The sequence below is a fragment of the Dipteris shenzhenensis genome, chromosome 18, assembly GCF_047967505.1.
Source record: "Dipteris shenzhenensis isolate YYH24624 ecotype China chromosome 18, Dip_SZ_1.0, whole genome shotgun sequence".
In the NCBI taxonomy this organism is placed as follows: Eukaryota; Viridiplantae; Streptophyta; class Polypodiopsida; order Gleicheniales; family Dipteridaceae; genus Dipteris; species Dipteris shenzhenensis.
Window position 1 is genome coordinate 31,282,053 of NC_141613.1, and position 72,089 is coordinate 31,354,141.

Below are 72,089 nucleotides of genomic sequence, written 5' to 3' on the forward strand. Positions count from 1 at the left end.
TTAAACTCACTCATCACTCAAAATTTCCCCCTAATAAAACCACCCATCTTTGCATATGAAGTAATGGAGTTTTCCTAATGTGGAATTTAAAAATGTCATATTATTGTAATCCTATTAAACATTTTCCTCAAATTGAATTTAAAATCCCTCCTTTTGAATGCATGTGATACACTAATATTCTATGAGGTGACCCCCCTAGATAACATCACAACATAAAAGTATGTACACGACATAAAACCAAGATTAGGTTAAACATGTACACAACATAAAACCAAGATGACTTAAACCATGTACACAATATAAAACCAAGATGAGGTGAACCTCCAAATTGCCTTATTTCTCACCATGCATCATGCATGACTATCAAAAGAAATGCATGGTGGTGCCTCTATCATATGTGTGTTTCTCCAGGGGGTTGAACTGTCCCAGCCAACGGTCATCACTAGGCATGAGGGTCTAAATCTCGGGTGGAACCAACCAACCGACTGGAATCGCTCCATCTATCTCTGTGCGTCTCACCTGAGCTCCACGGGCACCTCCAGCTACAACTGCTAGAGCAGCGGTATCCAAGTGTCTGTACGTGTCCCTCCAAACTCGAAGGGACCGGGCTGGCCCCCACATCCAGCCGTCCCACCTGATGTGTGATCTCTCCCCCAGCTGAAGGCCCTCGGCATCTCTGACCTGGTCGTTCTAGATGAGTGGCTGGCGATCGATCTCCTCCTGACAGCTAGGAGGGGACTGAATGAGACTGAGGCGGAGCCACCTCCAAACCATGACAAGGCTACGAACGAGTGGGGAGCGGGGCTGAGTGAGCAGGGCAAAAGTGAAGATCCACCTGAGGGACGGTAGCCACACTTCACCTCGGCGCGGGACACAAGAACCGCCGACCCCCTGCTGAAGTAACATCTTCCACGTTTGCCCCCCGAGGGTCAAACCGTGAATAACTAACTTGCCCAGTAGGGCCTGACTCTGAAGCTCACGATCGATGACCCCCAGGCCACCCTCAACCTGTGGAAGAATGAATGTCTGCCAGGGAACCTTGGCTCTGGTATCTCTGAGACCGCCGTCCCCCCCAGACCACAGGAAGTTCCAGTCCAACCTCCTAAGCTATGCCACGCTGGATCTCGAGAAACACCAATAAGAAGCCACATACCATGCCATGGCTAGGAGAACCTGGTTGACTACAAGAGCACGACCTACGAGAGAGAGCTTAGCAGTGATCTAGAAAGCCAGCTTCCGTCGAATGGAATCTAGCACTAGGAGAAATTGCTGAGCTGGCGTGATATCCAAGCCGACCTGAAAGCCGAGATATCTAGCTGTCTGTCCCTGCAGGATCCACCTGAAACCCAAAAACCTCCCCCACTGTGAGCACGCCCTGGGATTTGTGAGAAAACCAACTGATTTGTTCCAGTTGATTTTCGCACCGGCTGTCGAGCAGAAGACCTCTAGGGCCAGCCTCACCCTCTCCAGCATCATCTCATCATCCTGAACATAGAGTGTTGTGTCATCTGCATACTCCGAATCCAAGAGCCTCGTGTCCTCCCTGATGGGAAGGCGAACACCCCGGATCCCGGTTGACCCCGCTCGAAGGTAGTATGTCATGGCCTCGGCGAAGAAGAGAAACAGGTAAGGAGCAAGGGGGCAATCCTGATGCACCAATCTCTCCAAACGAAATCGCTCTCCCATCCTGCTGCCGATGATGACCCTACTGGAAGCCGTCCTGTATAATGCTAAAATACCCTGTATCCATCCTGCTGGGAACCCTAGTCGCTCCAGAGTACCCTCCAAGAAGGACCAGTCCACTCGATCGTAGGCCTTCTCAAAGTTGAGAAGTAGGATGGCTAAATGTGACCCGCTGTGCTGAGCCCACTCCGCCGCCTCTGAGAAAGTGAAGACATTATCCAAGATACTGCGATCCTGGACAAAGCCTGTCTGAGTGTCATGAATGAGGTCAGGAAGTAGAGGCCGAACTCTGGCGCTGATCATCTTGGCAAGGATTTTATAGGAATTGGAGAGGAGAGTGATCGGGCGCCACTGATGGATCTCCTGTCAATCTCCTCCCTTTGGGATGAGGTGAATCGGTCCTGAGGAGAGGCTCTCTGGCATATATCCGCTGCTGAAAATCCTCTGGAGGGCTACTAGGAGGGGCTGATGGATCTGATCCCAGAAGGAGGTGAAGAAAGCGTGAGATAGCCCATCCTCGCCAGGGCATTTCTGCCCATCGATGGCCATCAAGGCCTCCAACATCTCGTCAGTAGTGAACGGTGCCAACAACGTCGCCTGCATGCTGGGCTAAACCAGGGCTGGAATATGCCTCCACACCTCCTCGCAGAAACGTCGAGTGCGAGGGGCAAGCTGCTCCAGCTAGAAAAGGGTCCTGTAGAAGTCGGTAGCCAACCCCAAGAGCTCACCCGGATCAGTAACGATGTGTCCCTCTGCTGTCCTCAGACTCCGTAGCTGATCACCTGCTGCTCTCTGGCCATGCGTCTTGAAGAACTCCCTGCACATCCAGTCGCCCTTCCGAGCTCATAATGAGAGGGAGGCGTGATAGGAAAACTCTGAACGGCGCTAGAGAGTCTCCTCAAGAAGGGCTCTGGCTCGAAGGGCCTAGATTCGAAACTCCTCTGAGCCCAGGGCTGCCTGCTGGAGTCGCTAAATGGAAGCGAGGTCCCTACGAAGAGCTCTCTCTCTGCCCCACCACTCCTGTCGAACCTGAAGGGCTGCGAGCTGGAAAATCTGGCTAGACTCCTGCAAAGCCTGTGCCACCGAATCAACCAGATCCATGCACTCGCCCCAATCTCTGTCCCAAAGGCTACCGATACTACTGCGCATGTCCTCCCTCAAGAAGATGGAGTCGGGGATCCGGCACAAATGGGGAGGAAGGGACTGAGCTGCCGAATCTAATGATTAGAGCATAGGCACGTGGTCGGAAAATGTCGTCCCTGGCACTATACCCGCCTGACCGCCTCTGCTGATGGCCCAATCACTGACATAAAATCTATCCAGTCTCTCCAGGAGTCTGCCTCCTTCCCTATGGAAGCCCCATGAGAAGTCCAAGCTCCTGTGCCAATTGTAGAAGGACGGGTCTCTCCAGCTATCCCTACCTCCTATCACGAAGATAAAGGAGTCCCAAGCGGACTGCTCTGCCTGAGCCATACCTGTAAACTCTGGTCCTCTGCCCTGCTGGTCCTCCAAGGTCTCCAGATTGTTGAAGTCACCTCCAACAATCCAGGAATCCATGTCTGGGAGAATCCCTGTAAGTGTCCTCCAGAAGGTGGCTCTGCATCGGAGGTCTGTGGGAGCATAGATGTTGAGGATCCCTATTTTGGAACCCTCCAACTCTAGGCCTACCCAAAGGGCACGGCCTAAAATCAACGTACCATGACCAAAAACTCCCTGGGCTAACTGCTTGCACACGGAAGTACAGACACTGCCACTCCTCCCCTGTGCGCCGATCGAGGGCTCCCAATAAGTGTGAAAGCGTCCAGGGAGAATCTTCCCGCAGCTACAGGAATGAGCCACAGAAAGCTTGTGCTCCTGGAGCAGAAGTATATCCAAGCAACCAATCACTGCTGGCTGAAGTTCTTGTCTCAAGATGAGCTTCCTAGGACCACGGGTGCCAAAAGAATGAAACCCATTCACATTCCAGGAGACAAGGTGTAGGCTCATGGTGAGGACTGGTAGGCTGTGAACAACTGTCTGCTCACGGCAGATGTCGATGAAGAAGCTGACATGTCATCGGAGTGGAGGCACTGATGCTTATGAGAGGGTTTGGAGGGGGAGGCGGGATCATCCTGCCCATTCTTCAACACCTTTAGCAAAGGCATAAGGCCTTTAGTACCATGAACAAATGCTTTCTCGAGCCAACTCGAGATCTCTAAAGTAGTCATCCTATAGAAGGCTCGGAGTTTCTGAGGGGTCCAGGCTCTGACATCCTGGGGTAGGGGCCACGACAGAGGGGGCCTGAGGATCACAATCAATCTGAAGCGTTTGGTGGTGCAACGCCACCACAGGCGCACGTCACCCTCGGACCACTGAGTCTCGAGAAGCTGTCCACCAGACGGGCCTATCCAGGAGCAAACCTGAGCGTGCGTCTGCTCTTTGAGAGCCTCCTAGACCGAGTCGTCTGTCCAAGTCTCGATGCCGTCGCTGAGGAATGTGAAAGCAAAGCTAGGGCCATCCCTCGGGGCCAAGGCTGCGATCTTCCCATCCGCCCCTTTACGGAGCAGGAAGATACTGATGTCAAGACAAGCAGGAAAGGTCCCAAGGTCAGCCACATCCAAGTAGTCCCATGGGCCAGATCTGTAGAAGTCACGAGGAAGCTCTCTCTCCTGAAGCTGAGGCCCACCAGAGTCTGCAATTGAGGGGCTAGCAGACAGGGAAGACTGCTCCAGTGGTGGTGTAGATTTAGGGTGACCTGCCTGTGGAGGGGAAGGGGGAGGTGGCTGGGGGGTAGGCAACTCAGATTCCACGGAGGCGACTAGCAGGGGGGTGGAGGGGGGGGAGTGGGGGCTACCCGCGACTGAGGAACCATCGGTACAGTTGACACTGCAGGAGAGCTAAGAGAGGCGGGGGGGGAGATGGGGCTGCACCTGGGACTGGGGCGGAGAAGGAAGAGGAGGAGACTAAAGAGGAAGAGGCAGGGGCTGATGCTGCGGGTCGGGAAGAGGGGGGTGCACCTGGGGAAGGGGCTGGGACTGAGTGGAAGGGGGCTGGGGAGCGGAAGAGAGGGGGACCTGAGGCTGTGGAGGGCAGGCTACCATCGAAGAAGAAGCTCTCCCAAGACCTTGGGGCGGCTACCTGTCAGATCTCTGAGGCGCTACTACAGGTTGGGTAACATCTACCTCCTTGCCTTTTTCGGAAATCTTCTTATTCTTTCCTCTTTTCCTTCTGACCTCAGTCCAACCGCCAGCTATCTCTGGACCGGACTCCGGCTGCCTCTGCTCCTCCTGACGTGGCTGCTCGGAGGGGGAGGGAGGGGGCGGAGGGGGAGGGGGCAGGGGGGGCTGAGAGGAATTGGAGAATCGTGGACAAATAGTAGCCAGGTGCCCAAAGCCGTGACACCTCAGGCACTGGCTTGGTTGTCCTGTGACTACCACGCTCTGGGTAATGCTACCGGCATCTGTCATGATCTCAATCACTGCAGGGAGAGATGCAGGGTCCGCCACAGCCACACGGACTCGAGGGGCTCCTATCGTAGTAACCGCGTCGGTGAAAGTGTCATGCATAACCCAGCCAAAGTGGGAGCCTAGGTCCCTGACAATTGGTCGCAGCTCAGCAGTAAGGCCTGGAAAAACTAGCGTCACTGGGTGGCGAGGTATGCGGAAACGAGCATCAAAATCTGCTGCACTGAATCCACGGTACCAAGGGACTATCATAATGATCTTTTCATCCACGGATGTGGGGGAACCAGCAATCAGGTTGCTCACCGCTTTCCCAGTAGAGAGTTTAAGCCAAAAGATGCCCCTTCCCATAAGGGCCACCTCCTCAATGTGGCTGTCCTCTAACATGAGAGTGGACTGGACAGTCCCTGATGGCTGATCTGGAGGGGGAATGTCCAATGACTCTGCCATAGACAGAGGTAAGGGCAAAGTCATTGGCAACCTCTTGTACCTGAGACAATTGTTGCTCTGTCAAGATAACGTGGTAGGCATCTGGAGAGGGAGGGTCCGACTGGGCCTCTAGTTCTAGGCAGGGAGCCGCCATACCACCAAGACAAACTATGAGACCTCCGATGAAGAAAAGGCTGCCACCCAAAAAAGGGGGGGGGATAGACGAGGGGGGTGGAGCCTGGGTGTGATGAAGAAGGATGAGGCAAAACGGGACCAAGCGAGTCGGGCGGGGGAAGCGGAGGCGCAGGCGGCGGCGGGGGCGGAGGCGGAGGGCAGAGGCGGGAGTGAAGGCGGGGGGCAAAGGTGAGGGGGAGGGGTGGCGGTGGAAGCGAGGGCAAGAGGCCGGGAGGCGGAGGGGGCGGGGGTGGAGTGCGGGGGTGGGAGCGGAGGATGGAGGGCGGGGGTGAAGAGGCGAGGGCGGGGGACGACTGAGGTGGGGCGGGACAGGGCGGAATGGCAGGGGGGGCGGGGCGGAAGGGCGGGAGGGGCGAGGGGGCAGGGCGAAAGGGCGGGCGGGCAGGTGGGGAGCGAGGGGCAAGGGGGGAGCAGGTGGAGAGCGCAGCGAGGGGGGGCGAGGGGTGAGGGGGGGTGGGTGGAGAACGAGGCGAGTGGGAGGGGCATAGCGAGGGAGCGAGGGTGGGTGGGGAGTGAAGCGAGGGGTGGGGGAGGGCATAGCAAGGGGGAGAGGTGAGGCAGAGAGGTGAGGCAAGGGGGGCGGAGGGCGCAGCGAGGGAGTGAGATGGGAGGTGGGGGGTTGAGGCGAGGGGCGGCGGGGGTTGAGGGCAGAGAGGCGAGGGGGTGAGGGCAGCCGAGGCGTGGGTGAGCAAGGGGAAGTAGAGGCTGCGGGAGGGAGGGAGAGTGCTCGCAGGGGCTCCAAGGAGATGCCCTTTACAACTTTGTGCACTTTGTGGCTAAGTCATTCTGACATGGACTTTGAAGGCATGACATTCAGGTTGCTAGGGCCTTGAGCAAAGTGGACTTTCCTCCAACAACCTTTTCCTATGATTGGTCCCTTGCATTTCCACTTCCTATTCTTCCTGAGGGCTTCCTAGCTGATGGGGAACCAAGTTTCTCTACATGGTCTCCCTTTGGGGATCATCATAGCCCAACAAATCTCTAGACCCACCATCAACATCCAAACTATTTTCACGACCTTTAGACTTGGCTTTTGGCAACTTGTTGTTTGGGGTATGCCTAGCCTCCATAAAACCATCATGTTGAATACCTTGTGACTCACCCTACATAATTTACTTCGATTTTCCCTTTCACCCCACAATCTTCTAGGGCTCACCCTCTACATTCCTCGCAGGTGAGATCTACTTATCCAAGACTTGACCTTTACCGTCATCCCCAGGCGACTTGAGTAATTCCAATTGTGAATCCATGGTTTGTGCCTTCTTGTCCCCAGCAAAGTGATCCCCCTCCCTCTTTTCTTTTGATGCCAAGTAAAAATTTTTGCTCTTCCAGGAAATTTCCTAGCATAGAGTGAATTGGCCCTATAGATGTAGCATGATTTTGGAAATGCTCCGAATTGAACTTGTTGTACCAACACCTTGCCATCATTGTCTAGGGTTTCCTAGCTCCTAATCCATATAATCCAAGCCTACCTAAGGTGTGAAAGGGATTTTGATGAGTTGGAACTAGGACTACTCTTCCCAATGAGGAGGCAATCCTTTATACAAGGATAATTGATAGATTATGTAGTTTGATCCAAGCAGTGCATTCCCTAAATAAAAACTGATCAATGCTGAATAATGGACTCAAGGCAATGGCCAAAACCATTGCACCAGCAAACATGAACATCATAATCCACAACCTACTACGACACTAGTTTGAGGGGTTGTTTTATTGGGAAAAAAAATTAGTTGAGGAGGTTTTTAATACCCCTTAAACGCACGTGATACCTAGGATTTCTTAGTGGTTCATGAGTGAGCCACAATTGCCTTGTGCAAGTCATACCAATTAGGCAAAGCACCCTAGATGGACTGAGTGCGAAAACCCGACAAGATAGAGATGGGAAACATAGTAAACCACTTTTAGGTACTACTTTGTGCCAAGTAACCTCATGGGTTTAAGTAGCCCATTATGTCTTTTCCTTTGATGAAAAGAGAGGACCAATCATCGTGTACAGGCATCATTGACACATGGTAGTTCTCTTTTAGACATTTCGTTGTGCCAGATGATGGGGTTAAGAAGTCACAAGTCTCAAAGGTATAGATCCTAGATGAACCTTTTGCATAATTTAGTCACAATTGAAGGTCTAGAGATAAGGTGCTAAGTCGAGCTTAGTATACAAAGCTAGAATGGCATGGAGAAGTTACCTAGCTAGAGATATGTGTGTGATTGCATTGATCCTCATATATTTTTCAACCATCATATTTATTTTTGTGGCATTGACACATGGAGATATCCGATGCAACATAATATTGACATGGTAGTAGCTGGGAATTTGAGTTCAAGGACGTTCCATGCGGTCATACATCTTGGCATAGGAATTAGACTCATAATGTCTAGTTTTATAACAGTAGTTGTAGTATTTGTTGGATTAAGAAAACAGTCTAGCTTGATCTTTTGGAAATTTGAACGATTGTAGAAGGGAGTTTGTGAAAAACTCTAGCTTTTAGATATGGCATAGGTATTCTCAATGACATTTCTTTCTTGTGATGCTACTAAGTGCATTTGTAGGAGTCTCACTATATTATTCATGCTGCTAAGAGTACTTGATGAGTGATGAGCATGCATTGTTGAAATCAATTCCATGTTTGTTAGAGAGAATGGTGATAATGCTATCATATTTCTCCTATTGAATAGTATGAAGGAGATAAACTATAAGCTGAGACCACAAGATTGGGACTCCAACAATAGCAACTTGATTTGCTATGTCTTTGATAGAGTCAATATGAGAAGTCCTCGATGTGGACATCTTGTACTTGAGTGCATGTAATTTGGTCCTCAAGTGAAGAGTCTTGATGATGGATTTATTTTCATAGATTTTCAATAAGTGCAACCATACATTGTGGGATGTGGGTAGCTGAAATACATTAAGCATAAGAGAGTTAGGAAGTGTAGATACAACGTAGTAATGGTGGGCAGTTTGTCCTTTTTTATTCAAATAGTAGAGGAAGTTTTCCATTCATCAAATTGAAGCTAAGTGGTTATCGATTTGCCATCTTCCCACATGGGTTGAGTTGAGGTGGGAGAATTTCCAAGGACAATGTCTTGAAGATCATCCCCTTTGATAACTATTCGTATCTTGTCTTTCCACATTGGAAATCCTTGTCCATAAAGAAGGGGGATAAAGTGTTGGCCAGATATGTATGTATTGATTAACACAATAGTTTACATTTGTGAGAATGCCTGGGGGGCTTAAAATCCAGCACTAAGAAAGTAGGGTAGCCGAATAGATATAACTTTATCTTGAAATCTTGTGGTGGTGAACATATGAGCACGTAGTGTCTAGCAACTAATGAATTCTCTTTCTCAAACAGTTTGTGAAATACTTAATTTGGATTGGTAGGCATGGTGTCGAAGAAAATAAAATTGAGTTCCATGGATTGTGAGCTTCTGAAGAGATGATTAGTTAATGAGAGAGCCGATTGTGATCTTCTGCTTCTGGTTGTTCGATGAGATTATAGCAAGCATGGATTTGGGTTATGTGAGTATGAAAATAATACTCAAGATTAGGTGCTACGAACTGCCTAAAGAAGAATCAATCTAGATAAGAGTATGACGATGTGGAAAAATAATACTCAGGTTGAAGTGCTACAAACTGAATAAATCTAGATAAGTACGATCAAGTGTCAGGCTACCAAACATGGTGCTACAATCTGCTGAGAGGAAAACAATCAAGATCAGCCAATGTACATATTGCAAGCAGTCTGATGGAAAAACATCTTCCAAGGAACCAAAGGACACAAGATGCCATGAATGAGGTGGTCAACAAATGTTTGGTGATATTGGCTACAAGATAGAACAAGTTAAGTGACTAGAGAGATAAGGAATTAATGATACTAGGAGAGATAACAAAGGTCAGCAAACAAGGTACTATGAATTTCCAGATGGTTGATGATATTGTGAATAGCCAAAGGAATCAATGAGAAAAGGGATACAAAAGTATAAGGTGTTGCAAACTACCAGGAGAATAACTAGTTGCAATGAGGCAAGGTACTACAAGGCACCAGAGGGTGCAAGATGGTACTTCGATTGATGCAACATAGTAAAGCAAGGGATGGAAGATGCTAATTGCAGTCTGTTGGGGGTATACTACTGAGAACTTGGAAGTAATGTTAAGTGGGCCATATAGGTAATCGTGATTTAGATCACTTCAATTGAGAAGTACGTGAGTGGAAAGCAAAAATACATGAGTAGGCTAGTGTCTTCAACAGAGGTGATGGATTTGCATAGATACAGCGATGAATGTCATAGTGCAAAAGAAGTAAAATCTCACAAGAGTATTGAAGACCTATTTGGATGAGTCGTTTTGGTCATGCTTTGTCTACTTGGAGCTTTTGTTTGAATGAATCTCTATTGGAGTTCATAAACCTACAAACCAATGCTTGTGAGATGTATACTATTGTTTTGATTACAAAGGAGAAATACACATTTTTTTGAGAAACAAAGAAAAGGTTCCTTCAAATATTCAAAATATAAGAAGAGAACAAACTATATCTTGTTTCCAAACCATCCCTTGCTTTTGCAATTAGTTGAGATAGAGTATTGCAAGGGGATCACTTCTTATTCCAAAGGTGGATATGTCCATGCCATAATAGAATTATTTTGCACGTTATGTCCATACCATAATGCAGCAACATGATTTCGTAGGTTATAGCTACACCATAATAGGTTATAGCCACTAGAACATACTATCGAGGGCACACAGATATTCACAAGTTATATCCATGCAATAACACACTATCAAGGGCTATGTCCATGCCACATCATAACAACATGCTTTGGCCATGCACAAATAACTTATCCCCTTTGGTCATGGCCACCCCATAATAGTTCATCATGATCATATACACCTATTTCCATATATGTAGAGGGAGCCTATTCAAGGGAAAAACCTAGGTCTAATACCATCATGAGAATAGTGGAGAGAGAGAGAGAGAGAGAGAGAGAGAGAGAGAGAGAGAGAGAGAGAGAGAGAGAGAGAGAGAGAGAGAGGAGAGGAGAGACAAGTGATTTCTCCCAAAAGTGAGTTATATTCATCATGTCCCACAAATTATACAAGTGAGACCTTGGCTAGGTTTAGGGAAAACAATAGATAGATCTAGGCTATGTATAGCTCCAACATTGAAGTACTAAGATCAAAATATTACATTAAAGGCTTGTTAATCTAGAAGAGTCTAAAGATCTACACACAACACAAATAGATACAATTGGTATAAAGTTGAATCAGTGATGATTTTAGAAGAATCCACATGCACATTCAATATCACATCCCAATTTCATGCATGTAAGATGGGTGTCTTTTATACACCTAATTTCAAGTGTTAGGAAATCCACTTTTTTATTTTCATCCCTAATAAACTCATTTCTTTTTGCAAGAGCTAATGTAAGGGTATCACCATGTGCAAAGTTTTCTATGAACCTTTTGAAAATATTTTACTTTTCCTCTAGATCCATAGGAATTTATTATAGAGGCTCCAATGGATCAAGATTGAAGTTTTTCTTTAGTGAGATGATCTATCTTTGTTTATCTTAATAGCCAACTCCTCATTTGTTCAATCACATAAGGCCTTTGTTGTCTTAAGTCATGATTGGCCTAATACCATTGGGTAGGCATTATCTACTTTGATTTGGATGACAACAAAGGTTACTCTAAAGTAGTTAAATCAGTCATTCAAATGCAATCTCAGGGGGGTCACTATGTATAAACCCTCTATATCATGTGCGTTCAAGGCCTATATTTAAAATTCCTTACCTGTAAATTTTTTCATTAATAAAATGTACCCCTTTTCTATACAAATCTGTAAATTTTTTCCAAAACTATTTTAAATAGTCCCTTATGTATATTTATTTCTGTAAATTTTAGAAATAAAAAATATCCTTCTGTTGAACTCACGTGATAGGGTTACATATGATGAATGAACCCCCCGAGAATGCAATAAAGGGTACTCGAAAGTAGGTAAATTAATAATTTAAATGCAAGAAAGGGTACTCTAAAGTAGCTAGATCAGTAACTGATCGGCCTAATACCATTAGGTAGGCATTATCTACTTTTCTTTAGATGCTAAACTTTCCATTGGGTATGCATTATCTACTTTTCTTCAGAGGACAACACAGGTTACTCTCAGTAATCTAAATGCAAACTCTCTCTCTCTCTCTCTCTCTCTCTCTCTCTCTCTCCCTCCCTCCCTCCCTCCCTCCCTCCCTCCCTGCCTCCCTCCCTCTCTCTCTCTCTCTCTCTCTATCTCTCTCTCTCTCTCTCTCTCTCTCTCTCTCCCCCCTCCCTCCCTCCTGTGGGGGTTAAAGGTCACTGTGCCTTAACCTCGGTTATGTACAATACTCAAACACATATATAAATGAATGAAAAAGAAGATTAGGGTGGTTCTGCACCCACCAAACTTGTGTGGCTCTCTCTCTCTCTCTCTCCTTCTTCCGTTCTTGCTTCCGTTGAGAGCACTCTCAACTAGTATCAGAGCCCGGGTGATCTAGCTGAGCGTGCGTGAATGCTTGGAAGCTCAGCAGCTCTGTGGGAGGAAGGAGAAGCTCTGTGGGAAGCTTTGTGGGTGACTTTACTTGCATCCGAGTGTGCAGAGACCTTGGAGAAACCTTTGGAAAAGTCACTTTGGCTTTGCGAAGTGGTTTTGAGAGCTTGTTAAGAGCTTTCAAAGAAAAAGTCGTTTTTTGAGCTTTTCCCTGTTCCGTTTGATGACAGAGACTCCGTATTGACTTGTAGAGGCAACTATTGCTTGCTTTTGGTGTCCACATTACTTCAGGAGCCTGGAAACATCTTCATTCCTGAATCTGGGATCATTTCATTGGATTTCTGAGTCACTGTGTCAGTTCCTGCGTTTTGTGCCTGGGTGCTGGAACTCAAGTTTGGAGCAACCATTTGCAGATCTGTCAGTTCCGGTGGACTCAAGAGGTCCTAAAACTTCTATGTTGCTCATCATTTGCACTCCGGTGGAGTTTACAAACAGCTCTGTTTCAAAAAACGTTTTTCAATCCGTGTGTTGGACCCAGTGATTATGACCACGGTTTCCAAAACCGTCTATCCCATTGCATTCTGGACGCCCAAAAACCCCTACCTATCAGTTCTTGCATGATTCGGTGGAGGATTTTCAGAGTTATAAATCTCTGTGTATTCGATTTCGTCTCTCTATTATGCATTTTTCATAGTAAGTTTTTGAAACCTTAGATTTATGCCACATGGCAGTGGATAAGTGTTGACTCCCATTTGTCACTCATCGGTTGGGATTTTGGAGTTCTGGCAGAAGAGAGATATTTGCAGATTTTTTTGCTGAGTCCGATTATGCAATGGCGCCCATGTTTTGAAGCATCTCAGGTTCTATTTTCAGTAGCGCTCATTACCGTGGGACTATGATTTCTTGAGCATACCTTATGCAGATCTCTCTGGTTGCAGTGTGCGCTCATTTGTGGTATGCATTGGGTTGCAATGGATAATTTATAGGCCATTTGGATGCATTGCGGTCCTTGTTGGATGTGCTGATAGGCCCAAATTACCTTGTGGGATGCTATTTTTTATGGACGCTTTGCATATGGATGCTATTTTATGCTGAGGGACAGCTTTGACACATTGTTAGTGATGCACTGATAGTGCTATGCTCTCTTGGATGAGATATAATTGATGCATTGCCAGTGGACGGTGGTTATGCTTGAGTCATTTGGCACTTATTGGCATTTTCTTTTGGGCCAGATTTGCTCATATGGATGCATAGTATATGCACATGAGTCAGATGCATCTTTTGATGCTTTGAGCTTTGAGTTTTTTGTGATATTTCAGTCTATTGTGGCATACACATTTGGGTGCACCTGGTATTTGGTGTGATTCTCTCTTGCAGGGACTAGCATTTGGGATTTTGTTTCATTTGCATCATGGCATCCTCTTCCATGCCTGAAAAGGAGTTTTTCAGCATTAAAAAGTTTGATGGGACAAACTTTTCTTTGTGGAAAGAACAAATAAGGGATGTGCTTATTCAAAAGAAGTAGATTAAACCCTTGGCAGGGATTGAAGCTAAGCCTGCAAATATGTCTGAGGATGATTGGAATGAGTTGCATTAGCAAAGTCTACTATTAGACTTCATCTTGCAGAGTCAGTTTATTTCACAGTAGTAAATGAGCAGACTACAGAAGATTTGTGGAAGAAACTGTGTGCCACTTATGAGAAGGAAACTGCCTCTAATAAAGTTTACCTCATGAAGAGGTTGTTTGAGCTGCAGATGAAGGAAGGGGTCTCCATTGCTTCTCACTTGAATGAATTCAATATTATTTTCAGCCAACTTCAGGCTCAGAAAATGAATTTTGATGCGGAGATTAAGGCAATATTTCTCTTATGTTCATTGCCATCCTCATGGGATACCTTCCGTACAGCTGTCAGTAACTCTGCACCTGGTGGAGTACTGAAATTTGATGATGTTGTGGGTAGCTTGTTGGCCGAGGAGATTAGACGGAAGTCTATGGATGGCACCAAGCAGGATGCAGCCTTAAATGTGCAAAGGGGCAGATCACAGTTCAGGGGGAAGTCCCAAGAAAGAGGGAAGTCTCGTAGCAAATCCAGGGCACGGAACATTGAGTGTTATCACTGTGGCAAGAAGGGCCATATGAAAAAGGATTGCTACAAGCTGAAAAGAGAGCAAAAGGATAAGAAAAAGAATGCAAATTGGGGTGCAAATCAAAAGGAAGAGAGTTCAAGGGAGGACAAAGGAAAAGTGAAGATCGAGGAGATCAATGCAGTCACACATGATAGTGACAATGATGTTCTCTTCATGTCTACTTTATCTGCAGAGTTGCTTACCACTTCAGATGATGCATATTCCCAGGATTGGATTTTGGATTCTGGTGCTTCATTCCATGTTACTCCCCATAGGGAATGGTTCTCCACTTATGATAGTGGAAAGACAGGTTGTGTGCATCTTGGAAATGACTATGCATGTGACATAGTGGGAGCAGGTGACATAAAGTTTTCTTTTGCAAATGGGTCTGCATTTGTTTTGAAACATGTGAGACATGTGCCTAAGCTGACCAAGAGTCTTATTCCAGTGGGTCAGCTAGATGATGCTGGTTTTCACACCACTTTTGCTTTCAAAGTTGGAAAATTTAGAAGGGCTCTTTGCTTTTGGCCAGGGTTGCCAAGTGTGGGACTTTGTATCCCTTACATGTATCAGGGGTATTTGATCATGTTGTTGCAATAACCGAGCAGCCAAGTACTTCTTTATGGCATTGCAGGTTGGGGCACATGAGCCAGAATGGAATGAAACTCTTATGTCGTTTGCGTTATGTACCGCATTTGAATTTCTCTGATTTTAAATTTTTTGAGCATTGTCTCTATGGGAAGCAGACTAAATCAGCCCATAAAAGAAGGGGAAAGAAAGAGTTTGAAATGCTTGATTTGGTGCATTCAAACGTATGTGGTCCCATGTCTACATGGTCATTAGGCGGGGCTGAATACTATGTGACATTCATTGATGATGCAACTAGGAAAGTGTGGGCTTATGCTATAGCTCGGAAGAGTGATGTGTTCTAGGTATTTCAGAAATGGCTGGCCTTGGTTGAGAATCAGTCAGGTAGAACGCTTAAGGACTGACAATGGTGGAGAGTATCTCTCTCATGACTTTCATCATTTCTATGATACTCATGGGATTAAGAGGGAGCTTACATCCCCTCGTACTCCAGAGCAAAATCCAGTTGCAGAAAAGATGAACCGTACCATTCAAGAAAGGTTGCAATGCATGCTTTCCAATGCAAGTCTTTCTGGTGGTTTTTGGGCTGAGGCAATGAAGACTACAGTGCATGTGATCAATAGATCACCTAGTAAGAGTTTGGATGGTGGTATTCCTGAAGAGGCATGGAGTGGCAAGAAGCCCTCTTACTCTCATTTGCATATATTTGGGTGTGAGGCATATGCACATGTGCCAAAAGAGCTTCGAAAGAAGCTAGATCCTAAGTCTAGGAAATGCATCTTTCTCGGTTATGGTGAAAGTGGAGAGATGGGCTATTGTCTCTGGGATCCAGAAGCAAAGAAGATCATACGCAGCCATGATGTGGTCTTCAATGAGAAGAAGATGCATAAGGCACCCATGAGGGATGTGGAAATGAGGAGAATCACTTTCCAGGATGTGAATCCACCTGCATATGTTGATAGACAGCAAGCTGTCCATGCACCAAATGTGCAAGAAATGGTACCACCAAGTACTCCCACAAGTATACAATCAAAGGTAGATGATGGATCATCTATTGGTGGAAATGATGAGCCAAATGTGGCTGATATTCAGGTGGGATAGCAAGCTGAAATGCCATTTCTAGAGTGTCTAGACCGCCTGATAGATTCGTTCCAGGGGTAGACTATGTGATGCTTACTGATTGCGGGGAGCCTTCTTGCTACAGAGAGGCTATGATGCGTGAGGATCAACGCAAGTGGGAGTATGCTATGCAATCAGAGATGAGTTCACTTATGAAGAATAAGACTTGAGACTTGGTTTCTTTGCCACATGGAAAGAAAGCATTGCCATGTAAATGGGTCTAACAAATGAAGGTCACAGGTGATGATGTGCCTAGGTACAAGGCCCGTTTGGTTGCTAAAGGGTTCAAGCAAGAGAAGGGTGTGGACTTTGATGAGATATTCTCTCCGGTTGTGAAGATGACCACACTTAGATGCATGCTTGGACTAGTGGCAATAGAGGATATGGAGCTTATGCAGATGGTTGTCAAGACAGCTTTCTTGCATGGGGATTCGCATGAGGAAATTTACATGGTTCAGCCGGAAGGCTTTGAAGAAAAGGGCAAAGAGCATGTAGTTTGCAAGCTGAAGAAGAGTCTCCATGCTCTTAAGCAAGCACCTAGAGAATGGTATCAGAAGTTTGATGCTTTCATTCGGTCCCATGGTTTTAGAAGGAGTGAAATTGATCACTGCCTCTACACTAAAAGGGCTAAGGATAATAGCCTGATAATCTTGGCACTATATGTGGATTATATGCTATTCGCTAGCAAGAATACTTATGAGCTAGATGCTTTAAAGGCCAAGTTGCATGAGGCCTTTGATATGAAGGATTTGGGACTTGCAGGTCATATTCTTGGTATGCGCATCATGCATGATCGGAGTAGGAAACTCCTTTGGCTTTCACAAAAAGAGTATGTTACAAAAGTATTGCAGTGTTTCAATATGGAGGGGGGGAAGGCAGTGAGTACTCCATTGCCTCCATATGTGAAACTGAGTCATACAGATAGTCCCAAATCAGATGAGGAGAGGGCCATGATGGCCAAGGTTCCTTATGCATCAGCAGTTGGGAGTCTTATGTATGCTATGATAGCTACTAGACTAGACATTGCATTTGCAGTGGGAGTTGTTAGCCGGTATATGGCTAATCTAGGAAAGAGGCATTGGGAGGTAATTAAGTGAATCATGAGGTACATGAAGGGTACCAACGAGATGTGTATCTGCTTTGGTAAAGGAGACATGCGTGTACTTGGGTACACAGATTCAGACTATGCAGGGCATGTGGATAGTAGGAGATCCACTTCTGGTTATGTGTTCACCTTTGTAGGTGGTGCAGTGTCGTGGATGTCTCGCGCACAGAAGTGCATTGCTTTGTCTACCACAGAGGCTGAGTATGTTGCACAGAGGGTTGCAAGGAGGCTATATGGCTTGATCGGCTAGTGGGAGATTTGGGGATTCATACAGGTGTACCGACATTGCATAGTGATTCCATGAGTGCTATATTCAGTTAGCACGGAATCCGGTCTTTCATGCAAAGACCAAACACATTGAGGTCAGGTACCATTTCATCAGGGAGGTACTTGAGGACAAGTGCATAGAGCTTGTCAAGGTTCATACAGATGATAACCCTGCAGATATGCTGACGAAGAGTCTACCTAGTCAGTGGTTTGAGTATTGTCGTGTATTGATGGGCATTGGATAGTATGCTCACTAGTTGTTCTCCCTTAAAGGCACATTGTCCTTTAAGTGGGAGGTTTTGGGGGTAAAAGGTCACTGTGCCTTAACCCCGGTTATGTACAATACTCAAACACATATATAAATGAATGAAAAAGAAGATTAGGGTGGTTCTGCACCCACCAAACTTGTGTGGCTCTCTGTCTCTCTCTCTCTCCTTCTTCCGTTCTTGATTCCATTGAGAGCACTCTCACCTCCCCCCCTCCCCGCCCCCCCCCCCCTCTCTCTCTCTCTCTCTCTCTCTCTCTCTCTTCTCTCTCTCCCCCCCCCTCTCCCCCCCGCTCTCTCTCTTTCTCTCTCTCTCTCTCTCTCTCTCTCTCTCTCTCTCTCTCTCTCTTCTCTCTCTCTCTCTCTCTCTCTCTCTCTCTCTCTCTCTCTCTCTCTCTCTCTCTCTCTCTCTCTCTCTCTCTCTCCCCCCCCCCTAGAATAGTTGTACCAAGGTCTTCCCTTATAATGTTTAATTTTCTCCTATATGCCTTGCATGCGTTAAAAGCTAAGAAGTGCCTTTATCTAAGTAATATCCACTCCCAAGTACCTAGCTATTTCTCCTCTTGTTCTTATCAACAATATATCTACCAAATTTTAAAGTTGGTAGATTGGAATGCTCTAGAAAAAACGTGATGTGGTATGATAGACTTCTTGCAACTACCTCCATAGCATTCAATTGTGTAAATCCATGGTAAAATGGAAGTCTTGTAATATTATGGAATTGCTCGTGTTATGTGTGCTCTAAAAGTGAAGACACTTAAAAGAAACAAAATTTGGAATTCTTCTAATATTTTTGAATGTCACATGTTATGTGTCCTCTAATGTATGAGACAATTTGAATGAAGAAATCTAAGGCCACTATTCTAGCTTCTTAGAAATTTTCTTTAAAAATGTTGTAATTTTTTTAGCTAAAAGCTTAAAGGAATGGGAATTAGCTTGTCATAAATGTATGATACAAAAGTGGCGGATGTAAATATATAACATAGAAAAGTTTGTTTTTCACTAACTAGAAATTGTTTTGGGGAAAGTCTACCTTGAGCATGCCGTACATAGTTTTATTTAAAATTTGCATGGGTATGGAAAGATTAATGGAAACCACATGGGTCTAAATACCTAGTGTGATGTTAACCTTATAGCTATAGAACAAGAAACCACACCTTCACTCCTATCACTAATAGAATTTGGTTTTGTTACTCTACCACTTTAGATAAGAGATTCAAATTACTATTTCTTAACTCCAAATTTTTGCACATTCATAAAGATCTTAAAAATCAAAGACATTATCATTGAATGTTGCTCTTTCCTTTTATATGAATTTGTTTGTACTAAGATATTAGGACAAACTTGTTTATAGGAAGATGAGAAAGCTCGATTGGTACAAGAAACAGGTTTGGAGTTGAAACAAATCAATAATTGGTTTATTAATCAACGTAAGCGTAATTGGCATAGTCACTCAATGACTACTCAAACAAGTTTTGAAAAAAGTAAGAAACCCTCTCATGATTCTCTCCTTTGGATTGTATAGTATGAGTATGCGTATTTCAATAGAGATCTACAATGACAATTTTGTCTATCTAGTGAAATTTCGTACTTTGTTTACTCAATGTGTTAAAATTTCCAAAACAAGGAAAGGAGATCAAACGTTTCAATCAACCTTGACCTTAAAATATGTATTTTAACCTTTTATTCATGGTATTTATATTTTTTACTTCTTTATCAGATGATCCATATCATGGGAGTGTTGTGGCTGTGCAAGCATCTAACACCTCATTGAATTTGGGTTGTGATGGAGATGAGATACCAATAGATGCACAAATTTAAAGGGAAATTTCCAAGTTGTGGCTAGTTTTATAAAAGCTTTGTAAAATTATTATTTTCTCTTTGTACATTAGATGTATAAAATGTAAAGATAATAATATAAAATCATATGCAAGTGACTTCATTTCTTGGCATGTATATAGATTTAAAAGTATAAGTTCCTTTAATGAATTTTATTTCTTTAAGTTTCCAAAAAAATATTATAATTTGGGGATGTTTCATTAGGTTCATATTGAGCCCTTAATGTCTTAGGATATTTTGGGATATGCTGGTGCATATGACATCCTTGGGAACTACACTACTAGTGAAGCCCTACATATCACAGGCATTCAAAAGGAGTTTAAACTTACTCATCACTCAAAATTTCCCCCTAATAAAACCACCCATCTTTGCATATGAACTAATGGAGTTTTCCTAATGTGGAATTTAAAAATGTCATATTATTGTAATCCTATTAAACATTTTCCTCAAATTGAATTTAAAATCCCTCCTTTTGAATGCATGTGATACACTAATATTCTATGAGGTGACCCCCCCTAGATGGCATCACAACATAAAAGTATGTACACGACATAAAACCAAGATTAGGTTAAACATGTACACAACATAAAACCAAGATGACCTAAACCATGTACACAATATAAAACCAAGATGAGGTGAACCTCCAAATTGCCTTATTTCTCACCATGCATCATGCATGACTATCAAAAGAAATGCATGGTGGTGCCTCTATCATATGTGTGTTTCTCCAATGGGTATGAAACTTTGCACAAGACTTAATCATATTTTATTTGAGGCCCATGTGGATCATCATAAAGATCGTATATCATTTTGCATGGTTGGGCATGTATTATTCAATATTTCTTACTACACATCATTCATGGTGTCAAATTTCTACATTGGGGTGCTTCTATCATTTTGTGTGCCTCCATTGGGTATGCTACTTTTGATCAGAATGAATATCACATAATTGAAGTACTCTATAAATTTTCATATGCATGAATGTCATTTGCATTGTTGGGCAAGCATCTCTCTCTCTCTCTCTCTCTTTTTAAAATCATTCAAAGGTTTTAGGTTATTCAAAGTAGAGTAGCTTTTATTTATAATTTTTATACATCTTATAAAGGACACGGTGAAGATCATTTTAAAATCATTCAAATGTTTTAGTTTATTCAAAGTAGAGTAGCTTTTATGTATAATTTTTATACATCTTACAAAGGACATGGTGACAAAGTTTATTTCTAGGATGGAGGTGATTTTATGTTACAAGATAGAAGTTGTTGCATTTGCAACTATCCATGATCATAGCAATCCAAATTCCATTTGCCATTTTAAAAGACTTGGTGAAGATAAGGTGGTTGTTATTGTAACAAGGATTCTTAGCCCCCATGTTGAGTTGAAGCATAAATGCAGAGATGTGGAAACACTTGGAGATGTTATGCCCTATAATACATCAAACAAAGCTTTTATCACGTAGGACAAAGATGAGACTTATCTAGAGTGGGAGATATTGTACAAATGAAGTCATTTGCAAATTAAGGTGTAGCAGAAGGAAATGTCTTAGGCTTTGAATAATTTCCAAACATGAGACATGAAAGTTAGTCCCTATGGTATGGATGATCCCTAGTATGAGGTAGGCAAGATTATGTGATGGGGTATGCAATTTCTGAGGATAAAGAGGAGGCATATGGCTTTTTGCGATAATGACAATATATATTACAATATGGAGTAGTTACAACTTAAGGAAAGGTTCTGGAGTGGATGAAGTCAAGCACACTGAGAAAGAAAAATGCTCCAATAGTGATGCTTTATTAGGCATGGATGAGCTCATGTATATTAACAAACATGGTGAAAGAAGTTAAGGAGTTACAACAACAATGCAAGGTGTGCCAATCAATGATGGTCTCTTAGGGGTAGATGAGTTTCAAGATAAAGATAAACATTTTGAAAGAACATTTAATGCAAGTGGTTGTATTACTATGACAACAATGCAAGATGTGTCAATGAGTGATGCTCTCTCTAGGGTAGATGATTTTGAATATTCTCAACACTTCTAGGAACATTTAGTACAAATCGGCCTGGTAATATTGATAAACTTGGTGTACAAAGTCATGGAGTTGCAACAATCATGCAAGGAGTGTCAATGAGTGATGTTCTCTTAGGGGTAGAAGACTTTCAAGATTCTCAACACTCTTAGGGGTAGAGGACTTTCAAGATTCTCAACACTCTCAAAGGGCATTTAATGCAGGGATGAAACCATCAAAATATTATGTGGTATTTGACTTTGATTGTGAATTAATGAAGAATGCAATATATCATGGATGCAAGAAGATAGGATCAATCCTCTCATGAATGGAAAGAGAATTTTCCATAATGCATATCACATTATTACTAGATTATCACATGGCACATGCTGGGATTTAGTTGGTAAGGCCAAAGAAGGACATAAATTTAGTATTCACGATAACAAAGGAACATCCAAAACAATTAAAATGGCACATGCAATTTTGGAAGACTTCATATAGGAAAGTGCTTTGCCTCAACCCCATTTATCTTGCAAGCTTCTTAATGGTGAAGAAGTGACTAAAAAGAACCTTCCAATGGGCTTGAGGAGAAAAGAATTGTTTGACTACATTGGAAAAAAATAACTAGAAAGAGGGCAAAATTTTGGACATGTCAAAATCCCAAAGAAGCAAAATATGTCAAAGTGCACTGTGTGATGATTTAAAATGAGCAATTCAAAGTGCACATGGTCTAGAGCAAAGTGAAGCATACAAAAAGACGTGGGAGTATCATCATGGACTTATTTGGCATGCAAGACAAAAATATGCATTTTGGAAGTAATGAACTATTTTGCATCTAGCCAAGTACATGTCTTGCATTTTGGATGGTATGGTTCAGAATACAATAACATTGCCTTAGTTTTTGTCCACTCCACCTAAGGTACAAGGAAGACACTTTTGAAAGATGCATCTATGTGGAGTGTTAGTGCATGGATTTAAGCTTTTTGAACACATATGTATTGATTCCTTGCATCCAAGTGATACCAATCAAGTTATAACATCCATGATGTAAGAAATTCATAGTGTGCATGCAGAGAAAGGTCACTTACCATAGATTTTGAGGCTATAGGTAGATAATTGCTAGCGAGAGAATAATAATATCTTCATGTTCTCATTTTTCTCAATGTTTGTTGGGATTTTGACATGTTGCTCAATGATATCAGAGTTAGAATCATAGTCTCAAGAGAGCTAAAAAGCACAGACCTGTAGATAATAGATGAATTGATAATGAGATGTGGGAGGCAAATTGGTAGTCGAAAGGAAAGTACAGTTTGCTCTAATCTCAAAAGAATGTACGATTCAAGATTCATTATTCAACCTTTCATACAAAAGGTGGTGATTCTCTCAAAGGTCATAGCAATCCACATTACTTTGGTTTTTTTTTAAGGATGAAAAACTAATAATGCATTGGAAGCTCTATTCTATTGACACAAAATGGGAACTTGAAGATCCTTGTAGTCTCTTAACTTCAATTTCGAGCAAAGAAATGCATCCAAAATGGGCTCCTGTACAAAGAATCTACCAATAAATCAACATTGGAAATAGATGGCTTGCAATCATTTATCAAATGGAAAAAAGAAATGATGGTAAAATATCCTTTGGGCAGGCAAAAAATATAGTGGTAATTGAAAAAACACAAGAATTAATCGAATATATTAGACAAATGTGAAAAGGAAATGCTGAGAAAGAATGCAATTCATTTTGGTCAAATGTTGGAAATGCCTTACATCCAACTCTAGACTTTGGAAATGAGTTTGAGTCATTCCTTGGACACTTCCATTTGCGGACCAACCAAAGAAAGAGAGCACTTATGCCAGAAGTAGATATAGACATCGATGATTTTGTTGCAATTTGATCTTCAATTGATGATTGTGAGAATGTGAAATTTTGGGTTTCCAAAGTAGTGGATGGGAACAGGGATGGTCATGGGAGAGCTATGACATTTATAGTAGCGGTATGGTATGAACCAAAAGATAGGACAAAGACTATGGATGACAACACAGCCAAAAAATGAACTTCCCTTAGAGCAACCCACACAAGTAGCCATAGTGTCTTGGATGTCTCAGACGAAAAAAACCAAGAAGCACATGAAGTAGTATTTGGTAGAACCAAAAATAAGAATACCAGAAACCGGTATTGTGCATATACAAAAAAATGTAAGGATGCTTGCCAAGGAGGAAGTATAAGGACATATTGAAAATGTAGAATCGCCATGATAAAGATGGGGGACCGTAGTGGTCAGTTAAGACTTATTGCAATGACAACCAAGTGGAAGTTTGGTGATACATGGCACTTGGAGAGAAAGAGAAACTCGAAAGAGAGAGAGAGAGAGAGAGAGAGAGAGAGAGAGAGAGAGAAGAAAGAAAGTATATTATAGTCTATGAAAGACCAAAAGTTCTATGAGACTAAAGAAACCAGAGTTAGTTAAGGACTGAGAGTCCAGCAAAACCAAAATGTTAGTTAAGGACTAAGCGACCATCCTAATGTCTCAGAAGACTTATGTATTACATTAGTTATAGGCTATCAAGTGTCTCCACATCTACGTTGGTGTCTTAGCCAATTCGAAATTTTTAATAAGATCCATACCTTCATGATATATTGCCCACTTGCCATTCTTTCTAGCTTCTCATACTTTTTGAATCTCATTAGCCTTCATCTTAAGGGATGTGTTTACAAGCAGAAACCTATGAGCAGGTTTATCCGAGCGTGTTTTTCAACAGATTTAAAAAATTATATTTCTTTAGGAAATATGGTTTTGACACTTTTATTTTCACTAGAACTAGATCCCTTTATTATAAAAATATGCGGAATTGTCACTCATTTAATCTTACATAACATAAATTTTCTTATTCATAGACATCCTTTGTACCCCTGTTATTACCTTAAAAAAGTATTGAAAAATAATTCCTTTAAGAAACATCCCTCATAATCACTCTCAATGTAATAATATTATACATATATAATTACTTATTAAACACATTTATATCAATATGACAAGAGCTTTCTAGTGTTTTAATAGCATAAATAACAAGATATTTATGGATATGTTTCTAAAGAAATTTAAATTACTATAAATAAGTATTAACTTGGGCTTATATATCACTCTCATAAAATACATGTAATATATAATAATATATATGCAAGATTCTCTTGTTCTTGAGTTGCCTCATCCATTTACTATTCTATGAATATGTGTCCATCTTCTTGATCTAAAGGTGCATGTACAATTGTCTATGAATCAAAAGAGCATGTCTATCATGTCCCTAAACCAAAAAAGCATACATGTCCTACTTACCCCTGACTTAGACTGTTCATGCATGGTTTTTTGATATCCATATTTTTTCCTAGGATGTGGAATATTGCAAGGGTCTAGGAGTAATGTGATGGATTTTGGATGGATAGGTGATTTTAAAAGGTGCCAGAGAGTAGTAATTTTGGAAGGTGCTAGAGAGTGGTGATTTTAGAAGGTGCTAAAGATTGGTAATATGCTTGACATGGGATAATGATGAAAAAATAGTAAATCAAGATAGACACTTAAGGCACAAAGGTAGCAAAAAGAAGGCACATATGGAAAAAGTAGGTTGCATCTTCCAAAAAAAGCAAAAGTTACTATTTTGATCATAACTTTTGAGCCATAATTTAAACTAAGAAGGATTTTTTTTTGTTATAAAGTGAAAATTGCTATATATAGCTTGTTAGAAGAATTTGAGATCTCTAATCACGATATATTGGGTCGAAAAGCTGATTTACAAAGCACTACCTAGCCTTTTGTAGATGGCATCTCATTTTTGGAAAGCTAGCAATATTGTTGAAAGAGACCTTTGTGAGAAGCAAAGCTTGTGTCACTATGTGTGGACTACAATTCGAGATTTTGGTTATTCTTAGCCTCCTCTACATATATATATTGAGCCTTCCATCTACCCTTGGACTCATGCAGTCACCTCGTCTTAATTTGCTCAGTTTCTGCTTTCTTTTTCATTGTAGTGTAACACCAAAAATTAATATTTTCCAATCTTGATTTTGTACATATCTAAGAGGCTTCACAACAACTATACTTTTGGAATAAGCTTTTGGAGCCCACAAGATGATGTGACACAAGGCATAAGGACCAAGTAGCATAATGAAGAAGCTAGCAGTAGCAAGGGACGGCAGTGGCAGTAGTAGCTAGTCTCCATTATGGCTTGGTGATTGTCTGATGATGATCGCTCATGTAGTAAAATTAGTGGTGTGGTATGTGAGTATGAGTGGAGTGAATATTTGTAAATACCATGAGTATGAATCATAAGTACCTTGGTATGGGAATCGAGTGTTTGGAGTTAATTATTATTGGATTATATTGGGAAAATAGAAATGAGTCATGTATTTTGAGTGGACAAAATGACTACATGGGCTCAATAATGCACTAATATAATATGGAGTGCACATGCCAAGCTCATGGAATCCATGTGGAGGAGTGTAGAGTCAAGAACAATCCTTCTAGAATTCCTATGTGGAATATGGAAGATGTTGACATGTGGAAAAGAGAGGGTCCCTATGGGCTTCAAAGGGGAAGACTCTTGAATTTCTCAGATTTTAAAGATTCGTGAAAATCTTGTGATGGGACACTTGTTAAAATGTGCCCAAATGGACATTTGATGGTGACCCATGCCCTTATGTCACTAAGGGGTGAAGGAATCTACTAGAGCTAGTAACAAGGTGAAGGAGGGTGAGATTTCCTCTATGAAAGAGGCCTCTCTCCTCCCTCTCAAGCCTCTCATTTCTCTCTTTGTAGCTATGCCATCACTTTGTATCTATCTTTTCATTCCTTCTCCCTCTCCATACAGCATTAGGATCTCCATTTGTATCCCTCTCTTTGCTTTGGATGTCTTGAATAAAGTTTATGCTTCCTTTGCCCCATTATTCTCTTATCTCTTCCCTCCTTGCTTCAAAGCTTCATGTGTCCACATGAGGAGTGCTTTTCCAGATCTATTATGAGTGAGTTTCCTACTCTTATAGGCGACCCTCAATCTAGTACAAATCACTAAAGCTCCTCCAACAATCAGGGAAATGGCCACCTTTCAAAGTCAAGCTTGGAAGGGACAGTTTTGATAGCATCAAGTAAAATGGTCATAACTTTCTACTCCAAACTCGGATTTGCACGAAAGTTATATCAGAATATTTGTATTTTCATGATATACCTAGTGATGTATTCAGATATCTAGCTTTAGTGGAACTTTATTGGCTTTTAAGTAACTAGGTCTAAGTTTGGGATAGTTTTACTAGTCTCTAGTAAAGCTGCGAGAACTCTTCCCTCAAAGGTTTGATTTTGGTTATTATTACATGGGTGTAAAGATATATTAAAGCCCTTTGATCCTACAATATTAGTTTCTCATAAGAGCTTTATTGACCTTTCAATTCATCTCTTTGTGTAGTATTAACTAGAAAAGAATTCGAGGCATGAGGCTGGACACTAGGCATGACGATGCTTAAGGGCCATGGAGGAAAAGGGAACGTGAGGGAAGAAGCATTAACATAGGTGCAGAAAAAAATATTAAGAGGGGTGGAAATGAAGAGAGGGACTATGGCACAAGGGGGAAGGAAGAGGTGGAAAATGAGCATGTACATGATGGGAGGTGGAATGTAGAGATGGAGACATCAACGGAAGAGAGTCATGCTTTATTGGAAAGATGGGGGTGGAAATCAAAGTACTAGCTAGGTGGCTTTACAAGAATGAGCGTGTTCAATCAAGGAATAGCCCCCTCCTTTTATAGCCAAGAGAGGGGGTCTCTCCTAATAAATCCATCCTCCCACATGCATGGTGTGTGTGGAAGAGTGTCCCATGTGGGCTAGGCAGTTAGGCACTCTCAATTGTGTGTGACAACCCTTTGCCTCATTTTTCCACATACATCAACCCCCATATCCCAAGTCTAAGATACTCCCTTTTTCTCTTCCCAATTTTATAATACATTTAAACATCTAGGAGGACAATGGAGGGTTGGCACAAGGAATCTTGCCACCTCATCCTACTTTCCCATTATTTAACTTGCATTCTTGGACTTTCTACACCCCCCCCCACATGGGCCTATCCTACATGGAGGGAATAATCCAATATAATATCCATCTCCACCTATTTTATATTACTTCTCCCATGGTCCTTGGGCCATATCTCACTAAATGCAGGCATGGGACCACCTAGGTGCAGGGGTGGTGCATGGAGGACCCATGCCACCTTATCATTTTATATTATTACTACCATGGATTACGTACAACACACCTTATGGGTCCTCTTACATGGAAGGGTGGCACATGGTCATGCCCTGCCACCTCAACCCTGGGCCTTATGCACACCATATTTTATTATACTATTGCCACACATACAAGCACACACACATATTTATGCCTTTTACTTTGGTCAAATTTATCCATAACAGTTCCCCCCCCCAGGTAGGGAATGCACAGCATTTCCATGCCTGGGACCATCACGCACAAAGAAGGGCTTGAGACAATGCTTGTTGATCACCTTCTTGCCATATGGCTCATGCAGCTCCTGAACTTGTACAGACCCATTGCTACGGTCCTTGATGACTTTGTATGGACCAATCCACAGTGGCATGAACTTCTTATCCATTTGGTGGTCCAATCTGTTATCAAAGTATAGCACAACATCCTCCTTAGTAAAGTGTCTTTTCTACCCCTTGCAAATTTTAGCATCCAAGTGGGCCTTTTGTCGATTCTTTTGGATCTCTGTTTGATGTAGTGCAAGGCATCGAGTTTCATCTAACTTCTCAATTTGTACCAACCTGGCCTCTACATGTTTATCTTCTGTCATTCTCTGTTCTCGTGCCAATCTCAAGGCCGAAATCTCTATCTCTAGGGGTAAAAATGCCTTAGTACCGTACACTAACTCAAAAGGAGTGTGACCTATAGACATTTTATGAGTGATGTTGTAAGCCCACATAGCTTCAATGACCTTCTGATCCCACTGGCTCCTGTTCCCTATGGCCATTTTTTCCATGGATTTACAAAGGAGGCCATTGGTCTGCTCCATTTGTCCCATGGGTGCTAGATGATAGATGCTAGAAGTGCAGTGATCAATACCCATGTAATCCATGAGCAACTCCACTACTTCATTTAAGAATGGACTCCCATGGTCAAATACTATTTCCATGGGTGTCCCAAACCTTGTGCAGATATGTTTAAATATGAAATTTAAAACTACCTTACCATTTGCAGCGGGGAGGCCAATAACTTCAGCCCACTTAGTGACATATTGAGTGGCTACCAAAAGATACTTCTTTTTGCGGACAGTCATGGGTAGGGGCCAAACAAAATCTATTCCCCACTTCTGAAACGGATGGATGGACATCACTGGGTGATGTTGCCTAGGACGCAAATCCTTCCTACCAAAGAATTGGCATGGTTCACAAGTTTTGCAATACATAGTGACATCCTTGAACAAGGTCAGCCAATAGTACCCAACATGTAAAATCTTCTTAGTTGTATAGTCACCGGCCTCCACAAAATCCATCATGATAATGCTTCAATAGCTTAGGTACTTCATTTGCATTAATGGCCCATCTTAGTACCCCATCCAGGCCTTGATGGTATAATACCCCATCAAAGAGAGTGTAGCGCCTACTATCTCTACGGATTTTCTTTCTCTCATAGCTAGTACTTTCTAGAGGAAAGGAGAAAGTGGTCAGAAACCTGTAGATTCCACCATACCATGGATCCCCAACTTCTTTGGCCGCTACAAGGGTTACATCAAGGCACTCCTCTAAATTAATGAAAGCATTCTTCAAGTTGGAACAACCCCCTTTTACAATTTTGAAAGAAAAATCATATTCTTGTAAAACTGCCAACCATTTTGCCAACTGGCCCATGGGATTTGGTGATTGAAGAACCTGCTTTGCAAGACCATTGCTACAGATTATAATGAAGGACTTTCCACCAACATAATGCTTAAATTTCTCAATGCAGAACACCAAAGACAAAGCATGCTTGTCAGCCTCAGAGTAGCATCATTCAGTTTCGAGCAATTGTCGAGAAGCAAATTAAATGGGATACATGAACCGATCCTCCCCTTGCTAGAGAAGAATACCCACCAGAGTGTGCTCACCAACAAACCCAGGATTGATATAGAAAGTCTTTGACCAATCAGGATTGCGTAGAATGGGTTTTGAAGCCAGAGCACTCTTGATTTGTATAAACCCATTATCACAATCCTCATCCCAAGAGAAATTAACTCCATCTTTTAAAAGCATAATCATGGGTCATGTCAAAGCAGCATATTGATCAATAAAGCGGCAATAGTATCCTGCTAGATTGACAAATGAGCATACCTGAACATGATCTATCCATGATGCACAGATGCACCAGAACTCAAAAAACAGTTGCGATTCGTGATCTGTCCGCAATGCACAGATGCGCTAGCTGCAACCAGGGGACGTGCAACTGTTGCAAATGTGCATGAGCGGTTTTGCATGCGCAGTGGACTAGAAGATGTGTGGCGCTATGCACAGACCCAGAAGATGCACAGGAATCACAGGCTAAAGGTTCAGAAACTTAGAAGTTTTGCAGCCACAGAGACGAAGAACTACGAGCAGAAGATACACAGATTGGAGGCGCAGAAGCAAAGAACTCCACACGAAAGGTGCTGCAGAACTACACCCAGCTGTAGGATTAATGAATTTTACACCACTAGCCATGGAGATTTCGATCCCAGCATCCACGTCAATTCTATTAACTACAAAAGAATTCAAGGCATGAGGCTGGATGCTAGGCATGGCGATGCTCGAGGGCCATGGAGGAAAAGGGAACGTGAGGGAAGAAGCATTAACATAGGTGGGGAAAAAAAGATTAAGAGGGGTGGGAATGAAGAGAGGGACTATGGCACAAGGGGGAAGGAAGAGGGGGAAAAGGAGCATGTACATGATGGGAGGTGGAATGTAGAGATCGAGACATCAACGGAAGAGAGTCATGCTTTATTGGAAAGATGGGGGGGGAAATCAAAGTACTAGCTAGGTGGCTTTACAAGAATGAGCGTGTTCCATCAAGAAATAGTCCCCTCCTTTTATAACTAAGAGAGGGGGTCTCTCCCAATAAATCCATCCTCCCACATGCATGGTGTGTGTGGAAGAGTGTCCCATGTGGGCTAGGCAATTACGCAATCTCAATTGTGTGCGACAACCCTTTGCCTCATTTTTCCACATATATCAATTTCACCAAAAGAACAAGGGCTAGGGATGCGGAGTTTGTTATGCTAATAGAAGGTGCACAAAGGGGTAGAGGAGTCAATGTTATGGGGAGAGAATGAGGGTAATTGTTGCAATGCTAGAACTATAGGGAGATGGGACATGGCATGTATAGCTACCCCTGGCAAAGAATCAAACGAGGACAAGCCTATTTTCTCTCACTCTATGGCATAGACTCCTTATATTTTAGTGAGGGGTAGTTCACATGCACAAGCAATCTCTCCAGTAACAGAAGTAGAAAAGACTAGGAGCAACACTAGTCATAAAATAGCCAGCTTTAAGGCCATAGAATGAGGTCGAAGAAAAATTTTTCCATATGACTGAGTTGGGGAAACTAAAAAAGACTTCAAAGATGGATAACATGGGAGCCACAGCTACCAAGGGAAATGAAAAAGAGTTGACTAAATAAGATTTTTCTAGAGTTCTTAGGCATGTCAAGAAGAAATGAAGGAAGGAAGAAGGAAAATCACGTGCTAAAAGAAGGAAAAGAAGAATCACGAAGAAGAGTTTTTTATAGGAGTATGTACATTAGTACTCTATAGGTGTTGATGTGTCAGTATATTTGTTGGTAAATACCAAGGCTATTTTTTTGTTTTAAAAATATATATGATGCAGAATAGGACTTGTTTCAACCCCATTCTTTCATACTATAATTGAAAGCAAATACATTATCGCTACCTTCAAAAGAAGGTAGTACAAAAATTAATACATACATGCCAAAAGTTAATACATGCATGCCAAAATTTTAATACATACATGCCAAAAAAGAGCTACACAATGGCAGAAATACTCATAAATCTTACATTATCTAGTACAAAATGAATACAAGATGGCTAAAAGATGGCATTGTACAAGATGGAAATATGGCTAAAATATGGCTATGTACAAGATCATAGAGATATTAAGCTGATAAATCTACTCCTCATCCTCATTGCCCTCATCCTCATCTTTTGGGTCTCTACCACCATCGCCACCTCCCTCACCAAAACCCTTGCCTATAGCTTCGAATCCCAAGCCCATGCTTGTGTCATCGCCCAACCCACTTGTTCCCTAAGAATGTTGCATGTAACAATTTAGAAAATATGATTGAGTATTGATTTTTAAAATGTAAAGGAAGATGATTGAGAATAAGAGACTTTACATGCAGGCATGTAGCTACCATCCAATTGACTGTTCTCCAACTTCTAGAAAAGAGTGTACATGCTATGGGTCCATGCATAGTAAATTTTGTCCTCTATTGGAGCTTGCTCAAACCCCAATTTCTTGTGACCCCAAGTAAAAACTTCAAATGAATTACTATTACAATGACGATGTTGTTGGCTACCATGAGCTATGGACAATGCGTGACTAGGAGCTGGTGACTCCTAGCCACTATGGGGTGGTCTGCCATAGGGACTAATTGCCAAAGAGAACCTAGCGGAGGACTCTTGGCAATATTGGAGCAGCCGTTGGAGTATATCTCCCTTATCTAAGCTCATGTTATAGCTATAAACGTGTTTAGCTAGAGTGGACCCATGTATGAGAGTCGTGGAAACATGTATCTCATCCTACTCTTTGATTCTGGCCACCTATAATTAGACATAGCTATTACATTTATTGGGCACAATTAAAACCATAAAAGAAACTTGAATACATATGCAAAATTAATTACATGAAACGCCTAAAATTAGGTACATGAAAATTAATTTCATGAAAATCTTGAAAAGCAAAATGCAAAATGTGAAATGCAAAAAAGAGATAGAATGTAGAATATACAATGTAAAAATGATATGGAATGCAAAATTTAAAAAAAAGAGAAGGAATGCAGAATGGAAAAAAGAGATGAAATGCAAAATTCAAAATGGAGAGGGAATGCAAGAAAGAGAGGGAATGCAAAATACAGAATGTGGAAAAGAGGGAATGCAAAATGTAAAAAATATGGGGAATGGGGAAATGATAGGGAAAGAGAACAGAAGAAGAATAAAAGAGATGGGAAAGAGAAGAAAAGAGGGAAAGAGAAGGTAGGGAGAAGAAAAGAGAGGGAAAGAATAAGGGAAGGACTAAAAAAGACAAGGGAAGGAAAGAGAGGGGAAGGAGAAGAAAAGAGAGGGAAAGCAGAAGAAAATATGGAAAGAGAAGGGAGGGAGAAGAAAATAGAGGGAAGGAGAAGGTAGGAGAAGAAAAAAGCAAGAAGCAAAAGAAAATAGGGAAAGAGAAGGGAAGGAGAAGCAATAACAAGGAAGGAGAAGAAAAGAGAGCACAAGGAGAAGAAAAGATGGAGAGAGAAGGGAGAGAGAAGAATGGAGATGGAAAGAGAAGGGAGGGATAAGAAAGAGAGGGCAAGGTAAGAGAGGAGAAGGAGAAGAAAAGAGAGGGGAAGGAGAAGAAAGAGGGGAAGAGGAGGGAGGGAGAAGAAACAAGAGGGAACGAAAAGAAAGAAATAGGAAGGCTAAAAAAGAAGAGGGAAAGAGAAGGGAGGGAGAAGAAAAGAGAGGGGAAGGAAAGAGAGAGGACGGGGAGAAGAGAAGCTAGGGGAAGGAGAAGAAAAGAGCGAGAGAGAAGGGAGGGAGAAGAAACATGAGCGAACGAGAAGAAAATGAGAAGAAAAGGAGGGGAAGGACAAGGAAAGAGGGAAAGAGAAGTGAGGAAGAGAAATGAGAGGGAAAGAGAAGGCAAGGAGAATGAAAGTGGGGGAGACAAGATAAAAGAGATGGAAAAATAATACAAGGAGAAGAAAGAGAGGGAAAAAGGGCAAGAGGAAGTTGGAGAAAAAGGGAAAGAGGAAAAGAGAAGAGGAGTGGGGAAGAGAGAAGGAGAAAAAGGGAAATCCTATGCAATCTCATTTGCTATCAATTAAGGCATTACAAATGGCCAATTTAAAACATAACATGAACATAAAAGATAGGAAGAGAAGAGTTCCTTGCTTAGATCTTGGATGCTAAGAGAAGAGAGAGATTAGCGTACCTTGTGGATGCCTACAATAGAAACAAACACACCATTTTTCATTATAAATACTAGTGAGAAACAAGAAAGCAAGGCAAATTAGTAAAGCAAAGGAAGAGAGAAACAACAAAGAAACATAAAGGAGAAAAGCAGAGAAACAAGAAGCAAAAGAGAAAAACAACAAAGCAAGAGGTACTCTTCTTGTTTCTTATTGCAAGAGGGAGCATCATGTCTTTAAAAAATCTTATGATTGCTTTCAAGAATGCTAAAATCTTAAGGGAACCATTTTTAGAGGTATCATAGGAATAAAAATTAAAATCTAACAATTAGGAAAAAAAAGAATGAAAGAATCACTTATCTAGAAAGAAATTAAAGAAGATTGGTGGAGAGAAAGCAAGATGGAGAGGAAGCAAGGTGGGAAGGGATCTTGGTGGAGAGGGAGCTAGGTGGAGTGGGAGTTTGGTGGAGAAGATTTGGTGCCAAACTTGTTTGAAGTGGTAGAGAAAATTATTTGAAAGCAAGGTACTTTTAAAGAAGAATAAGGCAAAGAGCATTCAAGTTTCTTTTTTTGACTCCTAGAGCTATTAATAGATTCATCAATATTTGCATCACAGGAGGAATACATGCAGCATTCTATTTCTATTGATATTATTTTGGCTGAATATCGATGATCATATCGATGATAATAGAGAATTATTGATATCATTATTTGTTATGATATTTTTAGGATGTTTTGGATGTGTGCATTTGATGTGTTTGGCATGTTTTGTATTTGTGTAGATGGATAGGGAGAGTGGAGGTATCAAATGCAAAAGATACACAGACAAACAAATAGGAGCAAAGAGTGACCTTGTGTGAGGTGCATTTGTCCTTGCACCAAATGAAAACACCAAATCTAACATGAGCACTAGATTTTTCTCAAACGGGTGCGAGGTTAAGGGGAGGTTTTGCAAGATGCATTTCAAATTCCTGATTATAGTTCAATGATGAGTTGATGGTTCTCAAGTTCATGATTACTTTCATATTTCCAAACTAGCATATGATTTGCAAGTTTGAACCCATTATACAGGATGTAGAGGGAGAGAGAGCACCAGTTACACTTGCATCCAACTTGGATGTGCAATCAAGGAGATTTAGGATAGATTCAAGAAGTGATGGAAAGATCGTTAGATCACTCTTGGAGTCAAGTTAGAGGAGATATTTCTTGATGTCCCCAAATGAGGATACTCTTCCTGATGTCGAAGATGAGAGTATTGATGACATGATGGATGTCATTTTTAGATGCACAATGTCACATGTACACATGACGCTTGACATTGAGAGTTTCATGTGGGAGTTGAAATCTGCACTCTTGTATGATGGTTCTCCAATGTCAAAATTACGAGCTTGCCTTTTGATCATTAATTTGCAAGCAATGTGTCATTGTTCAGACACTACTCTCTTGGCTTTATTCAAGTAGCTGCATTTATATCAATTGATGTTTGGACCTTATTTCAACAATTGTTCACATATTAATGTTTGGACCTTAGTTGTTCCTTGCATATATAAATTCCAATAGGTTGTTCCAAAGGATGTTGCCTACACTAAATATCATCTTTAAATCAAGGGATTAAGCAAAAAATATATTGACAAATGTGGGGATGGATTTTAATACTATCCACACTTGTCCTAATGGTTGTACCTTTCATCATGAGCATGAGAATAAGGTTAGTCATCCAAAGTGTGGGGTACTTTGTTATAGGCAGGACTTGCAGGGTAAGAAAATACTAGTAAAGATCTTAATATATTTTCCAACCCTTGCAAGAATACAATGTATTTTTACGTGCAAGTTTGTAGCAGAGTTAATGACATGGCATGCTACACATTGCTCCACTAATGATACTTTGAGGATTCCTTTAGATCGTAGTACTTGGAAGCACATAGATAACATGTGACTAGACTCTCCAAAGGAGCCTCATAACTTACGTCTTGGTCTCGTGATGGATAGCATGAATCCTTTTCGGTTATGCTCAACGTCAATGAATTACAACATCCCACCATGGCTGACAATAAAGAAAGGACACCTTATTCTTGCCCTCCTTGTGCTAGGGAAGTGTAAGGCAAAGGGTATGACATGTATATGGCACCACTGATGTAGGACATCTAGACTCTATAAGAGAAATTAGGAATTGCAAAATTTCCTTGATTTTGGTACCATTTTCTTTGATCTCGATATATGGAGTTTTGAGAGTGTCTTCTCTACATTATTTGATGAGTTAGAGCATTTGTAAAATTTGTACAAGAAATAATATATGCATGTTCCTAATTTTAAAAATAGAAGATTTTGTCAATGGGAGAGTGATTGTTTGATTAACTTGTATGTACGTGAGAAAGAGATTCATTTTGATACACTATGTAGGAAATGAAGAAATGCATCCAAGAGAGTTGATGCATATAATATTACTCCATAATGAAAATTATCTTCTATTATAACATCCCACTGCAAATGGCTAGGTGGTGTACAATTTTCTTGTAGTAGCTATTGGGATTTTTGCTAAAATTTATCTAGTAGGCCTTCTCTTCTCAACCAACTATAGCAGGATAGCTAAGAGTACATAAGAAGCAAGAAAAAATTATATCCCCATGTCAACTAGCCAATTCTTGTGTGGATACTACAATGTCTAATGTAGACATAAGAGGCATCCTACAAATTATCAGTATTCTTATATCTAATGTAGATATAAGAGGCATCCTATAGATTATCAAACTTCTTTCTAATCAAACATTATAGTTCTTGAACACAATCTACTATGATACCAAATCCATTTCTAGCCAATTGTTAGGAAGCTTTCCCACCATCAATTGCTTGAAGATGTACTCAAATAACTCACCTCTAAATTTACTCAGTTAAATATTTGTCTTCCAAATATGCAAGAGATGGTCAAAGTAGCGAGTATGACTAGATGATTTAACCCTCAAGCCTTATGGGCAAAGAGGTTAGGATGATTGCATATGTATTTTAGTAATGATGGTCTATCATGCTATAATTTTGTGCCATACAAAAAAGTGTCTATCAATAAATAAATAAGTAAATATATATGCACATATACTCTCTAAATCCCTTGCACTTAAAACAAAACTTTTGCTCTATGCATATTTTGGCCTTTCTGGCACCAGAAATGAGCTCAAAATGCCCAAAAACCTAAGAAATGGCTGTAAGGATGGGTACCTTTTGGTGACTTTTCAAAACCCTGTCTAGAGAAGAAGTGCACTTGTTTGTAAACAAAGCTACCCACACCAGCATGGATTGCTTTGGCTAGAAACAGATGCACTTCTGACATGTACTTGATATGATTTTCAAGATTAATCTCATTCTTATTTTTAATATTTTCTTTTGATTTGAATACAATCCAATTCTCTCTCTCTCTCTCTCTCTCTCTCTCTCTCTCTCTCTCTCTCTCTCTCTCTCTCTATATATATATATATATATATATATATATATATACATGAGCTTCCTCAATTAAGACATTATTCTTCTCCTTCTACAACTACAATGGAAGTGCATGCATGACTAATTTCCAAAGATCCACACAATCTTTAGGACCATTGGAGAAAACAATGCCACGCCCCTTTCTTGAGCTCCCTCAATCAAGAAATTCTTCTTCTCCTTTCTCCACATCTTTTGCACTGAGAAGGCACTAATTGTTCAGTGACACTGAGCACATGTTGGACAAATCCACTTAGGAGATACTTTACACCACTAGATGCATTAATTGTGTGGTGATAACATAGGACCAAATGTTAGGGAGCATTTGACATGTATGTTAATTCACACCCAGGATTGGGGGATTTATAAGAATCACTTTACCATTTTTTGGATATAGTCTTAGATTAAATGTAAAGAAATTGTGATTTTTTAATATTTAAAATCCATTCTTGAAGACATCCCATGGACCACTAAGGAATTAATGAGGCACATGGGAGAACAAAGCTTGCACTAGAGCCATTTGTGCTCCGTTAGAGTGTTATTATGCTAGATGGGAGATTGTGCCCATGTGCATAACATCTTTGTAAGTTGGTGGGAGAGTGAAATAGTAATAGATGATGTCATTATGGGGATATTGGTTTGTATTTTTGAATACAAAGCTATGGGGATGCTGGGGAGTAAAACTCACCCCTTTGGGGCACACATATCTTCAATTGTCTCTATATGAGAGAGGCCATTTTATGAAACATTAATTCTCATTTAATACAAATTTGGCATCTACATAATTTGGAGAAAAGAAGTCTACAAATGACTTCTACTTGTAGGAAATGACTATCACTTTATAGGGCCCTTCTGTTACCAAACCTATGCATGGAAGAAATGGAGAGAGGGATCGAGAAATGTTCATCATCCACTATACAACTTGAAAACCATAGTGGCCTCTCCATCCCCTCACATTACCAAATGACATGAAGGGCATGACACAATTTATGCCCCTTTGTGTGCTTGTCCAATCCTAGAAAAATGGGAGGCACCTTGTCACCCAAGAGACAAACCCCCTCCCCGAAGGGACGTATCACCCTTTCATGAAGAGACACATCCCTCCACATATCGATTTCATCTATTCACACAAGTACACACCCCTTAGGAAGGGATAGACTTATTTTACAAATAAATAAGTGTCACGAACAAACATATCCCTTCAAATTGACACACCCATTTCTGCTATGCACACAAAGGGGTCAATATTCAAATGAGCACCCCTCTTAGCACTTATCCCTGCTATGGCCTGGTAGGCCTATTAGGATTTAGTCAAGCCTCAAGTTGACTTCATTGGTCAACTCTTATGGTTGATTTTGGGGGCCTATATAGGCCACCACTTATACTTTCTTCATTATCCATTTGCAAGTACTCTTAGCTCTTTAGCTATTGTTGCTCCCTCATGTCCCACTTGCATTCTAATGCTCCCCACACCCAACAGTGGTATCAGAGCAGGTTCTCTTGCTCCTACTTTCATACTCCCTCCTCACTTTCATCTTAGATCAGCTTCTAGCCAATAGTTACCCAATAGCAGCTTCCTTTTGCATTTCAGTAGCTCGTTTAGTAATACATTCTAGCCTCATTTAGTTACCCAACCTAGCCTACATTCTGGCCACTTGCCCCTACATTCCAACCTACTATGAGCCTTTAGCTAACATTTGCACTGAATTTTCTCAGTTTGTATAGCTTTGGAGCATTCTTGACTGCAAAATCTTACTTTTGGAGCTTTAAAAATAGTCTTGTAATGTTTCTTTATGTTTCAAGTGCCATTTTAACTCTTTTTTCCATTGTTGAGCTATCCTTACATAGGCGACATCATTCTATGACTGTCCATCCATACAAGTATACATACACTCATATGGATTCATCAATTTTGGCTACAAATTGTTTGCACAGCCTCTATGTACCTACGAATTGTTTGTACAGCCTCTATGTACATATCTGTATACTTTTTTGTGACTTTGGAGATCCATACAGCTCCATTCAGCTTGTTTTTCTTGCAATTCATCCCCCAAATACTATTGTGGAAGTGCATTTATAGATTTCAAGGTGTAACTTGGGGCTTTTGAGCTTTTGTTGTATATGCCCTTTTGGCTCGTTTTTTGAGCTTTTCCATGTTCCGTTCGATGACAGAGACTCCGTATTGACTTGTAGAGGCAACTATTGCTTGCTTTTATGTCCACTTCACTTCAAGAGCTTGGAAACACCTTCATTCTTCAATTTGGGATCATTTCATTGGATTTCTGACTCACTGTGTCAGTTTCTGCGTTTTTCTACTCGGGTGTTGGAACTCAAGTTTGGACCAACCATTTGTAGATTTGTCAGTTCTGGTGGACTCAGGAGGTCCTAAAACTTCTATGTTGCTCATCATTTGCACTCCGGTGGAGTTTACAAACAGCTCTGTTTCCAAAAACGTTTTTCAGTCCGTGTGTTGGACCCAGTGATTGAGACCACGGTTTCCAAAACCGTCTATCCCATTGCATTCCAAACGCCTAAAAACCCCTACCTATCAGTTCTTACGAAATTCGGTGGAGGATTTTCAAAGTTATAGATCTATGTGTATTCAATTTCGTCTCTCTATTATGCATTTTTCATTCTAAGGTTTTGAAACCTTAGATTTATGCCACATGGCAGTGGATAAGTGTTGACTCCCATTTCTCACTCATCGGTTGGGATTTTGGAGTTCCAGTGGAAGAGAGATATTTGCAAATTTTCTTGCTGAGTCCGATTATGCAATGGTGCCCATGTTTTGAGGGATCTCAGGTTCTATTTTCAGTAGCGGTCATTTAGACTTCATCTTGCAGAGTCCGTTTATTTCATAGTAGTAAATGAGCAGACTACGAAAGATTTGTGGAAGAAACTGTGTGCCACTTATGAAAAGGAAACTGCCTCTAATAAAGTTTACCTCATGAAGAGGTTGCTTGAGCTGCAGATGAAGGAAGGGGTCTCCATTGCTTCTCACTTGAATGAATTCAATATTATTTTCAGCTAGCTTCAGGCTCAGAAGATGACTTTTGATGCAGAGACTAAGGCAATATTTCTCTTATGTTCATTGCCATCCTCATGGGATACCTTTTGTACAGCTGTCAGTAACTCTGCACTTGGTGGAGTACTGAAATTTGATGATGTTGTGGGTAGCTTGTTGGCCGAGGAGATTAGACGGAAGTCTATGGATGGCAACAAGCAGGATGCAACCTTAAATGTGCAAAGGGGTAGATCACAGTTCTGGGGAAAGTCCCAAGAAAGAGGGAAGTCTCATAGCAAATCCAGGGCACAGAACATTGAGTGTTACCACTATGGCAAGAAGGGCCATATCAAAAAGGATTGCTACAAGCTGAAAAGAGAGCAAAAGTATAAGAAAAAGAATGCAAATTGGGGTGCAAATCAAAAGGAAGAGAGTCCAAGGGAGGACAAAGGAAAAGTGAAGATCGAGGAGATCAATGCAGTCACACATGATAGTGATAATGACGTTCTCTTCATGTCTAGTTTATCTGCAGAGTTGCTTACCACTTCAGATGATGCATATTCCCAGGATTGGATTTTGGATTCTGGTGCTTCATTCCATATTACTCCCCATAGGGAATGGTTCTCCACTTATGATAGTGGAAAGACAAGTTGTGTGCATCTTGGAAATGACTATGCATGTGACATAGTGGGAGTAGGTGACATAAAGTTTTCTTTTGCAAATGGGTCTGCATTTATTTTGAAACATGTGAGACATGTGCCTAAGTTGACCAAGAGTCTTATTTAAATGGGTCAGCTAGATGATGCTGATTTTCACACCACTTTTGGCTTTCAGAGTTGGAAAATTCAGAAGGGCTCTATGCTTTTGGCCAGGGGTGCCAAGTGTGGGACTTTGTATCCCTTACATGTATCAGGGGTATTTGATCATGTTGTTGCAATAACCGAGCAGCCAAGCACTTCTTTGTGGCATTGCAGGTTGGGGCACATGAGCCAGAATGGAATGAAACTCTTATGCCATTTGGGTTATGTATCGCATTTGAGTTTCTCTGATTTTGAATTTTGTGAGCACTATCTCTATGGGAAGCAGACTAAATCAGCCCATAAAAGAAAGGGGAAGAAAGAGTTTGAAAGCTTGATTTGGTGCATTCAGACATATGTGGTCCCATGCCTACACAGTCATTAGGCGGGGCTAAATAATATGTGACATTCATTGATGATGCAACTAGGAAAGTGTGGGCTTATGCTATAGCTCGGAAAAACGATGTGTTCCAGGTATTTTAGAAATGGCTGGCCTTGGTTGAGAATCAGTCAGGTAGAAAGCTTAAATGCCTATGGACTGACAATGGTGAAGAGTATCTCTCTCATGACTTTCAACATTTCTGTGATACACATGGGATTAAGAGGGAGCTCACATCCCCTCATACTCCAGAGCAAAATCCAATTGCAGAAAAGATGAACCGTACCATTCAAGAAAGGTTGCAATGCATGCTTTCCAATGCAAGTCTTTCTGTTGGTTTTTGGGCTAAGACAATGAAGACTATAGTGCATGTGATCAATAGATCACCTAGTAAGAGTTTGGATGGTGGTATTCCTGAAGAGGCATGAAGTGGCAAGAAGCCCTCTTACTCTCATTTGCATATATTTGGGTGTGAGGCATATGCACATGTGCTAAAAGAGCTTCGAAAGAAGCTAGATCCTAAGTCTAGGAAATGCATCTTTTTGGGTTATGGTGAAAGTGGAGAGATGGGCTATCGTCTCTAGGATCTAGAAGCAAAGAAGATCATACACAGCCATGATGTAGTCTTCAATGAGAAGAAGATGCATAAGGCACCCATAAGGGATGTGGAAATGAGGAGAATCACTTTCCAGGATGTGAATCCACCTGCATATGTTGATAGACAGCAAGCTGTCCATGCACCAAATGTGCAAGAAATGGTACCACCAAGTACTCCCACACGTATACAATCAAGGGTAGATGATGGATCATCTATTGGTGGAAATGATGAGCCAAATGGGGCTGATATGCAGGTCGGACAGCAAGCTGAAATGCCCTTGAGAAGATCATCTAGAGTGTCTAGACTACCTGATAGGTTTGTTATTGGGGTAGACTATGTGATGCTTACTGATTGCGGGGAGCCTTCTTGCTACAGAGAGGCTATGATGCGCGAGGATCAATGCAAGTGGGAGTATGCTATGTAATCAGCGATGAGTTCACTTATGAAGAATAAGACTTGGGACTTGGTTTCTTTGCCACATGGAAAGAAAGCATTGCCATGTAAATGGGTCTACAAAATGAAGGTCACAGGTGATGATGTGCCTAGGTACAAGGCCCGTTTGGTCACTAAAGGGTTCAAGCAAGAGAAGGGTGTGGACTTTGATGAGATATTCTCTCCGGTTGTGAAGATGACCACACTTAGATGCATGCTTGGACTAGTGGCATCAAAGGATATGGAGCTTATGTAGATGGATGTCAAGATAGCTTTCTTGCATGGGCATTTGCATGAGGAAATTTACATAGTGCAGTTGGAAGGCTTTGAAGAAAAGGGCAAAGAGCATTTAGTTTGCAAGCTGAAGAAGAGTCTCTATGGTCTTAAGCAAGCACCTAGAGAATGGTATCATAATTTTGATGCTTTCATTCGGTCCCAGGGTTTTAGAAGGAGTGAAATTGATCACTGCCTCTACACGAAAAGGGCTAAGGATAATAGCATGATAATCTTGGCACTATATGTGGATGATATGCTATTGGCTAGCAAGAATACTTATGAGCTATATGCATTAAAGGCCAAGTTGCATGAGGCCTTTGATATGAAGGATTTGGGACTTGCAGGTCATATTCTTGGTATGCGCATCACGCGTGATCGGAGTAGGAAACTCCTTTGGCTTTCACAAAAAGAGTATGTTACAAAAGTATTGCAGCATTTCAATATGGAGAGGGGGAAGGCAGTGAGTACTCCATTGCCTCCATATGTGAAACTGAGTCATACAGATAGTCCCAAATCAGATGAGGAAAGGGCCATGATGGCCAAGGTTCCTTATGCATCAGCAGTTGGGAGTCTTATGTATGCTATGATAGCTATTAGACCAGACATTGCATTTGCAGTGGGAGTTGTTAGCCGGTATATGGCTAATCCAAGAAAGAGTCATTGGGAGGTAGTTAAGTGCATCATGAGGTACATGAAGGTTACCAAGGAGATGTGCATCTGTTTTGGTAGAGGAGACATGCATGTACTTGGGTACACAGATTCAGACTATGCAGGGCATGTGGATAGTAGGAGATCCACTTCTGGTTAGGTGTTCACCTTGTTGAGATATCAAGCTCTACCCACGATACATCTCCTGGATGACTATCATTTATGTCACCGCCTATGTTAGTTGTACTCGTGGTGTAGTTAGACTACCACGTATGTTTTTGGTTTGGGTTCACATATGAACCACGTATTCTAGGGTTTGACATATAGGGTATTTCCCTCTTCTATTGTATAGTTGTTGTGTGCAAAAGTGAAGAAAGGCTTCACCCTCCAACCTTGTGTCCTCTCTCTTTTGTGTGTTGTGAAGAAAGCTGAACTTGAGTCTCCTATCTCTCTCCCTTATTCTTTACATGGTATCAGAGCCTTGTTCGTGGTAAGGAGCTCAAGAAAGCAAGCCAAGTTTGTGGTGTCCTGGTAAGAGGACCAGTGTTGCATTTCTATTTCGAGTTTGGGAGCAAATCTCTGCAGGTAGCACAGCCAGAAGTGCAAGAGTGCACTGTTTTAGATTGAGAGGCCCTTCACAGTGTGGCGAGAGCGCAGTATATGCTGTGGGAAAGGGCGAAGCCCTTGGTGACTTTATTTTTCTGATTTGAGGCCGTTTCGGGGCCCGTTTTGAAGGCGCAAGTTCTTCGCCGGCACTCAGAAAAAGGCCCTGTTTTTCGCTGTGCGACCACTGCGCGGCTAGTCGGTGGAAAAGTGCCACAGAAATTGCATTGTATGCCTTTGTGCAGAGATATTGGGAGTTGCAGATTCATGCCTGTTGCCTGTTGTTGCAAAATCGTCACTAGGAAGTGACTGTGTGGTGAAATACCACTTTCGTCAGTGTTGCAGATCTGCCCCTGTGAGGCTTTTTGCAGAAGTTTTGCTATTTGCCCTTGTGAGGCATTTGCTGTGTTTACAGGTTGCTGTTGCAATTCATGATTTGTAAAATGTCTGAGAATCTGTCTACCATTGTCAGTGAGAAGCTTGACAAGAACAACTTCCAAGCATGGAAGTTCAGGATGACAAACTTCCTTATGGGAAAGGGAGTTTGGGATTACATCAGTGGTGAAACTGCAGAACCAGTTTTGGGTACTGCTCCCACTCCTGCTGAATTGAAGGCCTTTAAAGAATGGCATAAAAAAGCCAGAAAATGCCTGTATTGGCTGTCTGTTAGCATTTCAGATTCTATGATTGTGCATATACAGGATGTAGAGATGCCTAAGGAGGCATGGGATACATTGGTGAAGCTGTATAGCACAAATACCAAAGCACGAAAAAAGCAGCTAAAGCAGGAGTTGCACAATGTGCAAAGGAAAAATCTGAATATAAATGAGTATTCCCTGAAGGTGAAAGGCCTTCTCTTGCCTCTATTGGAGCACCTGTTGATGATGAGGACTTAGTGTCCGTGACCTTGAATGGTCTTGGGAAAGATTATGCACAGTTTCGGACATCCATTGGAGTCCGTGAAACATTTCCTGATTTTCAGGAACTTATTGCTCTCTTGCTGAGTGAAGAGCAAAGGAATGGTGGTTCAGCCACCTCAACTTCTCAAGAGACTACTTTCTACTCGAATACGGGTAGAGGCAGGGGTAGAGGAAGAGGCCGTTTTGGTGGCCGTGCAGGAAATCAGAACCAGCAGCAACAACAGAAAAACCAGTCCTATGGAGGGGGACGTGGTAGTTCTAGAGGCAGGGGGAGCCAAAGAGGCCGTGGTTCATGGCAAAGGAACTAGCAAGTAAATAGCAACACAGAATGCTATTATTGTGGAAAGCCTAGACACAAGGAGAATACATGCTATAAAAAGCAGAATGACATCAAAAGTGGGAAGTTGCAGCAAAGCAACTATGCATCATCAAGTGGGCATGGTGACGACAGAAATGAGCACCTTTTTGTGATGCAGCATATGGTTAACTCCATGTCAAGATGCTGCAGCTTGCAATGATGTTTGGTATGTTGATTCAGGTGCCTCTAACCACATGACCAGTCATGGTGAGTGGTTTCATGATGTTAGAAATTTGGATAAGCCAGGTTATGTTGAAACAGGTGATGATACTGCGCACCCAATTACGCAGGTTGGTAAAGTGCCATTGGCTATGCAGGATGGCAAAACGAAGTACTTGGCAGATGTACTTCATGTTCCAAAAATCACTAAGAACCTGGTTTCAGTAGGCCAGATGGTTGAGCAAGGTCTACAGGTTAGATTTAATCCTGAAGGATGCTTTGTTGAGGACTTGAAAAATAAGTGCCGCTTGGTTGCAAAAGGCAACAAAAATGGCAGAATGTTCACCTTGGATGTTGATATGCCTGAGGTGAAAGCAGCTATGTTTGCGCATGGGAGAGGTGTCATTGCAGATATTGAGATATGGCACAAGCGCATTGGGCACGTGAATATACAAAGGCTGAAATCTATGCAAACAAAAAACATTGTTGCAGGTTTGCCTAAATTCAGAGTTGAGGGAATGCAAAAGGTATGTGAAGCATGCCAAATGGGTAAGCAGGCCAGACATGCATTTCCCAAAAATGCTAAGGTGAGCAGAAGACCTTTGGAAGTGATCCATTCAGATGTTTGGACAACCAAAGCTGCTTCTATTGGTGGATGCCATTATTATGTGACGTTTATTGATGACTACACTAGGAAGGTGTGGATTTATTTTATGAAGCACAAAAGTGAAGTGTTCAGCCATTTCAAGGCTTTTAAGGCCATGGTTGAAAAAGAGAAAGGTGTGCATATTAAAGTGCTAAGATCTGATGGAGGGGGAGAGTACTTTTCAGAAGAATTTTGTTTTTGATGAAATGAGCAATTGGTATGCACCAACTGTTATGGTAGGAGATGCAGATGCAGGAAATGGGAATGCTGCAATAAATGCAGAGCAGCAATCTCAAGCCTTGAGTGGACCCAGAGAGTCCTCTACTAGTGGATCTAATGCATGGACAGGGAGATTGAGATCTAGTGAATCGTCACATGGCAGTCCTGATAGTGTTGTGCAGGTATCACATAAGGGAAAAGAAAAAGTGGACCATGCTCCAGTGTTTGATGTGTCTGCTGGTAGCTCTCATGTTGATGGAGAGTCAAGTGGCTCTGAAATGAGCCTTGATGAGGAACTTGGGATTCCCTCTGTTGTTACACCTGGTGCAAGGAAAAGCAGGCATGATTTAAAGACTCCTGCAACTGATCCAGTTGTACGGAGGTCCACTCGTATTAAGTATCCAGTTGATAGGCTGAGATATGATGGGTATACAGCACATCACTATGCTTATATGGTCAAGGTTCTAGAGGAGCCAGAGCCCACATGTTTTGAGGATGCAGCAGGGCATAAAAATTGGGAAGCAGCTATGGATGAAGAGATGGCTGCCTTGGATGCAAACCACACTTGGGATTTGATGCCTTTGCCTCATGATAAGAAGGCTATTGGCTGCAAGTGGGTTTACAAAGTAAAGCACAATGCTGATGGGTCTGTTAGCAGGTACAAGGCAAGATTAGTTGCCAAAGGTTTTGCGCAGACATATGGAATTGACTATGAGGAAACTTTCAGCCCAGTTGCAAGGATGGCAACCGTGAGAGCAGTAATTGCTATGGCTGCTGCAAAGGGATGGTCTTTGCATCAGATGGATGTGAAAAATGCCTTCTTGCATGGTGATTTGCAGGAAGAGGTTTATATGATGCAGCCAGAAGGTTATGAGGATAATTCACACCCCGATTTTGTATGCAGGTTGCACAAAGCCTTGTATGGCTTAAAACAGGCGCCGAGGGCATGGTCAGACAAGATAGGGCAATATCTTGTCACTATTGGATTTCAGATTTCCAATTCAGATTTTTCACTTTATGTGAAAAGAACAAACAGAGGGATTGTGCTTGTGGTCATCTATGTTGATGACTTGATTATTACAGGTGATAGTGATGCAGACATTAATGAAGTGAAGCTGCTGTTGAAGTAGAAATTTGAGATGAAGGATTTGGGAGAGCTGCGTTACTTCTTGGGCATTGAGGTTATTAGATCCCCGAGTGGGATATGGCTGTTGCAAAGGCAATACGGTTTGGACATGCTGTCCAAATATGGGATGACAGGCTGTAAGCCTATCTCTGTTCCATTGGAGCAGAATGTGAAGCTCAATGCAGAGACAGGTGAGCTTCTTGAAGATATTACTATGTACAGGCGCATAGTAGGTATCCTGATTTACATGACTATAACCAGACCAGATTTGAGCTATGCTGTGGGGCTGGTGAGTCAGTTTATGCAGGCACCGAGGAAGCCACATTTGGATGCAGCTAGGCGCATACTACGGTATGTGAAGTCCACATTGCATTATGGACTGTTTTATGAAGCTGGGTGTGCATTACAGGTACATGGATACACAGATGCTGACTGGGCTGGTAGTGTCTCAGACAGGAGATCTACTAGTGGTTTTATGTTTTCTCTTGGGAGTGGTGCCATCAGTTGGAGCAGTAAGAAGCAGCCAACAGTTGCCTTGTCGAGCACAGAGGCTGAGTACAGGGGTGCAGCAATGGCTGCATGTGAAGTAGCTTGGTTACGGAAGCTACTTGCAGATATGGGACAGTCAATTCATGCAGCAGTTGTCATTCATTGTGACAACATTAGCAGCATCATGCTTGCTAATAACCCAGTTTATCATGCTAGAACGAAGCACATTGAGGTGCATTATCACTTTGTGAGAGAGAAGGTTCTAGCTGGTGAGATTGATCTTGTCTATGTCAGCACTGAGGAGCAGGTGGCTGATATTTTTACGAAGGCATTGGGTACCGAGAAGCTTCGCAGATTTAGGAGCTTGCTTGGTGTACGTGAGATGGATTTGAGCTTGAGGGGGAGTGTTGAGATATCAAGCTCTACCCACGATACATCTCCTGGATGACTATCATTTATGTCACCGCCTATGTTAGTTGTACTCGTGGTGTAGTTAGACTACCACGTATGTTTTTGGTTTGGGTTCACATATGAACCACGTATTCTAGGGTTTGACATATAGGGTATTTCCCTCTTCTATTGTATAGTTGTTGTGTGCAAAAGTGAAGAAAGGCTTCACCCTCCAACCTTGTGTCCTCTCTCTTTTGTGTGTTGTGAAGAAAGCTGAACTTGAGTCTCCTATCTCTCTCCCTTATTCTTTACACACCTTTGCAGGTAGTGTAGTGTCATGGATGTCTCATGCACAGAAGTGCATTGCTTTGTCTACCACAGAGGCTGAGAATGTTGCAGCCACAGAGGGTTGCAAGGAGGCTATATGGCTTGATCGGGTAGTGGGAGATTTGGGGATTCATACAGGTGTACCAACATTGCATAGTGATTCCATGAGTGCTATTCAGCTAGCACGGAATCCGACCTTTCATGCAAAGACCAAACACATTGACGTCAGGTACCATTTCATCAGAGAGGTACTTGAGGACAAGCGCATAGAGCTTGTCAAGGTTCATATAGATGATAACCCTGTAGATATGCTGACAAAGAGTCTACCTAGTCAGCAGTTTGAGTATTGTCATGTATTGATGGGCATTGGATAGTATGCTCACTCGTTGTTCTCCCTTAAAAGCACATTGTCCTTTAAGTGGGAGGTTGTGGGGGTTAAAGGTCACTGTGCCTTTACCCCGGTTATGTACAATACTCAAACACTTTTACACATGCAACAATGCTCACAAAGAGCCAGTATCTACTGCCCATAAAAGATCCAAAAAAGACTACTCACAAAGAGCTCAAACACATCAAATATTCTGATAAATGCTCACAAAGAGCCTAACAATGTTTGCTCACAAAGAGCACTACTTACACAATTAAAATGCCTAGTCTTGTTCGCTGAGAGAATTGTCTTCAACCATCATTGTAGTTTCTTCCTTGCCAACTGTAAGTGCTTTACCCTTCTCTTGTTTCAGCATCTCATCGCGTTGTTTGGTGTAGCAATATTTTTCAATATGGCCTTCCTTGCCACAATAATTGCACTTTCATGAGTCTTGTGATGATTTTCTCTTCTAATCACTTGCTGCATATGCCTTGTTGTCAAGCCATGTGAATTTGTTACATTTTTCTTCACTTAAAAGCATTCCAACACAGTCCAAGAATTCCATGTCATCGTCAAGCCTAAGAATCCAAACAATCTCACTGTATTGATCTGCTGGTAAACTCTTGAGCAAGATGGCTTTCTTATCTTCATCTTCAACTCATGCTCCCGTCATTTAGCTATCTTAATATGCTTTGCATGTAGTTCAAAAACACGCCCAGTGTCTCCGACTCATTCATTTGAAGGTTGAATAAGTCTTGCTTCAAGTTGGACTTCGACTGCTTCATGCATACTTCGAAGAGAGTCACCAACATCTTTCAATTCTCAGCAGTAATAGATTTCACATCGAGATGATGGAAATACTCAGGGCCCAGAGCACGACCCAAATATCCTGATTCTTTTTCATTCTTTTCCTCCCATGTAGGAATCTTCTTTGCATCATGAGATCTTTCCTTCGGTTTTTTCTCCACTCCAGAGATTATACCCCACAAACCTTTTTGCATAAAGAGAAGTTGTGTGGCCAGTTGCTAGGAAGCGAAGTTCTTCCCACTGAATGTGACTAGAATGGCTCCGTGCTAATCTTTCTTAGGAGATTCCATGCCTAGAACCTTTGCGGATTGAGAAGAACTTGAAAAGATGCCTCAACCAATACGTCAAGAGAAATTTTCTGACCACCTCATCTACTCGTGCGTTTCTTCATGATCTTGATGCTCGACCAAATTGGAATACACACCTTAGACATGCGTGCACCATAGTAAGTATCAAGAAGACAACTACCCACTTTGATAACACTGAAGGCTTAATCGATCTAAATGCTTATAAAAATCATGAGATGAATTGTAGATTCAAATCAAAGAATTGTGGATCAAATGACTCAATAACTTTCATAAGATAATTATTAAATCACTCACACATACTGAGCTCATCCCTATGGGGCTTGTTTCTCTTTACAACACAACTGAGCAAGCCACAAAGGCACAACACACTCTAAAAGCCAAAAACGACTTCATCTCACATATATTCTCATGACCTACTCCACGGCTCTATTGTTGTGATGCCCACCGACTGTGTGCCACCTTGTATGGTCGCCAGCAAGTTCCTAGCCCTTGACTATGTGAAGGAGCCAAGGGTCACGCTCCCTCTCAGATCTGTCAACCATCATCACCACCTATTATGATCCTAAAGCCTCTTCTACATGATTCTTTCCATGCATGGAGTCCACGTGGATAGACATGCCCAACCATGCTTCCACTAATCCTCATGAGGATGCGTAATCACTAACCCAACAAGTGGTGCTATGGCTACCACTTCCACTTCTGGTTCATCTACCATGGCTGCTGTAATGCTTGACATAGTGCATCTTGCACCCAAATAGATTTATTGGGATCAGAGAGATGCATACGAACATGTAGTGATTGCTATGAATAGAAATATGGAGGTTACGCCTCACATTTAGTCTTTCAAGATAGCAAAGCTTGCATGGAATATTTTGGCCAATCTCTATCATATTGAAATGAGGACAGGGTTGCGTATTTGCACAAGAAGCTCAATGGTATTAAGATGGATGGAGGGCAAGGCATGGATTCTTACCTCACACAAATTTAGGATTTTAGAGAGCAGCTCATCAATACTAATGAGATTGTCATAGCTCAAGATGAGTGGGCATTTGTTGTCACTTGCGACTACAATCCGGAGCTACATGCTTCATCTTTATTTATTTTGGATTCTAAGTCAACGTGATATTTTGACAATGGTGCTTCGAAGAACATTACCTCCTGCAAATCTCTATTTTAGCCCTTGAGTCATGCTCTACATGGGGGTATTGTCACTTGTGCAAGCAATGTAGCTTATCCCGTGAAAGGGATCGGTCAGGTGCAAGTCACATTAGAGTCAGGTGATATAGTGACACTTGTGGAAGTTCTGTATGTTCCAAGTATCAAGAAGAATATGATTTCTATTTCAACCATCTCCACAAACGGCTTGAAATTTCTTTTTAATGTTCAACTTTTTGTTGTTTATGATAATTGTTACAATAACTGTATTGTACTCATTGGGACACTTGACAGCTAGTTGTATCACCATGATAAAATAGGCTACTATCAAAGCTAATGCCATTTTTAAATCTATGATTTCTGATACTTATGAGAGATTGGGGCATCTAAACTTTAATAGTTTGGTGAAGATGTATGCAAAGGACATGGTGGTGGAACCCATGCATGCGGCATTACAAAACATGTATGTGAGGGTAGCTTATTAGGGGAAATGCATTAATTCCCATTTCCAAAAGAGGGTCCCTTGGTGCATCTAGTAATTTGCACCTTGTACATACTGATGTATGTGGGCCGATACAGACAGCATCACTTGGAGTCTACTACTTCTTTGTTACTTTTGTGGATGCCTTCACCACTTCCACTTGGATTTATCCCATGAAATTGAAATCTCTAGCTTTAAGAATTTTCTCAACTTAGCAGACGATGAGAGTGGTGAAAAACTCTTGACCCTTTGCACTAATAGGGGGTGAGTACTTATCCTGGGAGTTTTTTTATTTTTTAGCATCCTGGTGGTATCATTCATCAGTGCATAGTGCAATACACTCCGCAACAAAATGGACTTTGTAAAGTGGAAAACTGAAATAGAAATGGAGATGGGCAAGCGCATGTTAAGGGAAAGTCTTTGCTCAATAAATTTTGGTTGGATGCTATTATGTGTGCCAACTATGTGCTCAAACAAGCACCCACTAGAGCATTAAAAACCATGACCCCTTATGAAGCATGAACAGGCTACAAGCTTGTAATTTCTCACATGTGAGTGTTTGGATCTCTAGCATGACAAAATATGAAGAGGGGAGAGGAGAAGAGTGGAGATGAGGAGAGAGGGCACAGCTAGAGAGCACACCACAAATGACTAACTGTACACTAGAATTAGTTGAAAAAATAGAATATATACAAACCCTTTTAGGGTTAGGGTTAGGGGAGCTAACCCTTTCCTTTATAGCACTCTATAAGGTTAGTGCTATGCACATATGATCACGTGATGGTGCTATGCACACATGATCACATGATGTTGAGCGTGAACTCTCAACACCTTCCCTCAAGATCAACATCATGAAGTAGGCCTTCCCTCAAGATGATGATTCTGGGGAATCGAAGAAGGACGTGATGGTGCTATGCACACATGATCACATGATGTTGAGCGTGAACTCTCAACACCTTCCCTCAAGATCAACATCATGAAGTAGGCCTTCCCTCAAGATGATGATTCTGGGGAATCGAAGAAGGACTGAGCATTACATTCCATCACACCCCTTTAATGGGAATGTCCTTCTTCTGCATCAAACCAAGAGCTAGTCGGTGTTTCTCGAATAGCTCTTTACCGAGTGGTTTGGTAAAGATGTCTGCAACATTTTCTTTGCTATCACAATGCTGCAGTGTGATGTCACCAAGTAACACTCTTTCTTTGATGAAGTGCTCTCTGACATCAATGTGCTTTGTTCTGGAGTGATATACTGGATTTTTGGCCAATGCTTGAGCCGATTGATTATCACAGTATATTGTTGTTGGCTTTGACTCATCAAAGTAATCTGTTTCTGACAATAGTCTTCTGAGCCATATAGCCTCACATGCACCTGTAGTGAGTGCCCTATATTCTGCTTCAGTCGAAGACAAAGAAACAGTTGGCTGTTTGTTTGACAACCATGATATAGCACCTTGACCAAGGAAAAATGCATATCCCTGTGTCGATCTCCTAGTCTCATGATCTCCAGCATAGTCACTGTCACAGTATCCATGCAACCGTGGATGACTTCCTCTGTATTCTATCCCAAATTGTCTTGTACCTCTGATGTATCTCAAGACTCTTTTGGCTGCATTCCAGTGAGACTGTTTTGGATTTGCCATAAACTGTGCTAGTGAGCTTACTGCATAACAAATATCTGGCCGTGTGATTGTCAGATATATAAGAGATCCAATGAGTTGCCTGTAGTATCTGTCATTGACTGTAGGCTTTTCTGAATCTTTAGTAAGTTTCAAACTCTGTTCCATGGGAGTGGCTGCAATCTTGCAATCTGCCATATGAAACTTCTTCAGGAGACTATCAACATACTTGAGCTGACTCATGAATGTGCTATCCGAATCTCTCCAGAACTCAATTCCAAGACAATAGTGCATAAGTCCAAGATCTTTCATGTCGAACTCTGCAGATAAGTCTTGTTTTAGCTTTCCGATGAAGCTATCCTTGCTTCCTGTCACAATCAGATCATCTACGTACAAAAGTGCAATAGTAATATCTTCCCCTTGAACTTTGTAGTAGAGAGTATGATCTGCATTGGACTTCATGTATCCCAGATCAGCAAAATACTTGTCAATTCTGCTGTACCAACTTCTGGGTGCTTGCTTTAAGCCATAGAGACTTTTCTTGAGATGGCAAACCTTGTTCTCTTGTCCTGGTTCAACATAACCGGCTGGTTGTTGCATGTAGACTTCCTCGTCTAGATAACCATTGAGAAATGCATTCTTGACATCGAGCTGATACACATTCCATTTACTGAGTGTCGCCAGTGATATCAAGAACCGTATGGAATCCATCTTTGCTACTGGAGCATAAGTCTCATCATAATCTTGGCCATATTGTTGTGCAAATCCTTTTGCAACTAATCTGGCTTTGTATCTCTGAATACTGCCATCTGGATTGTACTTCACTTTGTATACCCATTTGTTGGCTATGGCCTTCTTTCCTGGTGGAAGGTCGCATAATTCCCAAGTGTTGTTTTTATACAAAGCATCCATTTCTTCATTCATTGCAGTTTGCCATTCTGGCTTATCTACTGCGTCTTCGAAGTACACTGGCTCTTCTGTAGCCATGATGGTAGTCATAAGAGCATAGTTGGTGGTTTCCACCTGAATTGCTTTGCCTTTCTGAGCATATGTCAATCTGGCTGGTGGTCTGCTTTCCCTAGTAGACCGTCTGAGCTGTTGTGACGCTGATTGGGGTGTTGCTGGCAATTCTTGCTCTTCTTCATCAACCTGTTCTGTAGATGACTGTGAAGTCGATGCTTCTATCTCCTGTGTAGGTGAGGTTTTCCATTCTGATTCCTCATCGAAGATTACATCTCTGGAGATGATGACTTTGCGGTTGATGGGATCATACAATTTGTATGCTTTACTTTCTTCACTGTAGCCAACCATGATGCATTTGCGTGACTTCGCATCCAATTTCCTGCGATGATCATCATGTATGTGGGCATATGCTATGCAACCAAATATGCGGGGATGCCCAATGCGTGGCTTGTGTCCAGTGAATGCTTCATAAGGAGTCATACCTTGTATCGGTTCGGTAGGAAGCCGATTAAGCAAGTAGTTAGCTGTAGCTATTGCTTCTGCCCAATACTGATTCGGAAGATGCTTTTCACTAAGCATTGCTCTAGCACTGTCTGCTAGAGTCCCATTCTTCCTTTCAGCTATTGCATTTTGCTGAGGAGTATCTGCACATGTGAATTGTCTTCGAATGCCGTGAGTTTTGCAAAAGTTCATGAAGGCTGAAGACATGTATTCACCTCCTCTGTCTGATCTCATGACCTTGATTTTTCTGCCTGTCTGGTTTTCTACCATGGCTTTGAATTCTTGAAATCTGGCAAACACTTCAGATTTCTCTTTCAGAAAATAGACCCAACAATATCTGCTGTAGTCGTCGATGAAGGTCAAGTAATAAAGTGAACCATTGATGCTGCGGGTCTGGGCATAACCCCATACATCTGTATGAATTAAATCAAGAATACCTCGTGCACGAGAGGTACTTTTGACAAAGTTGGTTCGCTTTTGTTTGCCGAAGCAGCATGCTTCACAAACCTTTCCAAGAAACTGTAGCTTCGGAATCCCAATTGCCATATTTTGATTCCTTAGATCTAACAAGTACTTGAAGTTGACATGACCATATCTCTTGTGCCATTTTGCAGATAGTGGCATCTGTTGCATTTGAGCGGACATGGCATGCTTATCTGGTACTGTAGCTAGCATCTTGTATAAGCGTCCTTCCTTGACACCTTTTGCTACTAGCTGACCTCTTTTGGATTTGTCTCTGATAGTGCATTCATCACCGTCGAAGATGACTTTGTAGTTGTGTTCCGTCATTTGACCTACTGACAAAAGGTTCTTGCTAAGCTTCGGAACATAGAGCACATCTTTGACTAATCCTTTTGTACCAGTGAAATTGTTCATAGGGATAACACCTGTTCCTTGAACCGGATTTGGTGTATTGTCTGCTGTATAGATGACATTCTTTTGACCTTCTAATGGCTTCATTTCTATGAACTATTCCTGATGATTTGTCATATGAGATGATGCACCGCTGTCGATGTACCAAGGATCCTGTTCCACTTGGTCGACTTGATAGCTGAAATCCTCTTTGGGATTGAAATCAGTGTCTAGGTGCATTGTATCAGTCTGATGCAATTCCTCACTTGCAAGAAACATATTGCCATGTTCATTTGCAAAATGACTGTGACTAGAATGTCCACCACGATGATTTCCTCTTCCTCGAGAATTCCCTCGATTACTGCTGGATTGACCACTTTGGTCATACTGCTTCTTGCGGCAATCTCTTTCATAGTGTCCAAACTTGTGACAATAGTTGCATTGAATGTTTGACACATTGGTGGATGCATTCCCTCGTCCTTGGAATCTTCCTCGGTTGGAATGATTTCCTCTTTGCTGATTTTGATGTTGCTGAGGATGCTGCTGATGCTGATGCTGATTCTGACTTTGATTTTGACCACTTTTCTGATATGATCTACCTCTGTTTCTGCCTTTGCCTCGAAGCGGTGAATGCCTGATCATTAGAATGACCTTTACGTGCTTGAATGGCCTGAGTCCTGAGTTCTTCACCAAGTAGAACTGACTGAAGTTCTTCCAGTGTTGGAATTTGCCGTTGGATGGCAATACTCTGGACCAGATTCTCATATCCTTCTCCTAGTCCATTCAGGATTACTTGAACCATTTCTGCGGGATTCATAGTCTCTCCTGCTGCTGCAAGTTGATTGTTGTAGTCTTTGATGCGGAGTACATAAGCATGACCAGTTTCATTGCTATTGCGGAAACTCTGGTTGATCTAGTTTCTCAGGGTGAGAATCCTGGATGTGTTCTTGGACTCGTAGAGAGCTGCGAACATATCCCATGCTTCTTTTGATGTCTTGACTGTGTTGAGCTGTCCTAGCATGACATCTTGCACATTCTGCTTGATCAGGTGATAGGCATACTTGTCTTTCTTATCCCATTCTGCTTGAGCTCGGGCAATGGCAGGATTTGCTACTGGTGCGGAAACTGTTTGTGTAGATGTAGAGCCCGATGTAGATCCCGTTGCTGGTGCTGTGACAACAGATGGAGTAGAGCTACTGGTGGCTGGATCTGCCAATGGTCTAGGTATGGATCCATCGACATACTCCCATTTGTCCTGAAGCACAAGAATGGTCTCCATTCGGTATTTCCATGTACCGTAATTGGAGTTGTCTAACTTAGCAGATGCCTCCACATTGAGGTTGCTAGTCGACATGGTGCAAACAATGTACTCAAAAGTGTCCTGGAAAACTCTGTATGAATCAACTGCAAATACACTGAAGATGCCAAGTGAAATCTCTGTACCGTCAGTGAAGATAGAACTGCAGTAAATAAGATCTGACCTGTGTTACAAGGCTTGTGGCAATGATGCCGGGAATAGCCAAGAGGCTTTACAAGGCTGAAAAATGATGTGCACGATGCCGTGAGATAGCCAAATAGGCTTTACAATGGTGGCATGTGTGTGTGAAATCAAGTGCTATCTGCCCACTGAGTCAATCTGCAATGCCTCTGAACTCTGAAGTCTGCTCACTGAACTGATGAACGTAAGATTTCAGGTAATGTAATGATGTGAAATCGGATGTGAGCGTATGGACTGACTCCGAGTAGGTACTAGTCGGGAATTTCGGGCATGGCTTAGATTGGCAACTTGGGGAATTCAAAGCGTCCCCTCTATGGCGATCTAGTCTACTCTGATCTAGATCTAAACCAACCGTCGATCGATGAAAGAGCAGCAAATAATTCCTTTTCCTTTGTTCTTTTTAAGTGCTGGGTCAGATGCGTCGATGTAGAGGCAAATGTGCGTGAAGGAAGTGGTTTTGTCGGCGAGGCTCAAATGTGAGTGTAACTTGCGCCGAAATGTGCGTGTGATGTAACGAGCGCGTAGAGCACAAAAAATCGAGCGACTTTCCTTTTTGGAGCACCCTCAAATTCTTCCTGGATCAAGAGATATGACTTGATCTAGGTGGACGGGCAAAAGGAGTGCAAATGGTGCTCAATGATGATGTGTCACTGTGAGTCACATGCAGTGATGATGTGGCACTGTGCTTAGCAAGAGGTGTGCCAGTGAAGCTCTGTGCTGAGGTGGCAGTGCTGAGGTGTCACTGATGACGTGGCACTGATGACGTGGCAATGATGACATGGCACAGATGACGTGGCACAAGTGACGTGGCAGATGACATGGCAGATGACGTGGCAAATGACGTGTCACTGATGACGTGTCGTTGATGATGTGGCAGGTGACGTGGCTGATGACATGGCACTGATGATGTGGCATAGGTGACGTGGCAGCTGACGTGTCACTGATGATGTGGCAGGTGACGTGGCAGTCGGTGCTGACGTGGCAGATAGGATTAGCTGACGTGGCGCACGGGCCACGTGTCACGCTGTGGGAAGCCGGAATCTAGAAAGATTCGGACGGAATCTTCTAGATTCCGTCGTCTTCTCCGTCGATGGAGCTTTGGAAACGGGAATGTGCGCGTTTGGAGGCGCTCGTTCGATGTTTCGAGCTTGCTAGACGGTTGTTCGGTGGAGGAGCAGATCGATGGAGGCGCACGGCTTCCAACGGAGCTATTAGAGTTGCCTCAGCCGTCACAAGCTGCACCTCAGCAGCTTTCGGTCGCCATAGCCAGAGCTAAAGCTTCCCGTCGCCATAGCCCCCCTTTCCGCGCCGTTGTTGGATAGCGCCTTTGGGAGGCTCATCGAGGGAGCGTGCTAAAGGAGGTCGCTGGCTGTAGATTGTTCGTTGCTGTGGGTCGTCGTGTCGGCACGCCGGACACCGCCTTCGCGGGCTCCCGCAACGGTCTATCCGCTATGCTGCTATGGGACTACCATGCTCGCCATTCCTACTCCGACCTAGTGGAGAAGGCGCTGCGACTGGAGGCCTTGGCCAAGTACGCTGAAGAGCTTCTTTTGGAGCTGCAGAAGCAGCTCGGTAAGGACTTGTGGGTGGCACGCACGCCGCTGGCGCTCACGGTGCGGTTTCGCCAAGCCAATGCGGAGCTTCGTTGTATTGGTGCTGGCGTCAATGGGGAGTCTGTCAAGGAGCCGGCCGTTTGGAGCTGGCTGGAATAGCAGTCGTTGGAGTCGCGTGGGTGTTGATGGAGAGGTCGTAGTTACTGTTGAAGAAGGCTGAGAGCCTTGTTATGGCGTTGGCGCTGTTTTGAGTTGGAGGAGCGTTGGCATGCGGAGGAGCGTTGTTGAAGGAGTCGTTGTGGTTACAGCACTTGGGACTGCACGCCAAGCTTGGCCTTGTTGGAGAAGGACGTCGCCATCTCGCTTGTAGGTGTCGCTGCTACAGCCCACCAAGGCAAGGCTCCCCTTAAAGTAGTTCGCCACCAATACAGTTCAGGATAGGACCTGCAAAGTGACTCTGTCTCTCTCTCACAGACTCTCGCAAAGTAAAGTCTCTCTAATAGCAGAAATCTCTCAGCATAGATCTCTCATGAAACTTTTCAAGAGCTCTCTCAATGAATCCTCTCACAAACTAGATCTCTCTCTCTCACTCTATGAAGGAAATTCTTCTCAATGAGAAGGAAATTTCTCTCTTTCAATGAACGGAAATCCTTCACTCAACGGAAGTGAATGGAATGAAAGACTACCTCTCAATCTCTCAATCTCACACTCTCAAGAATCACAATGTCTCAACGGAAGACAAGGGAGCTCTGATACCATGACAAAATATGAAGAGGGGAGAGGAGAAGAGTGGAGATGAGGAGAGAGGGCACAGCTAGAGAGCACACCACAAATGACTAACTGTACACTAGAATTAGTTGAAAAAATAGAATATATACAAACCCTTTTAGGGTTAGGGTTAGGGGAGCTAACCCTTTCCTTTATAGCACTCTATAAGGTTAGTGCTATGCACATATGATCACGTGATGGTGCTATGCACACATGATCACATGATGTTGAGCGTGAACTCTCAACATAGCATATGCACATATACCCTCTCAGATAAGAATAAGCTTGATGATAATGCCATGAAAAATGGCTATAGCTCATAGAGGAAAGGATACAATTTTTTTTAGCCTAGCACAGGTAAGGTAATTGTCAATAGAGACATGATTTTTGCTACGCATGCAGATTTACCTTGGCTCAATTGTGGAAAACAACCATCAGTGGAAGCCTTTGATGTCTTTGATTTTATACTTCCCTTCATAGATTTAGCTGACACTTTACAAGGTGCACCTCCACATGCTTCTAGTGCTTCACAACCTCCTCCTATTGCCTTGATTTGTAGCCACTTGATGATCATGAAATTGATGAGGAGATGACTATAATTAGACAGTAGAAACGATCTCCAAGGTGGCTCTTGGATGCTCTACTAGATAGTAACAAGTAGAGCCCTTGATTGCTTGCATCAGAGGTGCAAAACAAATGCAAGGCAATTTGCTACATGTTTCTTTGATTGCTACTACTCGTTAAGAGGAACCTCTCTGTCATATGGATGCATTTGATAGCAGACAATGGATGGATGCCATGAAAGCTAAACTTGATTCCATTCATGCAAATGGCACATGGGAGTTGTGTGACTTGCAAGTAGGCAAGCATGCCATCAACACTAAGTGGGTCTACAAATTGAAGCAAAAAGCTAATGGCAGTGTTGACCACTACAAAGCCCACCTTGTTGCGAAAGGCTATGGTCAACAACATGGCATTGTCTTTGAGGATTCATTTACTCCCACTTCATGCAGTATGACCATTACTTATGTTATTTTTGTTGCATCTCACAAGAATTGGGAGGTCCATCACTTGGATATTAAGACTGCTTTCCTTCATGGGGATTTATTGGAATAGTTCAATGTCACTCAGCCTCCAACATTTGAAATTGTAGCTTTTGAAACTAAGGTATAGCGGCTAAAAAAGGCCCTCTTTGGTTTGAAGCAAGCACGGTATGCATGGTATGCCAAGATACATTCCTTTTTGCTATGCTTTGAGTTTCAAAACAATCCTACAAAGGCCAATTTTTATGTCTGAAATAGAATTTTTTATTTTTATTCTATATGTGGATGGCATGCTTATCATTGGGCCAAACACGCAAAAAATTACAACTTTCAAGGCAGATTTGCAAAAATCATTTGCAATGTCAGATATGGGCAGGTTGCACTATTATTTGGGCATCAAGTTTGCTAATGTTGAGGGGGACATAATGATGAGTCAATCCAAATATATTGGAAAGCTCTTGTGGGCTTCTAGTTTGAGGATTGTAAGCGAGTTTCTACTCCATTGGAACTTGGCTAGCATTTCTCCTGTGAAATGGGAGTGCCCCATTCGATGCCACTCTTTATCAACATGTTGTGGTCTGTCTTATTTACTTATGTCATACCTAGCTTGATTTGTAGTATGTCATTCTCTAGTTGAGTAGGTACATGCACAAGCCCAACACGCAGCATTAACATGCAGTGAAGTGATTCTTCCATTACATGAAGGCCACACAACATTTGGGATTGTTCTATAGTGATCCATCTTCATTAAATATGCATGCATTCACAGCCAGTGATTGGGCAAGTTGTTACGACATGAGTGTCTCATAGTGGCAATTGTTTCATACTTGGCTCTTCTTAGTTCAGCAAGAAGTAGCCTACAATTGCTACTTCAAGTTTTGAAGTTGAATACAGGACAACATTCATAGCCATGGATGATTTTTTCAAGTTAGTTTCGTTAAGAAGCTAAAATTTTATATTGGCATCGAAAGTTTGTATGCCCTAATAAAAATAAATGTTTGAAACATTCGCCTAAATTTGAAACTTTTATGCAAAAAAGTTTAAAATTTCAGTGGGATTTACATTTTTTCCTTCAAAATTCAAAAAAATATATATAAAAAAGTACGACATTCTAGTAATAGTGTGAAACTAAAAAATAATCTTGAAAACTTTCGCCAAGATTTTATATTAATATATAAGCATTGCTTCGATAAAGACATCCCTGTTTATAGCCACTGTAGAGTGTGCTTGGCTTCGCAAGTTACTTGTACATCTTGATCTCCACTAGACATACTCTACCATGGTCTACATTGACAGCCAAATTGCTTTGGCCATTGCACATAATCCTATCTTTCATGCCTGTACCAAGCACATTGAGGTGAACTATCATTATGCTTGAGAGCGCTCTTCTGTGACCCAATTTTGAGGCTTTTCAACATGCCTTACAATTGGCACTAGTTATTACATAATTTTGATCTTGTACTCCTCTTGTACCATTATAGGTTGCAATATCCATCTTGGATGACTATATGCAACTATGATATAGTTTCCAAGTATATCTGAGATGTATCCACTAGGATACTTCAGCCATACCGTGGAGGGGTTTTTGTTAGCTCTATGGCCTTGTAGGCCGATTAGGATTCAATCAACCCTTAGGTTAACTGTAAGAAAATAGTACGCAGCGGAAGATAACAACAAAACGCAAGTACACGATGGAAAGCTGGAGAGAATACAAAAAAATTCTGATATACCAAACTGCTGATACAACTGATGGTTGGCTGTCCACCCGTGCGCTCTACAGACAGAGCTTCGATGGTGATCTAGACAGATGCTGGACGGAGGACTATGAGCGTGAAGAACTGGTGATCTGATGATAGGGGGTGGCCACTTATATAGTGTAAGTGGTTGACGGTCGGCCCTGTAATAGGCAGTCGGCCTAATAGACAGTCGGCCTGGAAGACCAACTGACCCTTCAGAAAACATGCCGTCGGGCAGATGAAGGATCGCGCATAGGTCATACCGTCGGGCCTAGGGCTACCGGCAGCCCCCGGACCCTGCCGCTGGGGGCTTTGCCCCCAGACCCCCACCGGGGGCCTGCGCCCCCCGGACCCCCTGCTATCGGGGGGGCTATCGCCCCCCCGAACCCCCCCTTTGTGCAGACGGGTATCTACTCTTGGCTCCTAAGCCGTCTCATAACCATCTGGTCTACTCTAAGACCCCTTCCAGTGTCTAAACTGGGGATCCCTCCCAATATCTGATACCCATCATGGCTTCTCCTCATATGGGGGCCTTACAACATTGGGTACACAGAATATTGGTGGGTTACATGAGAGGTGGACATTTGAGCTAACTCTAAGACCCCCCCTCAATGTTCACCCGAAGATGAACTATGTGTTCGGACCAATGCCGAGTCGATGTAGATGCCGCAACAATAAATCACTCCCAAGAGCCTTCGTGAAGATGTCTGCGCAATTATCCTCTGTGGGACAATACTCCAGCTCTATGACTCCATCCTCGATGAGCTCTCGTACGTAGTGATACTGGATCTCTATGTGCTTTGTACGAGCATGGAACACAGGATTCTTTGCAATGGCCATGCAACTCTGATTGTCGCATTTCAGAACCATCGCATCTTCGATTGGAACTCCTATGTCTTGCAGGATCCTCCTTAGCCAAACTGCTTCACAAGCAGCAATGCATGCTGCCTTGTACTCAGCTTCCGTCGAAGATAGTGCCACTGTTGGTTGCTTCTTGCTAATCCAAGAGAACACTCCTGAACCAAGTGAAAAACAATATCCAGAAACTGACTTTCTAGAATCACAATCTCCCGCCCAATCTGAGTCACAGTAACCCGCCAAGGTCTTCCCTGCTCTGTAGGTAATGCCATACTCCAGTGTACCTTTCACGTACTTTAGCACACGCATCCCTGCTTTCCAATGGTTCTCTCGAGGTTGATTTGAGAACCTACTAAGTACACCAACTGCAAAGCTGATATCAGGTCTAGTGTTGCACAGAAAAATGAGACTCCCCACAAGTTTCCTTTACTCCTTGATGTCGACAAGTGGTGATGCATCCTCCACTGAGAGCTGACCATTCACCTCCATGGGAGAGACCACGTCCTTACACTCGGTCATACCGAATGCCTTCAAGATCTCGCGAGCATATCTCTGCTGAGAGATGAAAATCCTGCCAGGTTTTTGCCAAACCTCAATGCCGAGGCAAAAGTGCATGAGCCCCAAATCTGTCATCTCAAACTCGGAACTCAACGACTCCCTCAACTGTTGCAGCATCTTCTTATGATCTCCTGTGATGATCAAGTCATCCACGTAAAGGACTATTACCACATACTTGCCATCCTGCTTACAAACATACAGGTTAGCATCAGAAGCACTTTTTGAGAAACCAATAGATATGAGAAAGCTATCAATCCGTTGGTACCATGCCCTTGGGGCCTGTTTCAGCCCGTACAATGCCTTCTTTAGTTTGCAAACCTTGTTCTCTGAATTGGGCACCTCAAATCCTGGTGGCTGGAACACATATACCTCCTCCTTGAGATGTCCATTCAAGAACGCAGATTTCACGTCCATTTGAAACACCGGCCACTGCTTATGAGCAGCCAAGGCAAGTACCACCCGAATAGTTGTCATCCTTGCTGTAGGAGCAAAGGAATCCTCAAAATCAAAGCCTTCAACTTGAGAGTATCCTTGTGCAACAAGCCTAGCCTTGTACTTTTCCAAAGATCCATCAGATTTGTACTTGGCCTTCCATACCCATTTGGTACCAATGATCTTCCTTTTTTCTGGACGATCAACCAAGTCCCAAGTCTGATTCTTCATGATGCTGTCATACTCCTCTTGCATGGCAGCTTTCCAATTTGGATCGTCCATTGCCTCATCCAAATTCGTAGGCTCTTGAACTTTCATAATCTCAGCCATCAAGGCCATATTGACTATGTGTTCAGAAGCCCTTTTCTGCTCCTCTATCCTCTTTGATCGTCGAAGTCCATCTACAGATGACTCCGCCAAGTCTGGAACCGGATTCTTCTCATCAAAGAGCTGCCTTGCCCACTTTGGAAGTGGCTTACCTTGTGGAGCCAAGGCATGTTGTGGTGTTGGTGGAGTCTGTTCCTCGAAGTACTCCTCCTCATTCTGCAACTCTGCTTTAGATACGGGCACAAGGTGAGTTACTTTTACGGCTGATGATAAAGTGGAAGGGCATACCTCCTCCTCCACTGTATGTGGCTGTTCCCAAAACACCACATCACGACTGACCACGATCTTCTTTGCCTCTGGATCATATAGCCGGTACGCCTTTGACTCCTGGCTATAGCCCATGAAGATACACTTTCTGCTCTTTGGATCTAATTTCTTTCTGGTGCTATCTGGAACATGAACAAAGCACTCACATCCAAATGTTCTGAAATGAGAAGCGGAAGGCTTTTTACCTGAGTAAGCCTCCAAAGGTGTTTTGCCCGTCAAGGCCTTTGTGAAGCTTCGATTGAGGATGTAGACTGCTGTATTGACTGCCTCAGCCCAAAAAGACTTAGGCAATCCTTTACCTAGTGCCATGCATCGTGCCATCTCCATGGCAGTACGATTGCGACGCTCTACAACACCATTTTGTTGCGGAGTATGTGCAGTCGTGAGTTGGTGCTTAATGCCATTCTCGTGCAAGTATGTGTCGAACTCTTTTGACAGGAACTCTCCTCCTCGATCCGTGCGAAGCTTCTTTACCTTCAGCCCGCTTTCGTTTTCCACCATCTTTTGCCACTGTTTGAATTTTCCAAGAGCTTCAGCCTTATCTCGTAAAAAATACACCCACATGTATCTACTGTAGTCGTCGACGATAAGCATATAGTAGTTACATCCCCCCAAAGCTTGAGTCGGAGCTTTCCCACTGAGATCAGCATGAACCAATTGTAGAGGAGCCTTTGCCCGATAGCCGCTCTCATGTGGAAAAGCCTTCCTTTGTTGCTTGCCCATCATACAAGCTTCACAAGGTTCCTGCACCTTTGAGAGTGCAGGCAAGTGTGCAACCATCCCTGTTTTCTGCATTTCCAAAAGAATAGGATAACTAAGATGACCAAATCTTTCATGCCATACCTTACTGATGCCCACTCTTGAAGAGACTGTTAGTGCCGTCAGCTCGTAGAGATTGTTCTTCCTTACTGCCTTGCCGACCACCTTGCCCGCTGCATTAAGGATTTCTGCTCCGGTCCTCTTGAAACGCACCTCCAAGTTGCGATCAGTTATCGCAGCAACCGAAAGCAAGTTCTTCTTTAGCTGAGGAACTAGTAATACATCAGAAAGCTCTTTAGTTTCACCCTCTTGAATGGAAAGAGAGATAGTACCTGTACCTTCCACAGGGCATTTTGCATTATTACCAACCGTCACGTTCATGGGCTCTTGTAGAGGCTTGAAAGAGCTATACCAGTCCTTCTTTCTGGTCATGTGACGGGACGCTCCACTATCAAGGAGCCACGAATCATTCGTTGTTGAAACTTCTGTTGAGGAGCATATTTCTTCAATTGCAACCCATAGCTCCAACTCAGTCTCAACTGTGTTGGCAGATTCCTTGCCTTTCGAAGAAGACTGTGTAGTGCCATTCTTTTCGTCCTGCTGCTTCTTTCTGCAATCCTTGATCATGTGACCGCTTTTGTTGCAGTAGTGGCACTTACCTGAAAACTTCTTCTTCTTACCATTCTTCTTCTCTCCACCCTTCCCTTTGGATGTGGTTGAGAATGCTGCATCACTTCCGCCATCGCGGGTCTTCATTCGCATCTCCTCCTCTAGAAGCATCGCGCTGAACTCTTCAAAAGTGAGGGGTGGATTTCTTACCTGCGTGTTGAGTGTCGTGACCAACGCATCGTACTTTTGTGGAAGGATCCGAATGCACCTTCTGGCCAACTCTTCGCTGGTCTTTGTAATCCCAACCGCCGCCATCTGATCACGTAGATTCTTGATCCGTGTGATGAATGTCTCAGCTGATTCTCCATCAGAGCACCTCTCTGCAGCAAGCATATTCTCCAGATTTTGAATTCTGGTCTGATTCCGCGTTTCATACTGACCTTTCAGTATGTTCCAAGCCTCACTTGCCTTGTCTGTGTGCTGAATCAGAGTCAAAACAGAATCACTTGAACTGGTAACAAGAGCGCAGAGTGCATCTGCGTTCCTTCGTTTCCATGCCCGAAGAAGATCTGCATTCGGTGGCGTTATGACGTTGGGGTTGTTTGGATTCGGTGATCCAACCGGTTCTGGATCCAATCCCAGAACAGTATCCAGAAGCTCATATGAATCCAAGATCGCGCTGATCTTGAATTTCCACAAAGTATAATTCGTCCCATCGAGCTTGCCTTCATTGAAGGCAGGTGGACGAATTCGCAACGGGGTTGGTGCAGCCATCACTCCTAGCAGCCTTTGCTAACAAAGCTCGTTGAACTCGCAATAAAGTCGTTACTCAGATAGCCTGAGCTCTGATACCATGTAAGAAAATAGTACGCAGCGGAAGATAACAACAAAACGCAAGTACACGATGGAAAGCTGGAGAGAATACAAAAAAATTCTGATATACCAAACTGCTGATACAACTGATGGTTGGCTGTCCACCCGTGCGCTCTACAGACAGAGCTTCGATGGTGATCTAGACAGATGCTGGACGGAGGACTATGAGCGTGAAGAACTGGTGATCTAATGATAGGGGGTGGCCACTTATATAGTGTAAGTGGTTGACGGTCGGCCTTGTAATAGGCAGTCGGCCTAATAGACAGTCGGCCTGGAAGACCAACCGACCCTTCAGAAAACATGCCGTCGGGCAGATGAAGGATCGCGCATAGGTCATACCGTCGGGCCTGGGGCTACCGGCAGCCCCCGGACCCTGCCGCTGGGGGCTTTGCCCCCAGACCCCCACCGGGGGCCTGCGCCCCCCGGACCCCCTGCTATCGGGGGGGCTGTCGCCCCCCCGAACCCCCCCTTTGTGCAGACGGGTATCTACTCTTGGCTCCTAAGCCGTCTCATAACCATCTGGTCTACTCTAAGACCCCTTCCAGTGTCTAAACTGGGGATCCCTCCCAATATCTGATACCCATCATGGCTTCTCCTCATATGGGGGCCTTACAACATTGGGTACACAGAATATTGGTGGGTTACATGAGAGGTGGACATTTGAGCTAACTCTAACATTAACATCATCGGTCAAGTTGACTTTGGGGCCTATATAGGCCACCACTTGTACTTTCTTCATTATCCATTTGGAAATACTCTCAATTCCTTCAGGTGTTGTTGCTCCCTCACGTTCTGCTTTGCATCCTATTGCTCCCCGCACCCAACAACCCCTTCGATGAACAGTCACAATCTCTTATGAGTTAAGAAGTGCCAATGCACTTTTACAAGTGGATAGACAAGCATGCAGCCACAAATATTTACTTGCCGCTTTTCCAAGAAATCTTAGTAATCTATCATCTTTAGTGATGCAAGGGGTAAGATGAGATAATCATGATAATAGAAAATAGAATCTATGTGATCCATCAATGAGACCTCTCTTATATAGATTTTGAAGAGGCACACATGAAATGGTGTGTGCAAGCACCTTCTCTTATGGAGGGTGCAACTCTTGAAGAGAGAGTATATTACAATGTGATAAGTAGAAGTGTCCTCTTGATGAAGCATGTGAGGTATTATACTCGCTCTTGTAAAGGGTTGTGCCTCATGGGAAGTGTCTCATCAAAGTGTCCAATTATCTGTAAGTCTAAGTCTTAGGAAAGCAATACATCATGGATTGTGACATCAATCCCTCTCAAAAGAAGACCCTAGTGGAAAGATGCATCGATATAGGCTGAATCACATTGATGCAGGAAAAATGCTTACAAGATGTCGAGGTACTATTGCATGTTGACAAGAGTTTGCCAAGTAGAGTTGAAATTATCAAGACCATGCTACTAAACAAGGAATAACGATGACATTTCTCGTTGTCGATGGTCCAAAAATAAGGGAAACCTAGTCATCTTCAATCTCTAGAACATAGTCTCCTAGAGCTAGAACATCTTCATGACCTAGAATATATGTTGAGCTAGAACATCTTCATCACCTGGATATATGCCTTGAAGCACCTAGTACTTAGTGTTGGATGGGTCTTTTAAATCCGGAATGGTACATAGTATCATGGACATAAATTAGGAAACACATACTTTTTAGCTTTTTAGTGATATGGGACTATAAATAACAGAATCATGTCACCTTCACTAAGTTCAAAATGACATCATCCTTGTTGCATAAAATTAATCAATCTTGTGCTTTGCTCAATTGATCCTATGGAGAGAGGGTTGCTTGGACACCCTGGCCTTTGTCTTTCAACACGGGCTCTAGAATATCCGAGAGTTTTGTCATGTGCTCTTTCTCATCGAAGTCGACATCTCTGCTCACTAGGACTTTTTCATAGCTGGATCATTTAGCTTGTAACCCTTGGTATCCATGTTGTATCCGATGAAGATACATTCTTCCAACTTTTGAATCTAGCTTCTTCCTCTTCATGTCTGTGTTGAGATATCGAGCTCCACTCGCGATATGCCAGGGTGACTGTTGTGCATTTATGTCACCGACTTGTTAGCTGGAGATGCGGTTGGTACACCGCTCCACGAATAATAGCTGGATGACAGCTATCCTTATCTACACTAGTTCGTGGCTCAGTTAGTATGCCACCTTAGTTAGTTGAGTTTGGTTTGAGACCCACATATAGGGTTCTTCTATTTTTCTTTGTACATGAGTTCTTTTGGCTTTCACAACTAAGAAGAGGAAAACTGTTTTCAGCCTCCACCTTCGTGTGTATTCCCCCATATTGTGCATGTGAGAAAGCCGCAAGTGAGACTCCTTCCCTCTCTCCCACAATCTTCACATGGTATCAGAGCCTTGTTCGTGGTAAGGAGCTCAAGAAAGCAAGCCAAGTTCGTGGTGTCCTGGTAAGAGGACCAGTGTTGCTTTCCTATTTCAAGTTTAGGAGCAAATCTCTGCAGGTAGCACAGCCAGAAGTGCAAGAGTGCACTGTCTCTGATTTGAGGCCGTTTTGGGGTCCGTTTTGAAGGCGGAAGTTCTTCGCAGGCACTCAGAAAAACGCCCTAATTTTGGCTGTGCAACCACTGCGCGGCTAGTCGGTGGAAAGGTGCTACAGAAATTGCATCGTATGCCTGTGTGCAGAGATATTGGGAGTTGCAGATTCATGCCTATTGCCTGTTGATGCAAAATCGTCGTCACTAGGAAGTGACTGTGTGGTGAAATACCACTTTCGTCAGTTTTGCAGATCTGCCCGTGTGAGGCAAAAAGCTGTGTTTTTTGCAGTGACAAAATATTTTGCAATGTTCTGTAATGGCATCTGATTCTCTTTCACAGATTGTCACTGAAAAGCTTGACAAGAACAACTTTCAGGCATGGAAGTTTAGAATGACGAATTAATTGATGGAAAAAGGCTATTGAGAATTCATTACAGGAAATGAAGAAGAACCTGTTCTTCCTAATGTTCCCAGTCAACAGGAAATGCAGGCATTTAAAGGATGGCATGAGAGAGCCAGGAAAGTTATGTACTGGCTGTCTATCAGTATTTCAGACTCCATGATTGTGCATATTCAGGATGCAAATACGCCAAAGGAGGCATGGGATACTTTGGCAAAAATGTACAGCACAAATACGCAAGCCAAGAAAATGCAACTCAAACAGGAGTTGCACAATGTGCAGAGAGAAAATTTGAGCATAAATGACTACCACATGAAAGTGAAGAAAATTGCAGATGCACTTGCTTCCATTGGGTCGCCAGTGGATGATGACGATTTGGTCTCTGTGACCTTGAATGGTCTAGGAAAGGATTATGCACAGTTCTGGACATCCATTGTTGTCCATGAAAAATTTCCTGATTTTGAGGAGTTGATTGCTCTTCTAATTTCCGAAGAGCAAAGAAATGGGGGTGCATTTTCTTCAACAGGAACTTCAAAAGAAACTGTCTTCTACTCAAATGCTGGCAGAGGTAGAGGCAGAGGTAGAGGAGGCCGATCTGCAGGCCGTGGAAGAAATCAGAATATGCAGCAAACGCAAGAAAACCAGTCCTATGCAGGAGGACGTGGTAACTCTAGAGGCAAGGGGAGCCAAAGAGGCCGTGGTGGATGGTAGAGAGGCCAAAATGCAAACAGCAATATTGAATGCTACTATTGTGGCAAAATGGGTCATATGACTAAGGACTGCTATAAAAAGTAGAATGACATTATGAATGGAAAATTGCAGCAAGGCAATTATGCATCCTCTAGTAGACAGGGTGATGACAGAAATGAGCATTTGTTTATGGTGCAGCATATGACAAATTCTGTAACAAGTGCAGAAGAAAGCAATGATGTGTGGTATGTTGACTCGGGTGCGTCAAACCACATGACAGGTCATGCTGAATGGATGCAGGATGCAAGAAAAATGGAAAAACCAGGATTTGTGGAGACTGGTGATGATACTGCACATCCTATTGTGCAGATTGGCAAAATTCCTTTGTCTATGCAGGATGGGAAAAAGAAATACTTGTCTGATGTATTTCATGTCCCGAACATCACCAAGAACCTGGTTTCTGTTGGTCAAATGGTTGAGCAGGGCTTGCAGGTTAGATTTAATCCTCATGGATGCTTTGTTGAGGATATGAAAAATAACGGTCGCTTGATAGCAAAAGGAAAGAAGAAGGGCAGGATGTTTACGTTGGATGCAGACATGCCTGAATTGAGTGCAGCAATGTTTGCACATGGGACCAGTGTAGTTGCAGATATTGATATCTGGCACAAACGCATTGTTGGTCATGTTAATATACAGCGACTTGAATCAATGCAAGCCCAAAATATTGTTGCAGGATTGCCAAAATTCAAGGTTGCAGAAATGCACAAGGTTTGTGAAGCCTGTCAATTTGGGAAACAGGCAAGGAAACCTTTTCCTAGGCATGTTCAAGAGAGTAAAAAGCCATTGGAATTAATCCACTCTGATGTGTGGACTACAAAAGCTGCATCTATTGGAGGCTGTCACTATTTTGTCACATTTATTGATGACTTCAACAAAAAACTGTGGGGTGTATTTTATGAAAAAGAAAAGTGAAGTGTTTGGGCACTTCAAAGCTTTCAAAGCTATGGTTGAAAAAGAAACAGGCCTGCAAATAAAATGCCTAAGGTCAGATGGAGGGGGAGAGTACCTCTCAAATGAGTTTGCAAGGTTCTTGCAGGAGCATGGTATAAAGCAGCAATACTCATGCAGTCATACCCCACAGCAAAATGGAATTGCAGAAAGAAAAAACAGGCATATTGGAGAGGTATCTCGGGCTATGCTAAATGAAAAAGATCTACCAGATTATTATTGGGCTGAAGCAGTTGCTACAGCAGTCTATATAATAAACAGGACTCCCACTGCAGCAATACATGGCATGATGCCAGAGGAGATGTATACTGGTAGGAAACCAGATATTTCTCATTTGAAGATTTTTTGTTGCATTGTCTATGTCCATGTGCCAGATGAGTTGAGGTCCAAGTTGGATCCAAAAGCTGAGAAGTGCGTCTTTATTGGTTATTCTCTGCAGCAGAAAGGGTAT